The following is a 72,089-nucleotide window of genomic DNA, read 5'->3' as shown; positions in this document are numbered from 1 at the left end:
AGCATAATTTGTTCATTTCAAGCTTGTGTAAACATGAAACTGAATCCATGCATAGTTCCATATGGTTCAAGCTTGTGTAAAAATGAACCCATTTCCATTTTTAACCCTCATAATTTCCATTCTATTAGCCTCTTTCGTAAGATGAGCCTTAGTTGTTTTCATCCCATCTCCACCATCCCTTTGGCCGATCATACTCTTTCACTTGGTTGTTTTACCCTTTTTTGAGGAACAATTACAATGATTGGTCTTATTAGCCAGCCTCTTCACATAAATCAACATGTTTTGAGAAGTTCCAACATCACCAGAACCAGTTGCTACCTTAGACTCCACTCGTTCCTCAAAGCAGAGTCCTCTTTAAGATCTTTTCAGACACTCAAAATATGAAAAGATGGCCGAGCGATTGTCCTTTCCAGCTCGTTAATGGATTAGAAACAATATCTCTCTTGTATTATTTTACAATTTTTCGGTCTTGAGAGATTAATTTATGAAAAAGAACTTGTGAAGTTTTCTTTTTGCACCTTTGCAAACTCCCTACACATGAAAGGACCAAGTTATCTTTGTTATTAAACTCGTTAAAAACATCAAATAACGACAAACTTGTCCATCTAGACAAGGCCGAGTTTCACCTTCGCTAGACTCATTAAAACATCAAATAGCAATGGATTCACCCAAAGGGTGAAATTATACAACAAGCATATGTTATCCTCCTCAATCTTGATAAAAATAAAGAGGTACTAGTTAGCAATGACTGGGGAAAATGGGAAAATGGGAAAACCACTTTATGGTAGCAGGTCACTCTTGAACATGACACTTTCACTCCATCACTGTGACTATTTGGGTTGGGTTATTAGCTTGATGGTTATCACACTGTTGGTCTATCATACCATCCATCACTTTGTTTTGGGTCAATGCTACTAATTCACTTTAGTGTTGCCGACATGTTCAAGAGAAGTCATTCAGTCAAAATTCATCTTTTGCAATACCATAAACCTTCATTTTCATTAATGCCATTCCTAAACCCTGTATCGTCAGTCAAATTCCATCTCTAAAATCACTACACTCGTTTCGTGTCGTTGATGTGGGATACATCAAGGCCCTCCTGTGATGAATTGCTTCTTGTCGACATGAGCTCATTATCCAAGAAGTCGACTTAGAAACACCGATTCAGTACCTTGAGGCTTGCATGCATCAATGCTAGGATTTTCACTTCCGGTGATAGGCATACATCAATTGCCTTCAACCAAAAGGCTTTGTATGGTGTTCGACATCAAAACATCCATTCACATCATGCAGAATGTACTGTAGTACCTTGAGGATCATTATCATTATCGGTGATTTCTCTCGCATCTGTTAACAACTTACATCATTGGCTAGTATTCACATGGTGTCTTCCCATGTTCGACTTCAAATCACATATTCACATGGTTAGACTCGTACTTGAGCGAACGGTTGAACGAGATTGAATACCCTGGATTTAGTTTCATCCATCCGGGCTATGATTTCAGGAGTACTAAATCATATGTACAATGGATTTACATTGATGGTCATTCCGCTCATGGGTCTATATCTGTAGACAATTGTTTATGTACATGTAATGAAAGTTTATAACCTAGAATGGGTATGCCTTCCCTCAACAATTCATGTAAAATCAAATATCATGATATATGTATTGTAATTGATACAGGTCACCTTCCACTTTGATACCTTCTCATCACATCGTAAAGCATTTCATTCGACATTGGAATTTTACCAACTTAATGCTTTAGGGGGCAGCTGTTACAAATCCATTTGGGCATGTCAAATCCCAACATTCAGATCAGTGTTTTAGGGCTTATCAAACCCTAATTTCAGTTGCTTCATGCCTGAAACAAGTCACCCCTTTGAATGCCTCCTTCCCAGACAGTTTCATGCCTTGAAGACATCCAGAAATAGCCTGTAGAGGGACTAGGGCAGGTAAGCCCTTGTAAAGGTGCGCTACAGAGTAGTTGAGTCCACTACCAGGGTGCTCTGCAGAGCACTTAGGCTTCCTTTCACTTGCGTTGGGAGAGAATTGAGCGAAATTCACATAGGATTTGGGGAATATTCTTATCTTTTGGAGTCATCTATAAGGTTCCCTCACTTATCAACTCTTATGAGCTCGAAAATGGATGAGGAATGAGTTATGGTGCATCCTATCCTCTCATCCCTTCCTCCATGGAACTAATTATAAGTATGGAAGGCCATTCAATGCCACCATTAATGACAAAAGCTCCTTCATCTTCCTATAAAATGACCACTAATCTAAGTGATCAGGGGCCGGAAAATGTTTAATTGTAAGGAGATAATGTTGCTATGAGATTTGGCTTTGAAGCAAGTGTTGTAATGCTACAAGTTTGTCATGCTTTTGATGTGATGTGGATGGGATCCAAGCTGGAGGAATGGCTTTAAATCAGACACCAATGGTTGTAATTCCTTCTTCTATCTAATAAAGTGTTTGAACCTTTTTCCCATATGTTTGTATTGTTTCATAATGTTTATGTGTTTGAACTGTATCTGATTCCTTTCACTTATATTCAGTAGATCGTATGATTTGATCAGTTTTTGTAATCTGTTGTGTTTACAGGGTACTTCTCAAGCGGATTAAGTACGGGAAGGAGCGACATAATCGAAACAAGGGAGACGAGAGGAAAGCGGAACTACAGGTAGGCCTTCTATCTTCTCATCTTATCTATTGTTTATAGGAAAAGTCTAAAACACTTTAAACTGTTGTTCTAGATACACCTACTTATCTAGAGAATTAATATTTATCCGTAGATGCTAAATTCTCCAAAACAGACACCCCCATCAAGTTTTTTTTTTTAAATTTTACTTTTAAAAGTCTATATTTTTTATTTATTTATTAATGATAAAGAATTGTAAAAGTAATTATATTTAAAATAATAAAAGTAAACTAAATATGTAATTTAACAAAATCCTAAATAAAATATTGCATTTTAATTTGTTTATAATATTAAAAAATAACTATCTACAAAATAAACTAGCTTAGATCCATCTTAACTCCAGATCTACTAAGTGCCGAGAGGGATAAAATATCTTTTCACTGGAAAAGAGGTTTTCACCTCAAGATATTTGATCCCTCTTTGCGCTTGGTATATCCAAAGTTAAGATGGATCTAGGATGATTTAATTATTAAGTATAACTAATTATAAATATAATAATTAATTTTATATTTATATTATATTTTATTTTTATGTAATTTGATTGAGTCAAAATGTTTTATGAATAATTATAACTATTAATTATTATATTATTTTTTTAAACTTTTAATTTAATTCCTCTACTTTCAAAAGCACAGAAGAGGACTTTGATTCCTCTACTATTGATGGCGTTGATGGTGCAAATATGAGAAGGTCTTAATTTGATGATGTTGCACATGAAATTTTAGTCATAGAGCCATGAATTCCCATGCATGCATCCAATGAGGCATTTATAACACCATGCATGCATCCAAGGAAGCATCTATAACACCATGCATGCACATGCATGCATCCAAGGAAGCATCTATAACACCATGCATGCATATATGGTATATGCATATGATCATCAAACACATGTTGAAGTTTTAGGAATCTATATTGGCTTCCTTCCTTGATCCAAGCATGGCATTTGATACCTCTACTTCTTAAAAAGAAGCTTGTTTCTCTAGATCCATTTGTAGAGAAGGATTCCACCTCCAACAATGTACTTAGTTTGATATCTGACCATATTTGTTGGTCAAATGAGAACCATACTACTATTACTTTATCATCAATTGATGTTGAGTAAAAAGGAATAATCAATGTAGCCATTCAAGCTATTTGGTTGCATATATACAGTAGATGTGCATATACGAAAGATATGCGCATATACAGAATTTACACATATACAGAAGATATGAACATATACAAATATTGTGCATATACAAAAGGTGTGAACATATACGAAGGCTATGCATATGGAGGTTTTCATATATTAATATTACAGAAGTTACACAGTGCTTATGTATATGCAAAAATTTTGTATAAGTGCATATATGGAAGTTTCCTATATATGGAAGATATGCGTATATAAGGAAGTTGCACATATACATGAGATATGCATATATACAAAATTTGCACATATATGGAACATATACACATATACGAAAGATATGTGCATATACAAAAGATACGTGTATATACGAAAACTATGAAGAACTTTAACATCTGTACAGGCGCAACTTCCATATATGTGCATATCTTCTATATATGCACAAACATATATGTGAATTTACGGAAATTGTGCATATACAGTGGGTGAATTGCACATAAATTATGTATATGCACATCTTCCATATATGTGCAACTTCTGTATATTTGCATCTAAAGTATATGCACAACTTACATATATGAGAATATACGGAAGCTATGCATATAAATAAGTTGTTCACAACTTCAACCTTCATATACACATAGCCTCTCTATATGCGCAACTTCCACATATGCACATATACAAAATTTGTGCATATACGAAAGATATGCGCATATATGGAAGTTGGGCATATACCAAAGAAATGCGATACAAAATATGTGGATATATAAAAGCTTTGTGACTTCCTATATGCACATCTTTCATATATGCACATGTCTTCAATATATGCACATACCTTCCGTATATGTGCATATCTGGAAATTGTTCATATAAAATCGATGCACATATACAATAGATGCACATAAACAAAAGACACGTTCATATATGAAAGTTACAAATATACATAAGTTGTACATATATGGAAGATATGAACATATACAAAAGTTTCACATATATAAAAGATAAGAACATATACAAAAACTGTGCATATCTAGAGACTATCGTATATGCATATTACGAAAGTTGTGCACAATGTTTATATATGTGCATATACAAAAGATATGCACATATATGGAAGTTCCACATATACAAAAAATATGCACATATATGAAAGTTGTGCTTATATGAAATATATTTGCACCTTCCATATATGTGTAGCTTCCGCATATGCACAAATTTCATATATGTACATATACAAAATTTGTGCACAATTTCAACCTCCGTATATGCACAACTTCCATATATGCACATATCTTCTGTATATGCACAACTTTCATATATGCACATATCTTCTGTATATGCACAACTTCCATATATGCACATATCTTCCTTATATGTGAAACTTTCGTATATGAAGATATACGAAAGTTGTCCATAGACAAAAGATATGGGATGCAAAATATGTGCATATATAGAATCTGTGTGAATTATATATATGTGCAACTTTTGTATATGCACATATCTTCTGTATATGTGCATCTTTTATGTATGTTCATTTATCATATATGCACAACTTCCATATATGCATATATACGAAACCTGCACATACTTCTTATTGTTGATTTTTAAGTATCTTGGGATGTACTCCAAGCCCTAGGTTTCAGGGTTTGGAGGATGGAGCACCACAAGAGTCGCTTGTGGGCTTGGAACCCAAGGTTGGGGTTTTGAACCCATAAGGATTTGGGCCAAAACCATGAATAATTTGAGCATGAGAAAATTTGAGGTGATAGAGGATGACAAGACAAAACCAATGCATCAAGAATCACTCAAATCAGAGCTCTAGAACTTGAGTTATGAATTTTTGAATGTCACTGTTGAGTTTTGGTCAAATTGGCCTAATGATTAGAAGACTTATGACAATTGTACAAGCCCAATATTGATGTCCTAGGAAACCCTCCTTTAGTGTATAAATAGGAGGTGAGGAGAGATCAATAGTAAACATCCAAGTGCATCTATACATATCTGAAGAAGGCTGCAGGCTTAAGGAGGACAAGACACAGAGGAAAAGGGATGTTTTAGGAATTTTTTTCTCCCCATAGGTCCAAGTTATTATAGGGAGAAGGCTGCATTACAGGAGTGAGTTTTAGGGCTATTTTGTAGTGAATTTTAAGTGGGGAACTGCTGTTTTGTTGAGTTGTAGGAAGTTGTTCATTAAAGGCAGCAAGTATACTTGTTTAAGTAACCAACAAGGGAGACACAATTCTATTATGAGATTGCGAGGAAGGCTGAATATGTTGTGAGGGATAGAAATGCCTTAACTTGGGTTGATTCCCCCCCAGATAGGAAATGTTGAAGGGAAGAGAGGAAATAGAAGTGAGACACAACTGTTAAGGGAGGTGTTGGATATAGTTAGAGGAGTTGAAACAAGCTGCTATTAGCCCTAACCACAACCAAAACTTACAACATAGAAACTTACCTACAAACAAGGTTTGTATCGATGAAGTATTTGTTGATTTGATGCTAGGGATGTTGTACATGTGTGGAAATAATTTGTAGAAGGCCGTGGGAGCCATTTGGAAGATTTTTCTTGTTGGTTGAAAGTCCCTCCTAGGAGTAGATCTTGCAATGAGTGGATTGGGCATCATTGGATTGTTGGAGGGCAATGTGTTGATAGCCCAAAGTAGCCCTAGATCATCATATAGTAAGGACATTGATTTTTGCATGATTGGGTGACGCTTGGAGCCTAATGTGTAGCTCTTTGATGGATGAAAGAGGCTACTGTATTGGCAGTTTGGAGCTTAGGTATTGGCCAGCCTAGAGAGTAGATTGGATCAGCCCGTGTTCATTGAGGCACAAGTGACTTGCAATAGTGAAAAGAGGTAGCTCTCCTCAAGACTATATGTGTTGTCGTTTGATGGACTAAGGGGAAGCTAGAGAGTAGATCGGGAGCGAAGGACAAACATGACAAGATATGGCATAGAGTATGCAACATGATTGTCATTGTATCTTGTATTCCATAGACTATTGTATTATTCAGATTGGTCTAATATAGCGAAGATTGGGTTGTACATATTTGTACAGTATTTAGTAAAAAGTTATCTATACTTGTGCATTTGTGATTTACTGCTTTATATTTTCCTCTGTAAAAAGTAGTTCTATTGAGATTCTTGGTTTGGTAGTGTCAGAGATACTAAGATTATAACCTAGAACCAAGATCATGGAAAATCAACATGGTATTAGAACGTGTCTTACCTACTTTGGAAGATAGTAAATTAGAGTTGTGCATAACGAAGTACAAATTAAGAGGGAGTTGGTCACATTGTAGGTGACAATGTCGAAGTTGCAGGTTGGTCTCTGGTATGAGGACATGTTGGGGGGGTTGTCCAACTATAGTCCATGGAAGGAAAGGATCAGGTTGGTCTTACAGGTCAACAGGATCCAAGAGTTCACTGAGAAAGCCATCAAGAAGCCAACTGACCCAAAGGAACTAAAAGTGTACGAGGTTTTGGATACTGGGGAGATTGATCATCCTTGATGGTGTGAAGGATCCCCTAATACCTCATTTGTCTAGAAATAACACTACACATGAGATGTGGATGACTCTTCAGAATTTGTTCCAGAATAAGAATAAGAAATGGGTACTGGTATTGGAGGATAAGTTGAAATCCACCAAGATGATATAGGGTGAAGGAGTGACTTTGTATCTGACGATATTGTCTCAAGTCAGAGATGAGCTTGTTGCTGTTAGTGTGACTATTTTAGATTATGATATGGTGAGGATTGCTTTAAAAGGGTTCATCGAGGAATGAAAGCCCTTCATCAAAGGGATCGTTTCTAGAGAAAAGTTTCCAGACTGGAATAGGATGTGGGATGAATTCATTCAGGAGGAGTTGCAAGACGAGGATCTTCATCGGAAGAAGAGGGCTTTAGATGATGACATGGCACTTTCAACATGAATGAAGGGTAAGAAAAATAAGGAATTGAGTAAATTCAAGTGTTTTAACTATGGGAAGATGGGTAATTTTTCATTGATATGTCTGATGAAAAAAAAAGGGAGCTGACAAGAAGAAGAAAGGGAAGCAGATTGCTGATGTTGCCAATTTTGCTAAGATAGATGCTCTCACCAGGAGATTGGAGGAGGAGTACTTTGCTACGATCTCTCATTTCTTGCAGGGTACTATCAATGAGGATGGACAGTACGTGGTCAATGGTGCGTCAAAACATATGATAGGGTCAAAAGATTTTTTTGAGACTCTAGATGAATGGGACTCGAAGTTTCACATGGTGTTGGGTGACAAGAGTCAGAAGGTTATTTAAGGATCGAGAGTTGTGCCATTCAGAATGGAGACATGATGAGTGATGTGGGTCCAAGATGTACTATTTGTACCAAGACTTTGATAAAAAATGAAATGTTTTATATGAAATGAAATGAAATCCACTAGTCAGCTCTACGAAAGAGAGTCTGAACTAGGAGAGTTTGGGTCTGTAGAATAGTCTACATTGCTAATGTTCATTACAAAATATATAGTAATCACATATTTAGGGAAGTTAGAACCATAAGCTAAAAAATAGAAACTAATTCTTATCCTAAGGTCTTGTGAACCAACTCACTATTCTAAGATATTCTCCATTATTTCTAACACTCCGCCTTAATGGAGAAGGGGTTCACAAATGTGCCTAACATCTCCCTAAACATTTCAAACTTGATATTTCCAAGAGGCTTCGTGAAATGTCTGCAACATTATCACATGTATTACAATATACCAAATGGATTTCTTTTGATTGCACTTTCTCCTTGACAAAGTGGAACTGTGTATCAATGTGTTTAGCATTTTTATGAAACACTGGATTATTGGAAAGTTTGATTGAACTCCAATTGTCGCACTTGATCGTTGTTGCCTCTTTTTGTTCTTCCCCAACATCTTGGAGAAGTCTTTGCAACCAAACTGCCTCACATGTTGCTGCACACATAGCTTGATACTTTGCTTCCGCTGAGGACAAGGAAACTGTGTTCTGTTTCTTGATGCTCCATGTAATCACCCCGGATCCAATGCTGAATGCATATCCTGTTATGAATATGCGATCATCTACATTTCCAGCCCAGTCTGAATCTATAAATCCTGTCAATCTAACATCATAGGAATAAGTATAAATAATACCATAATTTACAGTACCTTGTATATACCTCAAAACACTTTTCGCTTCATTCCAATGACTTTCAAGTGGCTTGGACATATATTGACTTAGCACACTGACTACATAAGCCAAATCTGGTCTAGTATTGGTTTGGTAGATTAGGCTCCCAACCAGCTGTCTGTAAAGTGTCGCATATGCCTCTTTAGAGCCATCCTCACTTTGTTGTTTGATGTTCTGCTATAATGGTACTATTTTAGGCTTATACTTATCCACCTTAAATATTTCTAATAGTACTTTGACATATTTTCCCTGGGACAAAAATGTTTTTCCTGAATCTCTCCATATTTCAAGACCCAAACAATATCTTAATTCACCAAGGTGTTTCATTTCAAATACCTGTGACATCTGTTGCTTGATTTCTTTGATCAAATATGTAGCATCACCTGTAATGATCAAATCATCTACATAAAAAGAAATCATCACTATGCGCCCTAGTTCATCTTGCATGGTGTAAAGATTAGGGTCATTTTTGCTTATGTTGTAGCCAAATTGTAGGAAAAATGAATCAATCTTTTCATACCAAGACCTGGGTGCTTGCTTTAGTCCATTAAGTGCATTCTTTAACCTACAGACTAAATTTTATTTTCCTTTCTAGACAAACCCTTCAGGTTTCTCTAAATAAACCTCTTCTTTCAATTCTCCATTTAAAAATGAAGATTTTACATCTAGTTGGTGAATCATCCAATGTTTCTTAGTAGCTAAAGCAATCAACATTCTGATGGTATTAAGTTTAGCTACAGGGGCAAAGGTTTCTTCATAGTCAATGCCTTCTTTTTGTGAATACCCCTTTGCTACCAATCTAGCTTTTAATTTATCTATAGTTCCATCTGCATTAATCTTTGGTTTATATAGCCATTTACAACCTATGGTTTGTTTCCCTCTAGGAAGTTCAACCAGTTCCCAAGTGTTGTTTCTGATTATAGATTCATATTCCTGTTCCATAGCTATTTTCCATTTGCTACATTCATTTGCTTCCTTATAACTAGAAGGTTCAACAATATTCATCATACTAGTTATAAAAGCATTTTCCCTATATCTTGCAGGCAACTGAGCTTTCCTACCTAATCTCCTAAGTGGTGGGGTAGCCTCAAACCTTGTCTGATCATCATTCTCTTTTTCTTGCCACTACTTCTGCTGTTGTTGCTGCTGTTGTTCATCTTTTGCCTTTGTCTGCTGTTGATCCTAATTGTTTCCTGTTTCTTCACTTTCTTCTTCCACCAAGTATGAAATATCCCATTCCTCATTGTGCTTATCAGATTCTTCATGATCCTATTCATGGAATATGACATCTCTACTAACAAAAATTTTGTGAGTAGAGGGATTAAATAATCTATAAGCTTTATATTGTGAACAATACCCTATAAAGGTGCATCTGATGGCTTTTGAATCTAGTTTTATTCTATCTTCCTTTGGATTATGGACAAATGCTTTAGACCCAAATACTCTTAAATGTTTTACTGTAGGCTTAAATCCATATAGTGCTTCATAAAGAGTTTTCAACTCAAGACTCTTTGTAGGACTCCTATTTTTTAAGTAAACTGTAGTATTCAATGCTTCAACCCAAAAACCATTCGACATATTCTTACCTTTTAACATGCTTCTAGCACATTCCACCAGTGTTCTATTCTTTCTTTTTGTTACTCCATTCTGTTGAGGAGTATGGGGTACTATAAATTTCTTTAATATTCCATGATCTTTACAATACTTGATAAGCTAATCCTTCCTGTATTCTCCCCCTCGATCGGAGTGGAGAATTTTTATCTACTTCCTTGTTTGCTTTTCAATCATATTCCTGAACTACTTAAAGTATTCAAATGTGTACCTTTTCTTACTCAAGAAATATACCCACAAAAAATTTGTGCAGTCATCAATAAACAATAAAAAATATATTACACTTCCTAATGACTTTGTTTGCATGGGTCCACAAAGATCTGTGTGAACTAATTCAAGTATATCTCTCTGTTTCTTCTCTATTCGAACAACGAATTCTTCTCTATGGATCTTTCCTAATGTACAGGCATCACAATCATTATGCACTTGTTTTAACATAGGAAGATCTCTTACCATTTCTTTTTTCTAAAGTAACAACAAATCATTGTAGTTGATATGACCAAATCTTTGATACCACAACTCTTCTGTAGTCAAACCTGTTGTTGTTAAAGCTCGAACTGGTATTGGTCTTACATCCAATTTGTACAGACCTCCTATTTGAATTCCTATAGCAATTGTCTTCATGCCATCTAGCAGATCTTTAGTATAGCAGTTAGATTTAAAAAATTCAACTTTAAGATCTTGATCTGTAATCATGGATACAAAAATCAAGTTCTTTGTTATACTGGGCACATACATAACATTATAAATTTGTCTTATATTACCATTAGGTAAAATGATAGAAATTTTCCCACATCCTTTGATTTGATGACTTCTATCATCACCTAGGTAGATTTGTGCTCCGTCGTTGATTTCTTTAAAATATTCAAACCATTGCTTGTTCCCTGTCATATGTGTTGATGCTCCCGAATCTACATACCAGATGTCTACATCAACATTCTCATCACGATATACCATGAACAATCTAAAATTTCACTCATGATTATCATTCACGAGATGACCTGCATGTCTTTTCAGCTTCTGCTGTTCTTCATGATATTTCTTCTTCTTGCACTCTCCTGCTATATGACCTAGTTTTCCGCAATAAAAACACTTAATTACAAAGTTTTTTCTGTTTAGATTCATACCTTGGGTCAGATTTGGTCTTTTCTATGAGCTTCCTTCATTTTGTTGTTGTGGATTTCCTTTTCCTTTGTAGAAGTTCTTTTTCGCCATCAATGCAAGATCGACACTCTAGGGCTTCAGAGTCAATCTTCTTTCTTCTTCTTGCATCAATATTCCTGTCAGTTCTTCAAACTTTGGGATTTTCTCTCTCGCATTTATCCCAGTGATGAACATTTGGTAGTCATCGGTCACACCATTCATGGTAATTGTTACAAGATATGTATCGTCAACTATATGACCAATGTCTGCCAATTTGTTCTTCAGATCTTTGATCCTTGCTATGAAGGCATCAATTGTTTCATTCTCCTCCATCCTCAGGGATAAGATCTTGCTCTTTAGAAACAAAAGACGATTTGTATTCTTGATCTCATACAGATCCTTCAAAATTCCCCAAATTTCACTTGCTAATTTACATTCTCTGATATGTGGTATGATGCAGTCTTTCACTGACATCTTCAACAACCTCCTTTCTTTACGCTCACGCTTCTCTCAATCTGGGACTACTGCGGATCTAACTGCTAGCTTCTATTCATCTCCATTTGCAATCGTCTAAGCACTCTACACTTCTAGCAGAGATTGCATCTTGAATTTCCAATTCGCATAATTAGAGCCATCGAGCTTGTTATGCTCATTAAAGCATGCTTCAAACATTTGATTATTCATCTTGGCGATTAAAACAAATTTGACAAGTAAAAAAAAATGTTGGATTTGCCCCAGATCTGTGTCAAAGACAGAGATCACTAATCTCCAATGTTGTTTTCGACGACCTCCTTCTAGTCTTCTTCTCGGCAGACCTTGGCCTCCACGTAGCCTTCTCTTGGTAGCCACCGCCAAAACGCAACCCCTCTTTTTGTTGTGATGTTGTTTGTTGTTTCCTGACCTCGCAGCCTTCTCTTGGCTTCTCTCACCATGGTCATCGTGCTTATCCACCACGGAGTTGCGACAATCGTCATAGATGTACACGTGATATCTGTGACGATCCACAAAATGAAAATGCGTAGAAGTGTCACAGTGTGATCATCGCAGTTTTTCCTCAAAGACTTGCGATGATTTCGTGTTAGGCGCGACTGGCAAGTTCCTCACTCGGCGAACAGGTTTTCTTAGCCCTGTCGCTCTGATACCATGATAAAAATGCAATGTTGTATATTAAATGAAATGAAACCCACTAGTCATCTCTACGAAAGAGAGTTTGAACCAAGAGAGTCTGGCTCTGCAGAATGCTCTACATTGCTCATGTTCATTACAAAATATATAGTAATCACAGATTTAGGGAAATTAGAACCATAACCTAAAAAATAGAAACTAATTCCTATCCCGAGGTCTTGTGAACCAACTCACTATTATAAGATATTCTCCATTATCTCTAACCGACTCATATATAGCATGAGTTCTGTCTCGATGTCGAGAAGAAGGTTTTTGATGTATTTTTCCAGGATGGGAAGGCAAGAATTAAACCTAGAGGCTCTAGCTTTGGAGATATTATACTTGGAGTTAGAGAGCATGGTCTATACAGGATGACGGGCAAGCTTATGGATCATGGGAAGAAGAAGAAGGAGTAGGTGCAAGTTCCAAAGAAGCAGTTGCAGGTATAGGGTCTCATCCAGCATCATCCTCCTAGCATCAAAGCCCTCTTCACCTCATGAAAAGCAAGATCACCCAACAATACAATGCTTCCTCTCAAAGACAAACTATCAGCACTTCCTTACAAATTACAAAATTCCAGCATCTAGATCTCTCAGATGAGGGATCCATTTATAGATGTTTGCAAAGGGGTGAGTCATCTCTGGGTTTTTGATTAGTGCCATTCCACTTGTAGTTCTTAATTCCACTTGGAGATTTCTTGGATCTCTTACTCATCCCTGGCTAGTTCAGAGAGGCAAGTGTCATAGGAGAAGTTTCTAGAAGATTCCATGAGCATCCACTTAGCAAACTGTCTCAGACATTTGTCCATTCTCGCTCATCGCACCCCACAGAAGGCCTCTTCAGCATGCATCACACTTGGCTAGTGTAGGAGTCAGTATGCATCGCACCCTGATAATGGAGCAGTTAGTATGGTCCAGTTTTGGCTAGTTCTGAGTGGTTTTTCAGGTGGAACTTCTGGGGAATGATGTAATCAGTTGAATATGATCCTTTAGGGTATGAAACAACACTTTTAGGGGTTAAAGAGCCTTTGGTTTGTCGACATATAAGATTGGGGTTGCAGTGCCCAAATTGTCTATAACACTTATCCTACTATTATCTAGGAAAATTACATCATCGCAATGTCAAAGCAGAGACCCAAGCATAAAGATTGAAACTCGACTTCAGGAGAAGATTTTCCACTTAAAATCTGAACTTCATTGGTTGGATAGGTTACCAAGGAGTACAGGGTTCATCCTTCCATTGGTTTTCATTAGTAGAAGAAATAACTAGTGTTATTCAACCCCAAGGAAACACATGGTGGTTCACCAGCCCCACAAGCACCAAGATTCCCTCTTCTCCAAACAAGTAGGTTCATCAATCCATCAAGCTTCCTAGTGGGTTCTATAGCCTCAAGGCAAGCCACTGGTCCACGATATTCACCCAACAAGCCTCCATGAGGGTTCTTCAACTATTTTTTCTTCCACTTCTTCTGCGCACGAGCATTATTACTAAGATTCTATTCTCCAGATATCTCCCTCTGATGCGTGTGAGAGAGTGGTTAATAAAGGTCCTCCCAATTGACCAATTGTTCCTCCTTTTCTAGGTTCCCACACAATTCATTTCGTGGACAATGAAACCCATTCCCATCTTGAATACTTTATCCTTTCATGTTTGTTGTTAGAGAATAAGGACACTTGGGCCTATCCCTTCTTCTTTTAGTTTATTTGTGGCACAATCAAACCATTTAAAACCTTTTATGCAACCAGCTCACAAAAATATAGAAAAGATAGATGAACGCCTTAGAATTCAGCCTCTTCAAGGGGGAAACCTCCTTTACATTACATAAATGAACAATTCTTTGATAATAAAAATGACAAAACCTCCTTTCTATATATAGGGGTCTAAGGGGTCACAATATAACCAAGTCGACCTAACAATAATGATATAACGACACAAAAATAACAATATATGGATTCTATGGGGCATAGTAATAACAATATGGGGACAATAGGGGCACGACACTATTAATAAGGGATACAACTACAATAGTAATGGGGTAATCACTAGTATTATAGGGACCTAACATGCCCCTCTCCTTCAAAAAAAGTGTTGTCCTTAATGCTTGAGTAGTTCTAGATGCTTTTGTATAAAATTCTCATCCTCCCATGTGGAATCTTCAGTAGATAAGTTCTTCCACTTGATGAGATACTCCGAAATTGATCGATTTCGTAGCTGTCGAGTTCTTGTTTCTGTGACTACTTCCAGTTCCAATATAAGTTTTCCTTCCTCGTCAAGTTCTAGCAATATTATTTAAACTGGGAGCTTGTCACCTATAACCTTCTTTAAACATGAAACATGGAAAACTGGGTGCACTTGAGAAGCTGCAGGAAGCTCCAATTTGTATGCCATAGTACCAATCTTCTGCAACACCTTGTACGGACCATGATACTTTGGTGATAATTTATTATCATTCCTAGCTTCCACATCATTCATCTTAGCTTCCATGCCATACATCTTAGCATCTACATCTTTCTTTAAACCATCCATATTAGATTCTGTTACTTTTTTTATGAGTGACATTTGTTGCACTTGGTCTCGTAATTTTGATATATCATGTTGCATTTCTTCCTCTTCTTCATGAGTCATGCTAGAGCTTTCAGGTTGCGTACTAGGTGTTTGCATTTTCTTTCCTCGAGGCATCAGTTATCGATAATAACGCTTCTCTATGCCCTTTGAATTTCTTCAAACTAATTTTTCAAACCAAGCATATGCAAAAAGTTAAAAAATCTACACACCTTTTTTCACTTTGTAGGAGCTTGATATTGCATCCGATGTATCTCTGTAATTTTGAATCTTCCAGTTCTGAAATTACGACCTGTAGTAGCCCTTTGTGTCCTCTTTCCAATGCCACCAGTCTGATCGAATTTATATTCTCCAAGAAAGAGTTACGCACAATCTCCCAAGATGACCTGATTATATACCTTTTTAGAAGAGCGAACTTGTCTGAAGTGCCATGTGTCACTGTTTTGACCTTAGGATCTAAAAAATATAAACAGGAAACTACAGTCCATCCTCTTTCTACAAATTTTTATGAAATTTCAATCTGATGCTCAAAACAAAAGTTATGACTATTTTCCCTAGGTCACCTATTTGGAATGTAATTCGGGAGTCTGCAAAAAGGACAACTTCCTCAGATCATATCTCCGCAAATATAGCGCAAAAATATCTAAATTTCGGACCCGAGGTTTAAGTCAATTTCAACCCAAATGGTTTTTTGTTTTAGTGTCTGAAACGTCGCAGAAAAAAATTTATAGTGCAAATTCCACGATGACCTGTTTGGAGCAACGAAACCCTAGAATCCAAAGCTCTGATACCAAATGTTATGAAACCAGATCACAAAAAGATAGAAAAGATAGATGAACGCCTTAGAATTCAGCCTCTTCGAGGGGGAAACCTCCTTTACATTACATAAATGAACAATTCTTTGATGATACAAATGAAAAAACCTCCTTTCTATATATAGGAGTCTAAGGGGTCACAATATAACCAAGTTGACCTAACAATAATAATATAAAGGCACAAAAATATCAATAGCGGGATTCTATGGGGCATAGTAATAACAATATGGGGACAATAGGGGCACAAAAATATTAATAATGGATACAACTATAATAGTATTGGGGTAATCACTAGTATTATAGGGACCTAACAAAACCACCCAGCCAACCAGGGTTGATATTTAAAACAACCATTTGCTCAAGCAATCTTCCTTCAATAAGTAATGGAATTTGTGTCCCTCTCAAAACCATTTAAATAATAATCATTATTCATATTGAGAGAAATATTAACCAGGGGATGTCACAAATAATCAAAAGTTTACTATGGATTATGTCATCCAGATTGGTGGAGGAATTTGGATAAAAAAAGTTGAGTGGTGAATTTGAACCCTAGATATGTGGATACAAATCTATAATCTGGATAAATAATTTTTAGCATGGACCCCATTTAACTTACGAAAAATATCTAACTTGGAAAGAGTTGTGAAATAAAATGACGGGTTGGATATCTAAATCCCTGGATCAAGTGTTAGTTAAACCTCATGGAGAAACATGGATCGAGGAGCATCTAGATATAAGGAATATATACAAACTGGGTAGTATCTGGATTAAATAAAATTTTAAAATTTCATCTCGATTATCCAAAATCTAGATTTTGTGTAACTGGGATTTCTACCTTTCGAAAGAATCTAGTATTTGAGCTTTAATGGAACGTTGTTAGCGTGAAATGCTAGGTTTAAATTTGATAGAGACAACTTCCACATAGATTTGAGACTACAAAGAGAGGGATAATAGTTTTCTCATGAACATTTAAACAACATGATCCAAGAGTCAAGGAGGAAAAATTCAGTATAGGTAAGACCTTAGAATCACATAACTTGTTCTTGAAAAAAAAAACTATAATTGTGTACATATTTCCACTTGGAATCGAAATATCTTCCTTCTAGGTCATGTGCTTTTCTTGCATCTTAATTCCTATAATCTTCATTTATGGTCTAAGAATTGGATTTTCACTCTAATCACATCTTATACATCAAGGCCCACACCTAGTTATAAACACTTCAAAATATCATCAATATCCCCACTTGGACATTAATAGGTCATATGTAGTGGATCAAGGTGTCATTCTTGAACCTTGATTCTTGGAATATTAATTTAAAATATAAGGGATGCCTCCTTAAAATATGTCTAAGGTCTAAATAATCATGTATTTTAAAAGATCCCCTAAAACACCCATATCCCCTATCAAAGGAAGAGGATTTTAAGATGTCTTAATTGATGGTTAAAGATGTTATTCGTAACCATGCATTCCAAAAATATCACTTTAGGGTCCAATCATTATGTTTCTTCAAATGACCATGTCAAGGGCCTTAAGACTCATAACTCGTGCTCAAAGGATCCAAACAATGAAATTATCCCTATTTGGAAGACAAGGATTCCCTCAAGTTTTGGTTCGAGGAGTTCGTCCAAGGACCTTGATACTTAGAAGGAATCTCTATGCCTGAAGCCCAAGTGTCCACCCCTTACCATGTTAAGGACCCTAATGCCTAGACTTGATGCTCAAATTCTCTAAACATTCATAGCTCCACAATGAGGGTAAAAGACTTTAGTCATAAAAACATGCACATGCTCCTCAAATCACATGTGCAATCTTAAAATAACATGCATGTTCTTAACAATGCATATGTGTTGTTCAAAAATATACTTTGGCATGTATGCATGGTGGTTTAGAGAGCACCAAGGATATAGGAATAAGGATGGGTGTGTGTTGGTAAAAATGCACCCATGTTCTAGTGTGAGTGTGTTCTTATGGAACCCATTGCCACTTTTTCAACCATCAACTTCATGTGAGCACCCTAAAATTAATGTTAATTAACTATGAACTTCACTAGATAATTTAAAGTGGTTTAATGACTTAGTATTGGTGTAGAAAGATTCATATTTATTCACTTAAGGACCAGCCTAGATCCATCTTAACTCTAGATCTACCAAGCACACAAAAAATGAAATGCTTTTTCACTTTAAAAGAAGTTTGCATCTCAAGAAATTTGATCCCTCTATGCCCCTGGTAGATCCAGAGTTAAGATGGATGTAGGTTAATTTAATTATTAATTATATAAATATTATTATTATTATTATTATTATTATTATTATTATTATTTTATTTTGACCTGGTCAAAATGTTAAACATTACAATCTCTACCATATTGAGAACAAATGTTTACGTAGAAGTTAAATTTTACTTATAAACCTCAAATATAATTTTTTTTAATAAAAAGTGTTTCCAGTGAAAAAAATCTTACATAAAATATAAGATTAAAATATTATATTTTACAGTCCTAAATCCATTAGAGCTCTATATCTATAGCACATTATTACAAATAAATTAAGAGAATATATTTGAGAAGTACTAAAAGGAAAATTAGTGTAGTGATAACTCCCAACTCTATTCGCGGTTGAGAATAGTTTTTTTAAAACTATTATATGAAGTCAAAAGTAACTCGGAAAACCCCAAACCCTTAGAAAATAAATCAATTAGGATTTACAGCCATATAAATCCCATGGATTGTGTGCAATAAAGTAATAACGTGGGTGTCTATGATCGTATGCAATAAAATAAAACATCTGTGATCACCGCGAGCACATAGATCATATGCTATAAGGTAAGAACGAGGGAGAATAGTGGGCTGAATATTTTTTAAAATTAATATATTCTCCATTTAATTTACTACTAGTGTGTCACATTTGAATATAGTGTGTAAAATCCACAGGATAATCAATGCTTTTGGCTAAACATATAGAAGTGTGGTAATTTTATGATTTTTTTAATAGAAGTGCGGTATAGTTTTGATCAGTCGAATGGAAGACTGACATTCATTTGATTAATTTACTGAAACTGACGTACATCGTTTTGAAAAGTTGGCTAGCCAGACAAATTTACAAGGTCTCTTTGTTTAGTCCACAGTTATAAAATCACCATCTATTTTGAAAATTACCACACCAAAAGTTTGAATGTAGGGATTACGGGTCACATGCCAAACAATGTCTTCCATTAAATATCTAGAAGTGCAGTATATTTCTCTTTTATTTTTATTTTTATTTCTATTTGAACTTCATAATTTTTTAAATTAATCAATGGGAAAGTGGTATTCATTTGATTAATTTAATGAAGGCGCAATACTGCTCAAGGATTTTACAAGATTTGTTCTACATATGTTTGGAAAATTGAATTTGAGAATAAAGGAGCCACTAAAAGGATGCGATATGAAACCATAAATTTGTTATATTAGCTTTGGTTACTGTAAATGCAACATTTACCAAGGACAATATGCAATAAATACAAAAGAAACCACTGCAGCATGGGGATGACGTTTACCCTCGAAACCAATAGCTAGGGATGTGGTGGCACGGTGATGTCATTGAAAAATTTACCCAAAAAATTCAATGCTAACTATATAAAACATCAAAATTTTCTATAGTAAGGTCAAATTAATCCAAGTCCATGGATCTTAGATGTCACTATGCAATTAGTCACATAATAAATTAAATTATTTTGAAATATAAATATACAAATTGAAATATTTTTAATATTTAAATAATTATTATTATTATTATTATTTTAGAGAGATGGCTTTTTATCAAAATGATTTTAAGAGCTGGGATCCTAAGAGACTTAATATTATTATTATTTTATATATATATATATATTCTTTCTCGAAGGTTACAAACCTCATCATAACTTAAATGTCTATTAAAACATGGCCTTTTGCAAAATTTAACTTCTAGACTTTACTTTTGAGTCTTGTACAAATATCATTGTCTTTAAAGTGGTTATTAAAGCTTCTAAATTTAGTATAAAATCGAAGAAAAAATCCACTAGATATACCATGCAATATCTATAAGTCTTTGAGTTGAAGTTATGAGCTTGAAGGCTTGTGTTCCTTTCTCTGTGTAGCATGCACACATGCAACCGACTAATAATACAATAACTCTAGAAATGGCTCTACCTCCATCCATCAACAGACATAAAAGAAATGCTTCATTATTAATTGGTTGATAGGTGTCTTGTTATGCACTACCTTAGCCAAGTATGAAGGCTACATCCCACTAAGCTATATACAAAACTTGATTCCACTACAATATGGAATATAGTTTCTTGATTGTAACTATGTAATTGATATCTCCTCATGTGCTTAAATTATAGACTTACGAATATTGAAGCCAAACCAACAACAAGTGTAGTGTATTTATCTAGAAATGAGTAAAAAAATGGATGCAATGGCTACGATGTAGTATTCACCCAATAAATTATATGAATAAATATGGTTGAATTAAACCAACAACTATTAGTTCTTACTTGATATGCATTGAATTAGTCACCAAAAAAATCATGTAACATATGTGAATGACTTATTTTAAGAGGTTAATTGGTAGACTACCGGTGAAACTTGCATGAAAATCATTGACCATACAAGCGTGTTCTAATAAAGTCTTTAATGATGAAATTAATTTTACCATTTACGCCTAAGAAAATTGATTGACTCTTTGGGAAACATTAGGACTATCTTTTTTTGTGTAAGTCAGCTTTTGATATTAACAAAAAGAAAATATAGTACAAAACTTCTGCATCAGTAGACTACGGGCCGCTAAACAGCAGGCCTTACTTCAGGAGACCAAAAAGAGAAGACAAAGTAACTGAAAACTAAAAACCAGCACACCTTGCAGGGCGGCAGAGAACTAGAACAAATAGAAGGACATAAACAGAGGAAACCTGGACAGTGAACATATCAACCCGCAGAGAAGAAGGAAGCGAGGATAGCAAGCCGCGAAAATAAAGAGACTGACCGCCGAGGACGTGGAGTCTGAGAGACTACAGAGTCAGATATGTTTAAACATTTCCAGGACTGGTGCAGACCTTGACATGTTGACCTGTCCTGGCTTGGGAGGATTGCCCTGCTGATCTCCAGTCAGATCTCCCTTCTGCATATCTGAAGGCTTGTTGTCTTGACCAATGACATGTCTTAAGAGTTTAATCAGGACCATGAGTTTCTTGTCGATAGTGTCGACCTATTGGTGTAGTGCACTCAGCTTGAATTCACTACTCTCAACGACCGCCATATGATCATGCGTCATAGCTTCTGTGAAATTTTGAAGGTTTCGCAACTGCTCTGCATGTTCTCCCTAAATATCCATTGCTTTCGCAAGAAGGGTCTTCATACGCCAGCTCTCAGCTTGGGTTCTGACGAATTGAGTAGCGCGAGTGTTGACTGTTCCAGGGTCCTGGATCCAATCCACTTCTTTTCCAATTTGCTGGTCTGAAAGCTTGTTCTCCTCTTCCTGGACTATGGCTTCTAAGTCGATTATCTTACGCTTATTCCTTTGCGAGGTCTGCGTTTCATATATCTCTCTCGCTTGCCGAAGGTCTTTGTTGGCAGACTTATTGCGGCTGCTCTCCCCTGCCATTGTATTTCTTACTCTCCTAGCGTTTTCCTGAGCTCTATCTGCAGAGTGAAGAGGATCTGTCTTGCTACACGATAAAACAATGCTTTTCCTTTTGCCTTTGATAGTGGTTAAATATCGAATTCCGGGGAAATTACCGGTGTATGATCGCTTATCTCTGTGCAACTTGCACGTCAGATCATCATAATTGCTGCGTGATGGTATGTTGGTTGGGTTATGGAATAATTGCACCCCCTTACGGTCACCGCTCCCTGCCTGCTCCATATTTTGCCAAGTGTCCCTCTTCCTGATCGTATTTCGGCGGCTCATACCATCACAGATCATGAAACTGCAAAAATCTTTGTCACCTGCTTCTGTCATAGTTGCCCTTATCTCGCTTGTCCTTCGAGGCCTGCTGGAATTTAATGGAGCCTGCCTAGTCAGCCTGTCTAATCAATTATGGCGCTGAGTTATTCGACCCTCCGGTCGGACTCCTCTGCCGTCACCAGATCTAACCCAGAGAGTTGCATGCATTTTCCTCTTAACTCTGGGTTGTCAATATCCTGCCAACAACTGTCCCACATTATGTTGGGGTGTTCAATCCCATGATTTGCTAGGTGGCCAGCAACCAAATTTGAATTTTACCTTACCACCTGAAAGATGAGGCCTTTCATTTCTCCTAACAGTTTGGCAATATTGTCTGTATCCTTGGCCAGTCTCCAATGTTTGGTAACCTTGCTTGCTGGCGTTCCCCTGTAGATTTTCCTGGCCACTGTTATGGCCACCTCTGAATCGCCTTCAACCATTGTGTTGCTTGTTTGGTTCCTTCTGAGAATCCTTAGTCCTTTTTCCATGGCTGCAAATTCCATTTCGTTGTTGGTTCCTTCCCCAAGGGCTTTACTATAAATGTGAAGAATTTCCCCTTTATGATTCTAGATGATTCCTCCAATGCCTGCCAAGCCAGGATTGCCTCTCGAGGCACCGTCAAAGTTTAGCTTTAGGAACCCTTCAGGCAGACGACTCCAGCCCTTGGCACAGTGCTTGGTTTTTGCTGGCGCTCTATGGTTCCCATGTTTCGTTCCTTGTCCAAAGTGTAGGCGTTCAAAATTCTCTGGTCCTTGGCCGAAGCTTGGTTGTTAGGATCGACTCTACATTTTACCAAGATTAATTGTCGAATATTTTGGGTTAAGGTAATTTGCGAGTGCTCTATATTTCTGTGCTCATTTTGAAAAATTCTTCTATTTCTTTCTTTCCATATGGTCCAAGTTATGAAGCCTGGCAAGACTTTCCATATACTGTTGATTCTTAAATTGTTTGAGTACTTGCTTGGCCAATTCATAATAGTGTTTTGAATGGAGTCCCTATCCCTGTTAGTTTGTTGCATTATAGTTTCCATCCATCTCCAAAGGTGATCAACCCATTCACAGGTGTTGAATAAATGGTTCATAGTTTCTTCAGCTTGATTGCACAGAGGGCATTTAGAAGGGCCCTTAAAACCTTTTTTGCGCAGATTCTCCTAGGTAAGAGTTTTTCTCCGCATTAGGAGCCAGAGAAAGGTTTTTATTTTAGGCCAAAACATGGGATCCCAGACCTTGTTGCTCCATTGCATTACCTCCACCTGCTCTGAATGCTCTAGATGCTCTCTGACCTCTTTGAGTGTGAAATTACCACTCCCTTTCATGCCCCATCTTAGCATGTCGCTTTCTGTGGCCTTTTTTATTTTTCTTTTATTTAGATGGTTTAGCAGATCACTTATATTGTTGTTTTCCTCAATTGAGTTTTCAGTGTCATGGATTAACCATTCCCTCCATTCCTAGTCGCTGCTGCTGTGGCTCCAGTAATGGTGGACAGTATACCTTCCCCTATTCTAGCATTCTCTTTTAAAATCTTCGAGCTCTGGTTTTTCCAGCTTTGGGAGTTACTGCCAAGCATCTTCCCAAAAAAGGGCGGTTTCCCCATTGCGGATTTCCCAGAAACTATGGTCCTGAACTAAGTTGTGATTCCTTCTAGCTAAATTCCATATTGGAGAACCCTCAAGCACTTCCTGTAATCTTATTAAGTCCTGTTCGTTGCAGTCGGGAATGTATTTCTCCTTCCAGTGTCTGGCCCATGGTAGATTGGATTCCTTCAACCAACGCCACCACAGCTTGGCTCCGCATGTCATGTTGATGGTGTAGGGATCCACTAAATTTAAGCCCCCTGCTGCTTTCGATTTGCATAGTTTGTTCCAGGCCACAAGTGCCCATTTCTTTTTCTCAGCATTGCCACTCCACAGAAAGGATCTTTGTATAGCTCTAATTTTCTGGAAGACTCCACTAGGAGCCGGCATGATGGAAAGCAGATACTGCGGAATGGCTTGTAGTATTGCTTTAGTGAGGACCAATCTTCCAGCAAAATTAAGAGCCCTATGAGTCCAATGTTTACATCTTTTCTCCATTTTCGCTAAGATTTTTTCCCAATGAATTTTTTGCCAAGGTTTAGTCGTGAGTGGGGCTCCCAGATACTTAGAGGGCAGACTACCCCTTCAAAAGCCTAGAATATTGGATAGATGCTTCTGAATGGCTAGATGAGTATTAAAGAAGAAAATAGTAGATTTAGCATGATTAATTTCCATACCTGAAGCTTTGCTGAAGAGGTTTAAAATGTTCTTGAAAGCCTTGGCTTCTTTCACAGTTGGAGTGCCATGTAGCGTTGTGTCATCTACAAATTGCTGGTGCGTTGTTACAGGTATGGAGTGAAGTGGATGTAATCCTTTGATTTTTCCTTCATCTCTTGCTTTGTGAATGAGTCTGCTGAGCCCTTCCATAAGGATCATAAAAAGGAATGGGGAGAGAGGGTCTCCTTGTCTAATGCCTCGGGAGGGGGAGAAAGGTTCAGAGGGGGAGCTATTAACCAAGATAGAAAATTTGGTGGATTTAATCAGAGCTAGGATCCATTTGGTCCATTGTTTGTCAAATCCAAAAGCATTCAGAATGGCTTCCAGATAATTCCAGTTGACCTTGTCGAAAGCTTTGGAGAGATCTAGCTGCATTAGCATACTTGCTAATTTTCTTGTCTGAAGGGTATGAACCATCTCCTGAGCTAAAAGGATGTTGTCCAAAATTTGTCTGCCCTCCACGTAGCCTGACTGCTCTTCCGAAATTAAGTCAGGAAGAATTGGCTTAAGTCTGTTGGCTATAACTTTAGATATGATTTTATATATCACATTACATAAAGCTATAGGTCTAAATTTTTCTGTAGAGTTGGCCTCTTCTTCCTTAGGAATTAGAGCTAGGAAGGTGGAGTTCAACGATTTGAGAATGGAACAGGAGCGTTTGGAATCTTCTACAACTTCCCAAACCTCTGTTTTAATAGTAGGCCAGATGGATTTGTAGAAATTTATTGTAAAACCGTCAGGCCCAGGTGCCTTATCATTCGGCATACTCTTGACAGCTTCTTCCACTTCCTCCATCGAGACAACTCTTAACAGAGCTGAGTTTTGCTCATTAGGTATGATGTGGGGTATAGCTTGGGTTAGTTCCTCTATGGCCTCTATTCTTTCTTCCTGTGTTTCCTGAGCTATATGATTAAAGTGCCTAGTAAGCAAAGTTGATATTTCCTTGTGATTTTGAAGAGTTTCCCCTGCTTCATTATTGAGCCGAAGAATTTTGTTTGCACCCCTGTAGTCTAGCATGGATCTATGTAAAAACTTGGTATTCTGTTATCCTTCCTTTAGCCACTGGATCCTTGAATTTTGTTTCCAAAGTGTTTCGTCCTGTTGACAACGGAGTTGCCATTGTTGCATCAATGCCTTCTCCTATTCCCTTGAGTCTTCACTGCTGTTCCCTGAAGCCCATTCCTTATGAATTTGATTTAACTTGCCCTCTATGATGGTTTTTTCCTGGAAGATGTTCCCAAATTCAGTTGCATTCCATTCTTTAATTCTGTTTTTGATGTGTTTTAATTTGCTTTGGAGCTTAAACATTCTGGTTCCTCTGATGTTCAATGGTTCACACCACCATTTCTCCAGCAAATGTACAAAATTGGGGTGAGTCAACCAGAACTTTTCGAATCTGAAGGGCTTGTTTCTAGGGGTCCCTAGGAAGGCTTCCTCCAAAGAGATTGGCCAGTGATCTGATCCTCCACTGGGAAGAATGTCAGAATCCACTGTTATTCCTTCAAGTAAAATGCTTTCAGAGATCAGAAATCTGTCCAAACGAGAGGCAATCAACTTCTCTCCTCCTCTCCTATTGTTCCAAGTGAAGGAACCATTTTTGGGAAGGATGTCGACTAGTTTGGTAGAATCAATGAATTCAACAAAGAGTTCTGCATCCTTATTGAGCCTTCCGATTCCTCCTCTCTTCTCTAGGAGAGAGGTTATCATATTAAAATCTCCTCCCATGATTATCTTCGAGGTGGGATGTCTAAGCTTTAAACTCATGAGAGAACTAAGAAAAGAAAATTTATCTTCTAACCTTTGCGGTCCATAAACATTTATGCATAAGTAAGTTTCAGAATTACCTATCATTTGAACTTCCGTGGCTACGAACGATCTTGTAGCTTCCATTGAGAGGATACCTACCACTCTGGTGTCCCAAAGAGTAACTATGCCTCCTTCCCATCCCATCCCTACATCTATAAATTCTATAGGTTTACCCAGCCTTTTGCTGATGTTCTCCATTTGATTAATGGCACATTTGGTTTCTTGTATGAACATAATATTCGGCTTTTCTTTTTGGAACTTTCTCTTAAGAAGTCTTTGTTTCACTTGGATATTGAGCCCTCTTGCATTCCATGAAATGATTTTCATTTATAACTAGATATATTATTGGTAAGACGGGAAGGCATTTAGAGCCTTCATTTTGCCTGAATTTAACATTAAAATCCCCAAATCTTGCATTACCTCCCCATTTGTTCTTCGACCTCTTTTCTTTCTTTGCTTCAGACTAGTTGGATTAAGAGAAATGCTCTTTGAATGATTTCCTGTGCCTTTTGCTATACCTAATCTCATGTTTTTCCTGTCTAATTCCGCCTTTTGTCTTGTGATGAATAGATCATTGATCTTCCTTATTTCTTCTTCCGGAATATTTTCCAGTCCTTGAGTTCTCCAATTTTTTTCCATGTCTGGTAGGTTCACCCCTTCCTTCTCTAGAACTTCATTGAGCTCCATCTCCTCACTACCCCCATCGCTGGTTAGCATATCAGTATCTTCATCGCGTTCGTCTTCTAGCTCTTGCATTTGGACTTCTGTTCTGATTAGATTTTCCTCCCCGTCCTTTGTTTTATGTCCTTGCTGGTCTTTTGGCTCTTCATTAAGTTTCTTTTCCCTGTTTGTTCCTTCTGAATCTGTATTGGTTTCCAGAATGCTAAAGGTGTTGTTGGTGATGCCTGGGTCTACCCCTGCTCTGTTCATTCTTTTCCTGTTAGCTCTTTGTCTTGCTTTTGGCTTTGTGAAGGCTTCTTTGCTCTTTGCTACTTGCTCTGGTTTGTGCTCTTCCCCTATTCTATTTAAAAGGAATTCTCTGACAAGGTGTCCGTGTTCATGACTCCTTCTACATCGGAAGGGGATTTGCTCATAATCGATGGCTTGATAATAGTCCTCGTCTCTAAACTCCAACCATAGGCCTTCATGCAGAGCTCCTGAGACATCCATCTCCACACAGATTCTTGCACAGGAAGTGTATCTTCGTTGCATCGTTACTTCTGAAGCTTTGATGAAGGTTCCTAGATGGTCTCCTATTTGCTTAAGCGTCACTAATCCCCAATAGTCTATTGGAAGGGAGAATAAGCGGATCCACACAGGAACTTGTGTGAAGGTTTCTTTTTCTAGCACAAAGTTGGCTTTCCATGGTCTCATATAGAGTCCCGCTGATGCAAAGAAGTAAGGACCTCCATCGAAAACCCTGTCCTTATCCTCTAAGTTCGTAAAAACAACAGTAAAAAAACCTTTTGCCACTAGGTGTAGTTTAACATCACCTTTAGGTTTCCAATGTTGCTTGATCCATTGACAGAGCGCTTGTTCCGTTGGCCACAGTCCCATGAACTTCGATATTATTGCATGTTCCGACATATGTTCTCTATAGGCTTGAATGTCTGGATCTGAGAAATCCACTCTGAGGGTTTCTATTTTATTGGTTTGCATGCTCCTTGCGTTTTTTTGTTGGAACTGGGGTTTAGAGCTGTTGCTTTCTCCTCTTCATCTCGAGAGTGCTTCTCTGCCTCATGTTCCTCTTCTTCCTCTGTTTGGATATTTATTGGAGCTGTGTCTCTTTGGCTTGCATCTGCCCTTTTGTCGCTATTCTCCTGTCCATTACTTACTTTTTCTTTCATTTTTGGGTTGTTTCTTGTTTCTTTTTGCAACTTCTGTGTCCTTTCTTTGCTGGTTCCACTATTTTCCTTACGCTCTCCATGACCAGTGATTTTAAATCCTTCCTGCGCTTTCTGTTTCTGCATTACAACTTGCTTGAAGGATGGGGTCCTAGTGGATCCCCCGTTTACCATTTGTCGGGTCAGTGCTCGACCTCTGTAGAGTAGATCCGCTATCCTGTCTCTATGTGCTTCTAGAACTGGCTCTGAGCCTGTAGGTTTGAAGCACTAAACCCTAGACCTCGAAACTCACTCCTCCGCAGTCTCGTAATGGAAACATTAGGACTATCATACATAATTTATAATTCATTTTATGATTGTAAAAAAATGATTTAATTCGTGACATAATAGTTTTACTAATATATTTCATTTGGTCCCACATTTTCTTTGAAAAATAAATTCTCTTCTATTTGAGATTAATCTCCTTCCTAGCCTATTCAATTGGTAGGTCAATTTTTTTGGCAAGTTCATTTGAAATTTGCAATTCATATTGAATGCTTGTAATTGAGAAGTACCTATACAATACAATCAAGAGATGGTAGCCATGAATTATGTGCATTGGTGGTAGTTCTTTACTCTCACTTACAATCTCAATGGAAGTCTAAAAAATCATTCTCAATGGTAAGATGATTTCCACAATGTCTCTTCCACCATTCATTGTGAGAATGAAAAAGCCTAATAATATTGCATTAATGGTTGGGTGTGGTGTGGCCATCCCAATGCATGCACAAGTATGTGATGTATAAATTTTTAATATGGTATGGTTATATGGCTCTTAGAGTTTAGAGAATTCGGTGATCATATTGCAACATTGAGAGAAGGGGCGAGGGGGGGGGGTCCTTTGCTTCCCTCACTCCAAAAGGAAAGGGAAGAGGAGAGTGGAAACAAAGGAAAATTCTTCACTACCATTTTTCCAGCAATAGAGGAAGACATTCTTGTGCCTAATCCTGCAGAACATATAGTGGGAATTATTTTAACCTTAGCTCTATTCTTGTCTTGACTAAGGTTGGGCTCTGTTGATGCAAAGAGGATTTAGGATTTGAAAGACTGCAAAGAGGGGAAAAATATTTTAAAATCTTGGATGAATCTCTCTAGGGGTCTATTGTTTCTCCACCATGACTAACATCAAGAAATTATCTTAGTCTTTGAGTTGGGTAGCCTCGTCATGTATCAATTTATGTGTAAATCAACACAATTCACACTTTTTTATGTGTACTTGTCTCAGTTATTTGATAGGTCTTTAGTATAAGCTGGGCGTAATTTGCATGTTTTTTGGTTTTGTTCTATGATTCTTGTTTTATCAATGTTTTAGCTTCTTTTTACCACAAGGAGATTTTTGTCCTAAATGCTCCTACCTACCTTTCCCACACTTGTTAGCTTATGTGTTAAATGACTTCGTGTATCTTTCTTTTAACTCAAACTCTATGATTATTTAGTCTTCTTTTTCTAATTTTAGAATGCACCCTATGTATCTATCACTCTTTTTACGTTGCGATGTGTAAACCATGTATAATTGTCAAACTCCATATTTCCCTACTGGATATGCGACGCCAACGAATGCACAGTAGGGGCACAAGAGGAGGTTGTCGCCCCGAGGGATGCACTCGAGCACAACATTAGGCTTGGGAAGTTGTTGAAATGTATCATTCTATCATGCCCCCTGAAACCTAGAAAGAGTTTCGTCAATTGGAATCGATGGGTGTTATAGAAAAACATGTTATATTCGATTTTGAGATCCTAGAGGATGTTTCTACTTGGATGAATAACCCTGGAAACACCATAGGTCAAAGGAATATGTCTCTGAAAGCTATAATTCTTTATTGGCAATTGAAGACCTCACTAGGAAGGATTCTAAAGGATAAACAAGATGAAAGTTATAACATATTTGCAGGTTTGCAAGACGTCAAAGTAGTTTATAGAAACCAATGGCCATGCTCGAAAAAAAAAGGATGTGAGGTTAGCTCATATAGAGTCCCACCTTTAGTGTGATCCCGCTCCTCATGCTCTTGTTTTCTCTAGTGTTAAAGACCAGGCACGTATCACCTCCTCTCACACTTGATATTTTGAATGTTAGTTGGTAGTTTTTTTGTTTCACTATAGTAGTGGATACTTTAATTATGTTAGTGATGACAAATTTTTTAAAATTTAGGATATGTTACTCTAATGGTAGGTGATAAATAACATTTGGTTTCCCACTAGACAGATTGAGACCACCTATTGGATGATATTATGAGATTAATAATTGTCTCATGTACTATGGTTTTATGATATTTTGACGAAATGCAATATTAGATTACAAATAATAATAATAATATTTTATTTCATTTATTATAATTTAAATAATAAAAAATATAACATATTTTTTTAATTTCTTTTTTCACACATAAAATTAATTTACAAAATAATATAATTAAAAACAATTTAATTAATTTTTTTAATAAGTGATTACACATTATTTATTCATATTGATCTCACTATAGGGATTTGAATTTTGAATTTCATGATTTAAACAATAATTTATCTCGTTAGGATCACCAATTAAGCAACCTTAGTGAGCTAAACATTACTTCATAAAACTGGGATTACTAATTAAAAAACCTAAGTGAGCTAAACATTATTTACCATTATTTAAATTATTAAATTTAATTTAATTACTAAAAATATTATTCAAATTAAGTTTTAAATTTCTCTTTTAAATCATATTAATGAATATTTATATCAAAAGAATAATATACACACAATTATGAACCTTTATCTTTTACGCATATTTTGTTTCCATTGTGACATATTTTTAATGTTTTACTTTTTTTTTTTTTTTTTTCTTTTTTTTCTTTTTTTTCAGAAAGAAAAGCTTTAATATTTATATTGAGGCAATATATACAGCATATGCATGATAAGATCACATGAAGCATCCGTCTGTCCAGAAGAGACAGGAAGGCTTCTGGGATAAAAGGATGAGCAGATGCATCCCATTAAAGGAAAAAGATTAGTCCATCATTGTCTCATGGAAAAACATCAGGGAGAAACATCAGGAGGGCGAAAGAAGCCCATACAAAACTGCAAAAACAAAAATATAAGCACTATGACCTTCAGCAATTCTACTGTCCAGCATTGGAAGGATGAAAAGCTAAGACTGATGATAACACATAGTTGAAAGATAAAGAAGAATTCTCAAAAACTTTTAAGTTCCTCCATTTCCATATACTCCAGATAGTTATCGGGAGGATTGGGCGATTGAGAAGATGTTGATGACCCCACCAATGAAAAGCTGCATCCACAGAAGAGAAGTTAGGGATTTTTAATGTTTTACTTGTGATATATTTTTTATTTTTATTTTTTCAATATTATTCCTTTTAATATAACAATATTTGTGAAAATTTATTAGAAATAAGTTTTTATTTAGGACGTTTAATTTATATTGTCTTTTAAATCACAAATGACATGAAGATTTGAGTCATAAAACTCCCCCCACGGGATGAAGGAAGAAAGACAGAGAAATTAAAGGTCTGGATTTTGGAATACAATGGAAATGGTTTCCTCCATTGTCATGATTGTCCCTGAAGGTGGTATTGTTCAACACCTTATGTATTGGATGGCTTCTTGCACTAAGATTATATGGTAAGGTTTGATAAATTGTTTAAATGAAATCTGGTTTACAATATTTAAAAATAATGGGATATAAGTTTGTTGCTAATTTTATTAGGGTAAGTAATTTTCGACTTTCATTATGCTCATTAGATTTGAGTGAGATAGGTTTGTGGGAAGAAAAAAATTTAATCTATTCGTTATGTGTCAATGTATTGAGGATATAAGAAAAGTGTTTGAGAAAAAGTCTATATAAAATGTGTTGGTTAATGATTTTGTTTTGGATTGTAATGAAAATAGTGGTGATGTTTAGTGGGGTCTTATAAGGAAAATACCATCACATTGTTGGTTCAAATGCAAAATCTTGTTGCATCTATTAAGCCAAACTACAAAATAGAGTTAGCGTAGATGGGTAAGGGGATCTTAATGGCCAAATATTGCAATGTATATGTAGATAAGGATTTGGAAAATTAACAAATGTTTTTTTCTTACAACATCCCAGGGATTTAATGTTTTCCTTGTTTCTTCCTCTTTGTGGATAGGGAGGGGGTAAGGATATACCCTCATCACTGAAAGGCCACTATTTTATGGATCCAATCAATAGAAAAAAATTTCAATTGTAGTATGTCATCCACCTATTGTCCATATCATTGAGAAACTAAAGTAGGTTCCCATACTTGAGGTAATAGAGGAAAATATTTTTTATTTCCTTTCATACTATAAATCCAAAGTTGGAATATGCCAACTTAATGGTTTTTGGTATCCCAGATAAAATGTAATGCCCCTACCTAAACCCATTATCTTGTATTATGTTAATAAGCTACCAATTGAATGATTATTCTTCATACTTGATTATGATGTGTCTTTTTTAGCTACATACCCACACCTCACATGGATACATTAGTGTCCTATGGATAATATTAAACTTGACTAATAGTTAAGATTTATTAGTGGTTATTTGATTGATCAACCCTTAATCTTGATTAATAATTAATAATTTATTATTATTAATTCAACATTTAATTAATTAAGATTCTCATGAATCCATTTTGGATTGATTAACCCATAAAAGTAAATATTATTATTATATTACTAATATTATTTTATTGTTTTAAAATTATTATTTTAATTATTTATTATCCTTATGACCTAACAAGGTCTAATGACCTTGAGTTAATTAAAGGATAAAATTGAGGGGAGTGACTTGAGGAATTTATGGGGATTTTCATGACATAAATAGGGGGAGAGTTATGGAAATTATGATTGGTGGTTGGCATTCATAGGGAAGGGAGGCATGACTATCAATGACTATATTATTTTTTGAGGGTTTGGATTCATGTGGAGAGGGGTGAGAGGGAGAATCGAGAGGAGGGTGGAAACTAGGAGAGGAGAGTGAGAAATCAAACTTGCTTCTAGTTTGGAGGTTAGAGGGTGTTGGATTGATTTTGGACACATTACAATTGTGACTAGAATTGGGCTCAGAGGCCTAGGGAACTTGTGGAGGTTCCCTTAAGTAGAAAGTCAAACATATATTCCTAATTTGTAGGGTGGAATATTTAAGTGGTTCATCCTAGAATAAGTTATGTATCTGAGCCACCATATCAATTATTCTTCTTAATGTTATTTAATTTATGTAAATTTTCATAAACAAATTATGTACATGCTTTTAATATGATGTAACAAATACATTCATTGAATTGTATCATATCTTTATTTTAGGTTTTGACATTATGTGAAAGGTTTAATTATGGGTTGGGGACCCAGGGATAGGTCCTTACATGTGGTATTGGAGCCTGGATTTGAAATCTTGCACCTAAATCCACTTGCATATTTGTGCACACTGAAACAACCCAAAATCATTATTCTTTTTCCCTATTTTTTTATTTCCAACAAAGACTTGTAGAAATTAACCAACTTAACAAAATTGTGACTGAACATTAAAATATGGCATATCTTCATGGAATAATATTAATCTCTCCTAAAAAATACCATATATTCATGCAATAATAGTAATATCTCCTGAAGGAATACCTCTAATCTAGCCAAGACATTAAGTTCCATGTAAAACACAAATGAAAATTTTAGCTTTTTATATCTGTTATTGAGATGCAATACACCAAAACTACTTAAAAGACTCAACATATTATGGTGTGAGAACAAACAAGCCATATGAATAAATCATGCTTTAAAAAAAAATTAGATTCTTTAAGACATGGAATTAACAAACTCATTATTAGTGTGATGGTTCTTTTAGAGTTGCATTAAGTGCATTTTTGGATTCCTGAAATGAGAAATAACAATAAATCAACAATATTTTGTGTTACTTTTGTTACACCTTGCCAAAATTAAAATACAACAAATCTATTAGAATTATATGAAAGTTGTCAGACCTAGATATAAGCCCTTGGCCAAAAGACATACTTTATAACCAAAAGACATACCCTATAAAAGTTTGGTGTAATGTGTGTTTGAAAGCAAAGAAATAGGAAAAAAATGTTGGATGGTACAACAAGGATTTGTGTAAGGCACAAACAAAGGTGTTTGGATATTTCTTTTAACAAACCCCTCATTTGAAAAATTTTGAGGTCTAAAATGAGCCTCAAAATAAAATGTACAACCAAAATCAACTTTATAAGAACCAACATGATTCAAGATGATGATGTCAACTTATCTCCCCACAATTTTACTCAGATTTTGAGTGGGAGAACTTGTTGGATGTGAAATTTAGTTCCTAATGTATAGAGTACTCATGTTGCATACTTTCGATGGAACCTGCTACATGAAAAATGAGAAATACATGAAAAACGTGGTTGTAATCATATTTTTCATGTATTTATAATATTTCATGCAGTAGGGTCCATAGGAAGTATACAACATGGGTACTCCTTGGATGAGGAATTAAATTATGCATCCATTTAGTTCTCCAACTTGAAATTTGAGTAACATTGTAGGTAGATAAGTTAAAAATACGAGTTGAAAAAGTGGTTTTTTCTTTCCTCCCTCTAAAATTTGATGATGTAATTTAATCTTACTTTATTATTTCCGTTAATATTTTATAATATTCCTTAGGAGACCCATTTTAGACCTCAAAATTTCTCTAATTAATAGTCAACTAATATAAGTGTTTGTAGTAAGAAAAGAATGTGGGGGATTACTAATTACTCATTGAATTTGTGTTATGTTTTAAAGAGTGAAAAGACTAAGAGAAGCCAACAATCCAACAACCACAACATGGTGAAGAGAATTGTGATACAAATAGACTAAGAGAATTCATTAATTAAATAACAACAACATGGTAGGGAAGATCATCACAATCAAAACCCAAAATGAAGAACATACAAAGCTTGTAATTTTAATGGAAAATCAACAAAAACTTGTAATTTCTCCCCAAATAAACTATAATTTGCAAACCCCACATGATGAATAGGTAATTAAGAATAAGTACTCAATTCCTTGGTATCATGAAAACTATAAGAAACATAATAGATCGAAAATAAAAATGTCACAACTCACTGATCATTAAAATGATTTAGATAAATTTTCCCGAGTAAGTGCCAAGACATAAAAACAGATGCCACATCAAAAGGGCTCCCAAAACCCTTAATTTACAAGATCACGACAACAATCAAGTATTTTTCTGCAATCCAAAATTTATTGAGGTGTGAATTTAAACCGAACATATTTTAAATACCTAACAAATTATGTTAACTCTTACCTACATACGACCTAGTTTTCGCCAACCATGTCAATTCCACCCACAACATCTTGAGATTATTCTTATGGAGTGCCTTAAAATAAAGTTACCAGAGCCATGGGAGCTAAAGAGTGGATTCATAATTTTTTTCAATTAAACCCTTCCTCCTCCTTACTATCTCTTATACCCTGAATCTCTCTCTTTGCAAACCCTAGGTAGTAGAGGGATTGAGATATGGGTGAGAGGTGTATATAGTAATACTTATCTCCTCCTCCACTACCAAATTGAAATGTATTGTGCATCACCTACCAATTTTTTATATAAGGTGTTAGAAAATTATATATTAGGGAGCAATGGAACACATAAAATATTGCAGAAATATAAACAGAGAAAACGCAAAAACAAGAGAGACACAGATATGCGTGGTTCACCTTGTTTGGGCTACGTCCACCCCGAACAACCAGTCCTTCCTTTCTATTATCCAGAAAAATGAAGAGACACAACCTACATCAGATCTGCTGTAATATCCTCTTTTTTCTCTCACAGTCTCACCTCTCTGTTTCTCGCTCAGAGAATACACTATTACACAGCCTCAAATACAATTCCCTCATTAAAAGAGAGGTGTTGTCTTCTAGGGCAGAAAACCCTAAACTAAACATAATTTCTACCGTCAGATCATCTGCCTAATGAACGACCCAGATTTACTAGAATTACTATACTTTTACAAGGAAATTTTACATCTGTTTTTAGCTACAGGGGTGCTGCCCCCAAACCCCTACCAGGGGACCACTATCCCCCAAACCCCCCAGCCGAGGGGGATCGGCGCCCCCGAACCCCCGCGGGGGGACAAGTCCTCCCCACACCCCCCCACATGGAGGGGTGTACAAACTTCCTAGGGTATACATCTGGCTGAAACAAAGGCCTCTGAACAATCATGCTCCACACCCAATAATCTCCCACTTGGAGGATGATTGTAGCAACTCCATCGCTACTTCATTTGCTGGACAATGACTCCTCTTTAGACAATGACTCTCATCTTAATCGTCATCCTTGAAGACCAATTGAAACTGAGCATATTCTCAGTTTCTCCTTGGTTACAACTTTTGTTAGCATATCTGCAGGATTCTAGCTAGTGTGCATCTTTTCCAACTTCAACTCTCCATCTTCCAACACTGATCGTATGAAATGGTATTTGAGCTGTATGTGTTTAGTCCTGGAATGAAATGCCGAGTTCTTTGCAAGATGAATGGCACTTTGGCTATCACTGTATAATGTGCCCATATCATGCTCCTTACCCAATTCACCCATAATCCTTTGTAACCAAATCATTTCTTTACTAGCCTATGTAGCAGCAACATACTCTTCTTTTGTTGTTGAAAGTGCAACAACACTTTGGATTTTTGAAACCCAATTGATAGCTATTCCACCTACAGTAAATACATATCCTGTAGTGCTCCTCTTGTTATCTCTGTCACCTGCCATGTCTGCATCAACATATCCCTGTAGAGAAATGTTTGAACCACCAAAGCATAATGCTTGATTTATGGTACCTTTCAAATATCTAAGAATCCATTTCACTGCCATCCAATGTTCCTTTCCTGGATTGTTCATGTACCTGGTTACAAATCCCACTGCATGTGAAATATCAGGCCTTGTGCACACCATTGCATAAATTAAGCTTCCAACTGCTGATGCATATGGAACTTTAGGCACATAATCCATGTCTTCTTGGGTCTTTGGGAACATTTCGTTACTAAGTTTGAAATGGCTAGCAAAAGGTGTACTAACTGGTTTTGCATTGTGCATATTAAATCTTTTCAACACCTTTTGTATGTACTCATTCTGAGACAATGTTAATTTGTGATTTTTCCTGTCTCTAGTTACTCTCATACCAAGGATTTGTTTTGCAGCTCCCAAATCCTTCATTGCAAATGAATTTGCCAATTTTCTTTTGAGCACATTTATTTCCTGCATGTTAGACCCTGCAACAAGCATGTCATCTACATACAATAACAATATAATATAACTACCATCATTTTTCTTTTTCAGATAAACACAATGATCAAAGTGACATCTAGTATAACCTTGTTTAGACATAAACTTGTCAAATTTTAGATACCACTGCCTTGGAGCCTATTTTAAGCCATACAAGCTCTTCTTCAACCCGCACACTAGTTTCTCCTTCCCTTTTACCTCATATCCTTGTGGCTGCTGCATATATATCTCTTACTCCAAATCCGCATGGAGAAAGGCTGTCTTTACATCTAACTGCTCAAGATGCAAATCTTCAACTGCTACTTGACTTAAAATAGTTCTGATTGAAGTCGTTTTAACAACAGGAGAAAATATTTCATCAAAATCAATACCTTTCTTCTGTGCAAACCCCTTCACCACAAGTCTAGCTTTGTACCTTTGTTTTCCTCCATCTTCTTCCTTCAGCCTGTAAACCCATTTATTCTTCAATGTAGTTTTTCCTGCAGACAACTTGACTAAGTCCCAAGCCTGGTTATGCATTAAGGAGTCCATCTCTTCTCCCATGACTACCTCCCACTTCTTCATGCTTTCAACCTGCATTGCTTCTTCATAACATTCAGGTTCACCAGAATCAGTCAACAATAAATAATATAATGAAGGAGAGTATCGTTCAGGGGGTATACTTATCCTGGTAGATCTTCTAACACTACTTTTAGGTGTTTGGGGTGCCTGTTGTTGTTGTTGTTGTGGTTGTTGATTATTATTATTTTTAGGCACCTTTACTTTTTCAGTGATTTCATCAAGAACTGCGTATTCCTTGTTTTCTTTTTCTTGTTTCTTTTCCTGCAACTGATTCTTATACAAGACATTTTCATTGAATATTACATCTATGCTCCTAATGATTTTGTAATTTTCATAATCATATAAGCGATAGCCAAAATGATTAACACCATATCCAATAAAGGTACATTTATTTGAATTTGCCTCAAGCTTTGTTCTATTTTCTTATTAATATGGACAAAGGCCTCACAACCAAAAGGCTCTAAAAAGAGTAGTTTACCTTTTTACCTATCCATGCTTCCTCTGGAACACCACCATCCAAGGAACTTGAAGGCCCTCTGTTTATTAGATAAATAGCAGTATCTACAACATCTGCCCAAAATTGTAAAGGCAATCCTGCATGCAATCTCATGCACCTTGCGCATTCCATGATTGTTCTGTTCATCCTTTCTGACACACCATTTTCTTGTGGTGTTCTTGGAACTGTCTTTTCTCTGCGAATTCCATGCTCTGAACAGTACCTATCAAACTCTTTGCTGAAATATTCACCACCATTGTCTGATCTGAGACACTTCAATTTCTTTCCTGTCTCAATCTCAACCAAAGCTTTCCATTTCTTGAAAGTATCAGATACATCAGATTTATTCTTAATACAATAAATCCAAGTTTTTCTAGTTGCATCATCAATAAAAGTAACATAATAACGAGAGCCACCGAGAGATGATATTTGAGTAGGTCCCCATACATCTGTATGCACAAGCTCTAATTTTTTGCTCTTCTTTTCTTTCTCAACTTTGAGAAATCTGACTCTCTTCTGTTTCCCATAAATACAATTCACATAGAAGTCCAAATCAACATTCTTCAAACCCAGCAACGAATTCCTTGAGTGAAGAATCTTCATCCCCTTTTCACTCTTGTGTCTGAGCCTATGATGCCATAATGATGCATCTACTCCTTTGGAAGTTAAAGCATTAACAGAGTTAGAAATACCATTCACCTTTTGCTATTACCAGGGCTCCTTTGGTAACCTTCCAAGCTTAATCTGTGAAAGTTGTCACACAACCTTCACCGCCTAACTGCCCTGTTGAAATTAGATTTTTCTTTAGATCTGGAACATGCCTTACCTCCTTTAGTAGCCATTGGTTTCCATTTTGCTATTTTACAAGAACCTTACCCATTCCAACAATTTTACAGGGTTTATCATCACCCAAACAAAATTTTCCAAAATCTCCTTGAACATAGTCATGAAAGTATTTCTTATCAGGTGGCATGGAATGAGGCCCATGAATCTACCACCTAGGAATCAGTAATATTTTCAAAAGAAAGAATCAAAGCATCTTGTAACACCTCACCTGTCACATTTGCTTCATGATTGTTTTCTTGTTGTGCATCTCATTCTTTTCCTTTCTGAGATCTACAGTCTTTCTTTAGGTGTCCTTTCTTTCCACATTTCCAACACACTATCCCTGAGCTGGACTTGGATCTGCCTTTCCTTGATTTACTGCAATATCTTGAGCTCTTTCCTCTTTCCATTTTTCTTCCCCTAGACTCTGCACTCAAAGCATTACCCGATGTCTCACCGGATCTTTTTTGTCGCATTTCCTCACTAAGGATAGCACCGACAACATCATCAAACTTTGAAGTACTAGATCTAGAAACAAAGTTACTAATGGCGATTACTAAACCATTCCAACTTTCTGGCAATGAGCACAAGAATAACAGAGCTCTAACTTCATCATCAAAGTTTACCCCTACAGAAAATAACTGACTTGTAACAGTATTAAAATCATTTAAATGGCCTACAATATATCCACCTTTCGACATCTTCATATTAAATAACCGTTTCATAAGAAATACCTTGTTTGAAGCCGAGGGTTTTTCATATGGTTTCTCCAATGCATTAATCAAACCCTCTGTCGTTGTTTCCTTCGAAATGTTGAATGCGACCGACGTTGCGAGGAAAAATCGTACTGTTTCGAGTGCCTTTCTATCGAGAAGGTTCCATTCTTCACCTGTCATACCTGTCAGCATCTTTGTTTTTCCACCCAATGGTAGGTACAGATCTTTCTGATACGGACAATCTTCCATATGCATCTTTCATAGCGAGAAGTTTTGGCCGTTAAATTTATCAACCCTAAACTTACCATCTTCCGCCATTTCTCCCACTTGAACCAGGAACCCTTCTTTCCTGTGAGTTTATCAGCCAAATAGACCTTCCGCTCTTATACTAGTTGTTAGAAAATTATATATTACAGAGCAATGGAACACATAAAATATTGCAGAAATATAAACACAGAAAATGCATAAAATAAGAGAGACACATATATACATGGTTCACCCAGTTTGGGCTACGTCCACCCCAAACAGCCAGTCCTTCCTTTCTATTATCCAGTAAAATGAAGAGACACAACCTACAGCAGATCTGCTGTAATATCCTCTGTTTTCTCTCACAGTCTCACCTCTCTATTTCTCGCTCAGAGAATACACATCTATTACACAACCTCAAATACAATGCCCTCATACAAATAGAGGGGTTGCCTTCTAGGGCAAAAAACCCTAAACTAATCATAAGTTCTACCATCAGATCATCCACCTAATGAACGACCCAGATTGACTAGAAATTACTATACTTTTACAAGCCAATTTTACATCTGTTTTTAGCTTCAAGGGTGCTGCCCCCAAAACCCCCGCCGGGGGACCATTGGACCTCAGACCCCCCCAGCCGGGGGGATCGACCCCCTCGAACCCCCGCAGGGGGGACAAGTCCCCCCCGCACCCCCTCGCATGGAGGGATGTACAAACTTCATGGGGTATACATTCGACTAAAACAAAGACCTCTGAACAATCATGCTCCACACCCAATATAAGGTACACATGGCGAAGACCCAAAACCCATCACAACTTAGTTGAGTAGGCCTGAATGATGGTGCCTTGGACCTACTGATTTCATTTGACTGAAACATATATTGACCATTAAATCAATTATATTGAGTCCATGAAGAATATGAGTCAGATTTTATTAATTGTGTATGTTGATCCATGCCTGAGTAAGGCATTTCCCAAGGTTTTTTCACCCAAACAATTATTGCCACTCTTGCATCTAATAACTACTCTACAAAACCAACTTAATATTCTTAACGAGTCATTTTTCCATAATCCTGGGAAATTACTCCCTAACAATAACACATAATAGAAAGAAATTATGAGCATCGAGAACCATTATATAAGTGGGAAAAACCCACATCAATTTACAAAGAGGGTGAACTCAACGGACCATGTAACACAGAGCTAACATGGAGAGTGGACTTTGGATTTTGTCTGTGGGTATGGAAAAATGTGAGTGAGGCACTTGAACCACATGTGAGGTCCATTTTTTCCTACCTCTAATAGCACAATAATATACTTTTTATATTCTTATTTTATTGTGATATCATTTATTTCAATATTTTTATTTGATTGCAATATTATTTATTCACTAATTGCTTATTAATTTATTGTAGGTTAATTATAAATGGATTTTTTTTAAAATTAAGTAATTATACATACGTACACACACATATGTAATTACTTGATTTAAAAAAAACAATCCATTTATGATTAACCTACAATAAATTAATAATCAATTAGCAAATAAAACAATATTGCAATCAAATAAAAAATTGCAACACATATGTAAAATGTTAGGAGATTTTTTTTGGACAAATCCTATTAATTAATAAATTCATAACTAACTACTTTTATAGGACTAATTAATTAAATTTTAATTAAATATATTGATGGGTTAGTTAATGAAGTGTTAATTAATAGGCTAATGACTAAGTGGTGTTAATTAATCATAAGGTATACAAAAAACGAGTAATGTTAATGAAGGTAATAACTAAGGTTACAAACAAGTATAAAAAAATTTAATTGGTTTTAGGAAGATGTTTGAGGGTAGTTGGCAAGTGCATCATAGTGATCACTTAGCTAGTGATGGGAAAGGACTTACTCGATCTATGAGGATCTACTTCATACTCATAACACTTGTTTATGATCATAGTAAAAGGAAAACTTACATGAATAATTTCGTGTACACATGTGAGCTAAATAAGAGATGGCGATGTCCTAACCTACACTAATGTAGTTTGTATGTCATGCAAATATCTAACCAATATATAATGGTAAGGACATGAGGATATCGAAGCCAAGGAAGGTTGACACAATGATGAAATAACATCTTACTCAAATGAAATGACCTTAGCAACTTTTGTTGTTGGGTTTTGTGGATCACAAGGGGATTTAGCAAACTGCTAGTACAAAATGAAAAATAAACTTGCAAGAATATTATGTATAGTAAAATGAATAAGGTTCAACATAATTGTTGTTAATGAGTGAAAATAAATCAAAGTTAGTTTGTTAGTCATAATGAATATGCAGTAATTAGGAAAACCCTTTGGTGCCCTACAATAAATATTACAAAACCATGAAAATCAGTCTAATTGAAGGCATCTAAAATATATTTTACTCAATGATTATTGGTTCCAATGGCCATTTTGGGGGTCTCATAGAAAAATTAAATAATTTTTTTTCCAATATGATGTGTCTCACTTGGCAGAGAGAATTTGTGACAACTAAGTTGTAGATGTGTGACCATAGTCTAAGGGGCTTGTGAAGGGTCTCCTCCTATTGGAAGGGATTCCTCAAAATGTGAGGCTACAAAGATGATGATGGCCATGGATAAGAGGTGGAGTAGAGTGACACCCTATGAAGTTATTATAGTTGTACAAGGAGGGAGACAACTCGGGAAAAGGAAAGCCCAAAATTCTCTCTATTATTCATCATCATGGTTGACATTTTATAAGCGCCTATAAATTCTTCGAGATAACATACCGTTCACTGGTTCATGCCACATGGTATTGTTATGTCATTGAAAAAGTTCATTGGTTCATGGCACACGGTATTGTTATGTCACTGAAAGTGACATCTAGTAGCGATGAAAACCTATTAGTTTTTCCATATGTAATTTTTTTGTCGTGCTACAATGTTAACATTGGGTTTTTGTTATAATTTTTTAAGTGATGTAATAGCATCATCACACAACAACTACATTGTCCGAGGGCTCTCATCAACGATATTGTGTCTGAGATGTACGAGAGATATATGCGTTGATGGGCCCTCTAATGTGCATACCTCTGCCTTTATAAAAGTATTTTTTCCTGAACAATAATTAAGGAGGATGTATTAAATGTACCATCAGGCTAGGTTGTTTCTTTGTATCACAGTATCTTTGAATTATACACTATTGGGTTCTTGACCTAGGTTGGACCTTACATTGAACCCTTGGTCATCCACTTGATAATACTTCATCACCAATCTTGGTCCTGTATAGAAAGAATTTATGATTTAACACTAATCTTAGGACGATTAACACTAGCTCCACCTCCATAGTGCCCATGTGACCTTGCCACATGGCCTCATGGCATTTCCTATACCACTGTGAGCATATGATCAGTATGTGGGTGATTCATATGAAGGGGATAGATCACCTAGCTAATCAAATGACTAGAATAGTTTGGGGTTTATCCTTGGGACACCATTCATTTTTTCATTCTACCTATTTATTACCAACGCTCTTCTTTGAAACTAAAAGGGTTTTGTTCGTTGGCTATGGTATTGTTGGATATCCATATTATTTAATCTAGGATTAGGATGCTTCTTTTATATCTATTTTATTTAATTTTGTTTAACACTATCTAATGGGGTTTTCTGCTTTAGGTGGTGTTGTGGTAAAACACAACCCCCCTATTTTTCACTTTTAAATTCTACATGGGGACCCTTTTATCTGATCGATTAGTAAAATTATTATGGGATTTTGAGTATGTCGATGGATTAAACGAGATCGTTTCATTTTTATCTTTCTATCTCACCGTTTTACCTCCTTTGGATCAACAGTTTGCAGATTGGGTTTGTTTTAGCCGCTTTGGCCTTCTCTTTTGTTTGATTATTTTATCTTTTTATTTTTCTTTTGTACAAATTTTTCGTTCTTGTAAATAATATTAATAATCCTTTTATTTTAGCAAATAATACCTTTTGTAAATCTTTTTGTCATAGCCCCCACGACCAAGATTGTGCATAGGCCTTTAGCCTTTGGCATAACACAGTGGCATATGTTTAAAAACCATATATTAGATATCAGAACAATTTATATTAAACATGACATATGCTATAACCAAATTCCGATATCAATTGAAATAGTATATGTGGGGAGGTTTTAAACTATATTAAACAAATCCGGAAGGCTAGCACATAACGAGAGTTGATATATTAATAAGTACAATTATAAGCCAAGTCTCGCACATGTGATTTAACCAAAGTCCTAAGGGTTTGTAACGTATATCAAACCATTCTATCGGATTTTCCCATGTACCAATGGTTGCGAAACTCTGATATAAGTCTCGACCCCAAACCTCCGATATGGTCCTACTCACACCACGTGTTCCACTTTTGTTGTCTCACATAATGTAACCATCGAGATTTTTAGATGCTTTTGTGTTAAAATTCGATGTAGCTTGCAACCTATATCTCTGACATGGACCAATGAAACGTGTTTCCCTGGATCCATCATATCATATTATATACCAAGAATTCTACATCGGGACTTTGCTATGGCACATTTTTTAAAACTTCCAATGTTAAAATGGGTCCCAAACTCCCGATATGTTGCACTCCTGCCACGTCAATGCCATGTTCCACATCCCCATTCCCGTCGGTATTTTTTTATGACTTTAAACTGAGGTTATTTCCACCATATACAATGGCTAATCACTAATTTGGTTGTGATTGTTATAACATAGTTCTAATAAGAAGCCACTGTTGGAATCAACCCAATTTTCCACCAATACAACTTTGCCCGAAAACAAAGTAATTCGGAATTGCAAGAAAATGGTCATAAACCACTGGGTTTTCTCTAAACTACTTGAGCCAATACAGATAATTAGTTTCATTTTTTTTGCCAAAGATCCAATCAAGACTATTTCATGATGATTTCAATTGTAATCCTGCGAGGTTTTTCTCATGATAAACTGAATTTTGGCAATCGGTTGGTCCTATTCTTTTCGAAAACCATCCAGAGGTCGAATGGAAGCCATTCTTTTTGTTTCATGCAATGGATGTAATTAATTTTTGTTAAGAGATTTATGGGGATTGTTTAAGGCTCCTCTTTGTATAAATATGTAATAAGTAGGATAGAGAAGGGGATTCCAATCCTGGGGAAGGAAGCTCAATATTTATTTGTTTTCATATGTTTGTAGAGAAACTCTTTGTTATTATGTACTACCACTGTAACGAGGAGTCCTTTTTTGCACGCAGAGATCAATTGTAGGCCACATAGGATTGTGTACTAGTACAATACTACTACCATACTGTGAGGTTTTGTAATTAAATTTCTTTTATTAATAAAGGTTCATTTCACTGATTTTCGTATGATGAATTCATTGATGAAAATTCTTTCTTAATTTTTCAATTTACATTTACAGATGTATGAATTAATTGTTGGCTTTATGCACTATTGTTGAGTTTTAATTCTAAGTTCATTTAAAAGTCTGATTAAACTATTCTATATAATTGATCTTAAATGTAATTTGAAAACTGAAATATACATAGGAGCAAGTATTTATTATCTTATATTGGCAATTTATCTTACGTTTTAGGATAATAAATATTTTTCTTGCATACATGATGGTTTATGTGAACTATTTCAACAATTCATCATGAATCTGTGTAGTTCTTCTGTATATGATAAATAAGGAATTGGATTTATTTTCAATAGGTGCTTATGTAACTATTTACATGTTTAATTGTTAGTATTAGGAATCCGATCTTGTGAGCTATCTCCTTGATCTAATTCATCCATATTAATTCCAATTTCTTAAAAACCTCCTTTCCTGTATAGTTAGTTGGCTCTAGATTGAGAGAGTGATTTCTCTTTCCTTTAATCGAGATAGGTTAGATTATTTGCATCTTAGATTATATCTTTCATGCGTTATCATAGATTTTGCATTCTAGAAGTCCTCTTTTTAAGAGGAAAAACTTTAGAGTGGTTAGGCTATGTCGTTAAAGCAACTTAAGGGTCATTCTTTTCCCTGATCAACAAGTAGAACCAATGCAATGTCCTTTCCTATTGGTAACTAAAGACACACTTTAAACCAATAGAAATAGGGAAAAGGTAACTGGACCTAGTTAAACTAGTCATAACCACCATCTCAATGGAAAGGGAGCTTCTTTAAGTTCCTAATCGGGTGGTTTCCCTCAAAATGTTGAAAGGACCATTTCCGCCGATCAACATTTTTGGCGCTAGAAGGAGGCCCTGAATGTAGTTACTTGTTTTAATTTAATTTTATCATTTTACACTAATCATGGCTCCTATATTCATTCCTGCACTTTGTCATGCGTTCAGTTCACCTAAGTCTACACGAGGCATGCCCAAGAAGAACATTGAGTCCTTGTCAAATTTAAAATTCAATGGTGAGAGTAACATTTCTGCATCAGATCATATTTATGATTTTGTTAATAAATGTCAATATTTTAATATAATTCTTGATAATAAAATGTGTAGGCTTTTCACTCTCACATTCAGAGTATGAATCCGCAAATGGTTAAAGGTGCTTCCCATGAAATCGATTCACTCGTCGAACCATTTTATGCAGGTGCTCCTGAAAGCGCATCAAAATTACAGTTTTGAGAGAAACTTGCATTTAAAAGTTTTTTATGGAATGTCCTTTTAGTGGAAATTCATTGATTGCCTTTCAAGTTAGGTTTCATTTTTTCCTAGTAAAATTATCTTGTAATTTTAATGTTCATAACGATTTGTTTATTTTTGCATTCTTTCATTTTGTTTTTTCTTCTCGTTCTTTTTGCAAACATGTTCAATCTTTTTGTATTGAACATCCTTGAGATATATTAAATAAAAATGATGAATTGATTTTTCATAACCTTGAATATAAAAAATAATTTCATTTACAATTTAACTTGATATTCATAAGTTCATTTCAATCATCTCATCATCATTCAAATCTTACTCTCGAGAATGTTCCTTTACGACATGCCTTTCCATCATCTCCTTTGGGTAGTTTAGACTCTCTAAAAATATTCATCCATTCTTTGATGATCCAATAGATATTTGTTTAGAGGAAACTTTCTGGAGCAGATGGTTTAATAACAGGTTTTTTGTAAATAAATTGGTTTTTATACACATTTTAACATTAGATGTATATAATTAATTTTTCTTGATTTTGTTTGATTTCATTATATTATTACTGATATTTGACTTGTACATACATGTACGTGTTAAGATGAGAGAATGGTTACAATGGAAGTTTGACATTACGTAACCATAATCCTCTTTTTCGATTAGATTAGGAGTAATTTAGATTCATTTTTGTTTTATGATTGAAAAAAGATGATTTGTAATAAATACATGGAAGAAAATGAACATCCATGCAGTAAACTAATTCTCGAATTATTTCATGTATGTATCATTATTATCATCTGTTTGTTTTTATTTCAGTGTGTTTAAGTTCCCATTTAGTTTTTATTTATTATATTTGGTGTCCTTTTTCCAAGTTTGTGTTAGTTCAACTTTTGTGAATAAGGCGTTTGTGATGAAAGCAAAATGCTTAAAGGATAAATATTTAAAGACTTGTTCAGGGCGTTTCTCTTAATTTGGTTTTTCCCTTATCATTGTTATCATATGTTTTAATGCAAATCTGGATTAAGGAAACTTATCTTTGTTAAAACTCACAAACACAATCTTAATGACTTTTGTCAAGTCATCATCATCTTATTTGTGTCGCTTTTGTTTCATGTTTTTGCTATTATCAACATTCTTTTATTTCTAGTTTGGACTGTTTCATTCTTGCTTCCCCTTTTGGATTTGACTTCACAATATATCATTGTCTATCCCTTTGAAAATCCCATTATATTCTGATAGTAATATTATCAAATTTTCAATTAGAGGGATTTATTTTTCAATCCAACTTTGGTATCATATATGGGAAATTTTTAACTCTATTTTCAACAGAATTCTAGGGTTAAAGGAAGAATATTGAGTTAACTATCAAATTTCTTTCATTCAGATTTTGATTTGAAACTCTGATTATTTTTTTCTTATCATTTCGACGATTCTATAAATAAGAGATAATTTTATGACAACTTATCATACACTTATCTTTCTCTAAAAGCAACACAAAGAAATTTCAAAATTTTAATTTTTAAACTCTTCCATATCATCCCAAATCTCTTAAGGAGATAGTTGTCTCCCCATCTATTATCACTAGTTCAGAGTGTAAAAAAATTTAAAAATTCAAACCTGAAGGATAGGGGGTCTCTGTAAAAGAGTCAACCTACCATGATCATGTGTTATGATGATTATGACATTATCAATCTTGTTACGAAGCCATGATAATGGCTCACAACTCTTTTCTGTGTGACAAGAGGTCTCATCATGATTCAACTTGTTCATAATCATCAAAAATCATGAATGGAATTTTCGTGATATGGTCACCAAGTGAGGACAATGGTTTTCAGGGTTTTAATAAATGGATTTCCTATGAATATTCAAATATATTTGGGATACTGACATCTTGGGCTAAGAGGTAACCCTGCAGAGGCTATGAACACCTACTGGCAGTAGTGGCTCTACCTATGATTATAAGAGTTCATCTTTATAACTAAACAAAACAACATGCTTTTGTGCTTTAACTTTAAGTTGTCATCAATTTAAAAGTTGTTGTCAATTATCACTCTTATAATCCGAGATACTTTAGGGGCTCGACTGATAAGGACCTCACCCCATGCGTAAGCAGGCTCGACTGTTAAGGATGCGTAAGCATCGACCAAAAGGGAGAGGACCCTCACCATATGAATAGATAGTATCGACCATTTATATTTCACTTATGATTTCCAAAGAGAAGTCTGAATCCTAGCAATTTGATTTAATTTAACTTCTATTCCTTTTTCCTTTGAGTTTTATCATCCACTTTTACAAAAATAATTGGTTCTTCCCAGTATGTCGCCATTGTTTTGGTAAAACACAATCCCCCATTTTTCACTTATAAATCCTACATGGGGACCCTTTTATTTGATCGATTGGTAAAATTATTATTGGATTTTGAGTATGTGGATGGCTTAAACAAGATCCTTTCATTTTTATCTTTCTATCTCATCTCGTTTTACCTCCTTTGCATCAACGGTTTTCAAATTGCGCTTGTTTTAGCTTCTTTGGCCTTCTATGTTGTTTATTACTCTTTTGTTTTATTATTTTACCTTTTTATTTTTCTTTTGTACAATTTTTCATTCTTGCAAGTATTATTAGAAATCCATTTGTTTTTGTAAATAATACTTTTTGTAAATCATTTTTTCATAGCTCCTGAGACCAAGATTGTGCCTAGGAATTTAGCCTTAAGCATAACACAATGGCATATGTTTAAAAATCATATATCAGATATCAAAACAATTTATATTAAACAGGACGTATGTTATAACCAATTTTTGATATAAATTGAAGTAGTATATGTGGGGAGGTTTTAAAATATATTAAACAAAGCCCGAAGGCTAACCACATAGCAGGGGTTGATATATTAATGAGTCCAATTGTAAGTGTTGCACATGTGATTTAATCAAACTCCCGAGGGTTTATACCGTATATCAAAAAATTATATGGGATTTTCCCATGTTCCAATGGTTACACAACTCTGATATGAGTCTCGACCCCAAACCTCTAATATGGTCTTACTCACTCCATGTGTTCCACTTCCACAGTCTCACATAATCTAATTATCAGGATTTTCATATGGTTTTGTGTTAAAACTCCAATGTAGCTTGCAGCCCAGATCTCTGATATGTCTTTGGGATATGGGCCCACAACACGTGTTTTCCTCCCATCATCTCATATTATATACCAGGAATTATACATCGGGACTTTTCTATCGTGCATTTGTTTAAACTTTCAATATTAAAACAAGTACCAAACTCTCGATATGTCCCACTCCTGCTGTGTCAATTCCATGTTTCATGTCCCCATTCCCAATAGTTTTTGTTTATGATTTTAATTTGAGGTTATTTCCACCATATATGATGGATAATCTATGATTTGGGTGTGATTGCTATTACAAAGTTCTAATAAGAAGCCATCATTGCAATGAATCTAGTTTTCTACCAATACAACTTTTCCCAATATCATAGTAATTCGAAATTGCAGGAAAATGGTCGCAAACCACCGAGATTTCTCTAAAATGCTCCAACCAATATAGATAACTAGTTTCATATTCTTCGCCAAAGAACCAATCCAGATTATTTCATGATGATTTCAACTGTAAACCCGTGAGTTCTTTCTCATGAAAACTAAATTTTGGCAATCGGTTGGTCAGGTTCTTATTCACAATCATCTAGAGGTCCAATGGAAACCTCTTTTTATTTCATGTGATTGATGTAATTAATTTTAGTTTAGATATTTATGGGGATTGTTTAAGGGTTCTGTTTGTATAAATATGTAATCAGTAGAACAAAGAAGGGGATTCGAATCCCGGGGGAAGGACGTTTTATATTGTTGTGTTTTCATCTGTTTGTAGATAAACTCTTTCTTATTATGTACTACTACTGTAAGGAAGATTACTTCTCTCTAATCAGAGATCAATTGTAGGTCACATAGGATTGTGTATTACTGACATGCTTTGAGGTTTTTTAATTTTATTTATCTTATTAATAAAGGTTCGTTTCACTGATATGCGTATAACACTATTGTTGGCGAATTCATTGGTGAAAATTCTTTCTCAATTTTTCAATTTAGCGATTGGTCCAAACCTTCGACCTCGTTCAACTTAGGTGGCTACCACCCACCCCATCATTTGATAGCTGAGTTTAATTCTTAATTCATTTGAAAGTCTGATTAGACTACTCTACAAACTTGATCTGTAATTTGAAAATTGAAATATACATGGGAACAAGTATTTATTATCTTATATTGGCAAGTTACCTTATGTTTTAGGATAATAAATATTTTTCTTGCATACATGATGGTTTATGTGAAATATTTCAGCAATTCATCATTAATATTTGTAGTTCCTATGCATATGATAAATAAGGAATTGGATTTATTTTCAATAGGTGCTTATGTAATTATTTACTAGGTGTTTAATTGTTAGTATTTGTGATAATGAGGAATCAGATCTTGTGAGCTATCTCCTTTATCCAATTCCTCCATCTTAATTCCAATTTCTTAAAAACTTCTTTTCCTGTATATTTAGTTTGCTCTCGATTGAGAGAAAGATTACTCTTTCCTTTAATTGAGATAGGCTAGATTATTGCATCTTAGATTATATCTTGCATGTGTTATCATAACTTTTGCATTCTAGAAGTCCTATTTTTGAGAGGCAAAAACTTAGAGTGGTTAGGTTATGTCATTAAAGCAGGTTAAGGGTCATTATTTTGCCTAATCATTAAGTAGAATTGATCCAATGTCCCTCCCTATCGATAAATAAAGACACACTTTAAACCAATAGCAATAGGGAAAAGATAACTGGACCTAGTTAAACCAGTTAGAACTACAATCTTAAAAGAAAGGGAGTTGCTTTAAGTTCCCGACCTGGTGGTTTCCCTCAAAATGTTGAAAAGACCATTTTCTTTGATCAACATGTGGTTAGTAAAACCCTTCAGTGTTCCTCGACCAGGGTTATTAGGCCAGTTACAACAAAAGTTATATTTCCTTCACCATTTTTTTTTCTTCCGGTGTATCTCATTTTTTGAAATACTGGCCCTACTTAGAACATAGGTTTTTCCCTCTCTGTGTTGAGGTTCTCTATTCAAATCTCTCTAGACTCCTTCTTGGATGACTTTTGGGTTTTATTTTATGGATGAAGTTTACAAATTGATTGAGGTGAAATTGTTTCGGCCAACTTCAATAATGAGGCAAACCCTTACTAGGGTTTCCAAAACTTATCGAGATGTTTTATCCTCATAAATGTTACCTCTATGAAATAGAGTAATTGCAAGAGTAGGATTTTCTTTTTCCTTTTCTTATTTATTTTATTGATCCCATATATAAATGTCCTTTTCTTAATCTTGATGGAAGGTTTAATGCTGTATTGTTTCCTATTACAGGTGGCCCAAGCAGACATTATAGTAAACCTTTTCTCAGGTAATCCAACTAACCCATCCTTACTGCATAGTAATACTAGTTTACACCTTTAGTCAGTATGGTTTGATTACTAATTGGTATGATTTGCGTGTGATATGTATATGTTGTCTTTTTATAGCTTTTACATGTTGATTTATAACTTTTTTCCTGTAATATTTGGCTCATGGTGCGTTTGCTAAATAGGTTAGGGTCCTACATGCTTTGGCAAAATTGCCTTTTAAATTCCGACTTGCTTACTTTGCTGGAATCAAAATCTAAGTAAGTGTTAAGAAATTCATTAAAATGTTTGGGCATGGTCCTTCAAATATTTCAACTTAGAGGTTTTCTCATGAACCCCTATAGTTATGCAGTTTTCATTAATTTTAGTGAAGCAAATGCCACTCGACAAACTCTTGTATTTTATTCAAACCTTGTTAGTTTGAGTGTTGTTTTTTCTCTCATGTGTTTGTGTTTAATGAATATTTCTCTATACCTGGATAGATTTCCATGATAATGTTGTTTGTATGAAGCTTGGGTTACACACACACACACACACACATATATATGGGTATTATCTAGTCATGTAAATAAGCAATGGAAAACACTGACATAAAATTAACTCTCCTTCTCCATTGATTCTTTTTTCATGTTTGGCATCATTGGAGAAGTTTCTTTGAAATACATTGTTATGCATCACTGCAGTCTTTTCTATTCTTTACTTTGTGTGGGTGTAATGATATTTTCCAAGATTTGGCATATGGAAATTATCTTTGATGAAATAAGCAATCGACAATGCTATCGAACTTGCTATGAATGAGCAATGGGAAACAATATTAATTCATTAAATTTGTATGGGATATCACTATTTTGAAATGTTTTGTATCTTTTGTTGAGGTGAAGAAGAGTTCTTTATTACTATTATCTATTAATTCATTATTATTAAGTTAAATTAATTCCACATTTTTAATCAATATTTTTAAAAGTTTTATTTATTTATTTTTATATATGGTTAAATTTTGTATTTAACACCTTATAGTAATTTAATCATTTATTTTTATAGTTATTAATTTCACATTTTTTGTTAATATTTAAACAAAAAAATTATGTATTTGTTTTTTATAGTTAAATTAATTTCATATGTTTAAGGTCAATGATATTACATCCATGCATAAGGTTAATGGGTTAATAAAGTTAGTAAGGTTTGAAGTTACTTTAAATTTTGCCAGGGTTCTAGATCTAATCTTCTTCGACTAAATCTAGATCTAGATCTAATCTCTGCCTTATTCTCTACGGCTAGGTTCTAGATCTAATTTTCTGTAGCTAGATTTGGATCTAAACTTCTGCCTTATTTCTCTATGACTGGGTTCTACGGGAAAATATGGCTCCTAGCTTCACGAAAATAGCTGCTGGTTCAGTTCCATCCACTTTTGGAGGGCAAGCTCCTACCCAACTCCCACTGTCTAGGTGGTCCAGGCCTCACTCGATGAGGCTTTGAATTTTTCCGAAAGTGCCCTAATCTACCAGTTCAATGGTTTTTGGCCGTGGCTGACAGCTCTCCACATCTCAGAGGTATGGAAACCTGTCATTTTTTATGAAATTAGTATCTACTCCTATGCTAGGGGTTTGTTTATAGTAGATTTTGAAAATATTGAAAGCAGACAATGTATTCTAGATTCTGGCCCTTGGTTTTGGGAAAACTTAGGCCTATTCATTAAGCCATGGAACCCATCATTCGACCCCTCAACAACAATCATAACCTCAGCACCAGTTTGGGTGAGATTTCCAAGCCTACCCTTGCATTTTTGGAATCTCTCCTCGCTAAAAGCCATTGGAAATGCAATTGGGAAATTTTACTGCAGGTGCCCAGAAACAGAGGAATATGCTAGAACCACCTATGCATGCATCTGTGTGGAAATGGACTTTAGCGCCAGATTCATAGCTGAAATAAATCTAACAAGTAAAGACTATGTGTGGAACCAGAAACTCGATTATGAAAGTGTCCTCTTCAGATGTCGATCCTGCTTTGAGATAGGCGATCTAGCCAAAAATTGCCCAAAAGCCTCCCCGAAAAATTCTGCTAGAAAGAACCACCATAGATCTACATGGTGGGAAGGAGCACAAAAAGAACACTACATTGTCATCAAAGAAGAATACTCTAGAGAAAACTCTGAATCACAAGAAATCAGACAAGAAAGAAACAACTGTCAAGGCAAGCATGGAGAAAGCCCCACCCCCTCAAGCATCAACAATTATGAGGATTCGAATATCGCACAAAATAAATCTTCATTTAACAGCAAAGAAGATCTCCTAGACCAAACTTCTTCTCCGACTATCTTCAAAAGGACGAACACAATAGATCGCAAAGCTAAGACACCAATGTCCCAAGAACCAGAAGAGATGAAGGAGATGCAAGATAAAGGAAGTTGGAAGACCGTAGAGAAAAAAAAGAAAGCTACAACATCAATCTCGCCAAGAAAGACGAGGAGCCAGACAATTAAAAACTAAGAAAATTATAGGTCCGATAGACCAATTTGGTCTCAGTGGACGTTAACCACCACCACCATCATCATCAATTAATATCTCAAAAACAAATATTTATTTTTATATATGGTTAAATTTTATATTCAGATCTCTATAATAATTTAATCTTTATAATCCTTTAAAATATAGTCTAACATATTAATAATTTAATCATTATAATAATTTAAAAGACTTAGAGGATAGTCTAACATTGATATAAAATAGGAATTGTTAGATTTAAATTAAAAATTAAAAATACTTTAGTAGTGTTTGTTTTAGTTTTAAAAAAGGAAGACTTAGAGGATAGTCTAACATTGATATAAAATAGGAATTGTTAGATTTAAATTAAAAATTAAAAATACTTTAGTAGTGTTTGTTTTAGTTTTAAAAAAGGTAGGTTGGTTTACAAATTAACATATAAATAAAATTATATAATACTAAATGGTAAATATACTAAAAAAAAATTAAAGTTTTGTATGAGATGTATCAATTTAAGTTAATTTTGATTTTCGTAATTATTCATTATTGGTATGTTCTCATCAGCTCCATAAGTGGAAAATAACGGTTCTTCCAAAATTAGAGTTTCCATAATTTTATTTGTTATTGGGATGTTCTCATCAAATCCATAAGTGGAAAACAATGGTTCTTAAAAAAATAGAGTAATTTTACTCGCATCATTGTACCTCACACTAATTCCTGAAGATGAATCTCAATTCACATGAAAGTCAAGGGGAAGGAGGCAAGAGTACTTCATTTGGAAGACGAAGGTGAGTTGAAGTTTGAAACATGATACACGAGGGATTTTCAATAACTCCAAATATTTATTAGGAGTGAATTGCATGAAAGCATTGACTTGTTGAATCCCTCCTACCATGTGTTTCAATGATAATAGAGTCCATGACACTATAGTGTACCTTTCCAATCTCCATATTTTCCCCAACTATCTCCTATCTAATAGAGTAGCCAAATGTGTAGGCATAATGTGAAGGATGCATCTTTGTGTATCACTCTAGGCATTCAAGCCAGTTTTAAAATGTTTACGAAGATTAAAAATTCATGCTAAATACAATATAGTTGTTCTCCCTCACAAGGATTGTGGACCTATTTTCTCCCCCAATGATAAATTATCCAATGATCCACTAGCTCCATGTGATTATATTATGATTGTGACCAATAAACCTTCAAGAAACACCAATTGTCAGTTGGCTTTAAATTGACATGATGTTGAATATAACTAATTTTATGTTGAAGTAAACCAATATAAAAACATGATGTTGGTTTCAATATATTAATTTAGTTAGTGGGAAATATTTTCCTTAACAATTGTTTTAAATTTCTTTAATATATTTTCTTAACAATTGTTTTAAATTTCTTTAGTATATTTTTTAAAAGCATAAATTTATTTTATAAATTGTATTGGTAAAAAAAATTGTAGTTTGTTCCTATAGGTAAAATTTGACAATTAAAAGACTTAATAATATTAATTCTGGAAACACATATGATAAAAGTGAATGTTTTTATTTTTTCTTCGGAATAAGAAAAATTATAAAAATACTTAATACACGAAAGGAACTCTCGAAGGAGCTCGTGTTTGGCAAGAAAACCTAACTTCCTAGCAGTTACGACAGTTATGAGTTTGGTCCTCATTCCGAAGAATAAATATCCCAGTGAATGAACAAGAGGTCCTTTTTAGAATCATTTGGGGGAAAAAGAATTAATCCAAAGAGAAAGGAAGGATAACTAAGGGAAGACTCAAATGGGAGAAGAAAGTGGCTTGGATCTACTCTAGGCATATAAATCTTGAGCTAGTTTGAACCAGTGGAGTTATTCATCCTATAGACAAGATTTGGAGCTTTCATATTAGACCCAGGTGGTCTTGATATCTCAATGCTTGATTCAAAGAAAAAACCGTAATGTAGTTGTGGAAGTCTAGGGGCTCGAGGGAGACTCAGATGTAATTGTTGATCTCATTGGTAGGGAGGAGAGCACATCTAGACATAGTTCCCTGACTGCATAAGCATCAGTAATAGATAAGTATACACTAGTGATGTTGCTTTCTTTTAAATGAAATCTTATCTGTGTGAATTATAAACTAATATGGTAAACTAGTTACATATGTTTGTAAGAAAATTTCTGCGTTGTTGGGTTTTCATCTGTATTAATTACTTTGAGACAAATTCATTTGTTATTGGGTAAATAGGATAACCTTAAGAGAAAAATACAAAAGAGGTAAATTAGTCAAATAGAGATAGGGTTATTCCTCTCTAGGAGAAACCCAGAGTGGACAGTCCTCTATCCAAATAATGATACCCTCATGTGCTAGGAAGAGGTCCTAGAAGGACCCCGACCTACAAACTGAAGCAGTAAACCAGATAACCAGGCAGATGTAAATTAAATAGAAATGACCATTACCAGATAACTACTGCAAAGATGAAATAAACGCTCAATAAGTCACCTGTAAGTATAGGAATAAAGACATCGGTGTAGATAACATATATCTAGCAGTAAATAAATGGGGTTTTACAATTATATGGAATTAGAATCTAGAAAATCATTATCAGATAGATATTAAAAGAAATGTATGAAAAATGTGGGGATGTAGAGGATTCAATGAAGGTTTTTGAGAAAATCCTTGAAAGAAACGTGGTTCATGAAATGCCATAATTATCAGATGTGCTCATCATGGATGAGGTATAGGGGTTCTCAAATTGTTTGGGTAGATGACGTAAGCAAGAATAGGTCCTGATCCTATCACCTTTATAGGTGTGCTCTATCCTTGTGGCCATGTTGTTCTAGTGGAAAAAGGTTGTAAATATTTCAATTTCATAAGTGGAAAGTATGGTGTCATTACTGGAGTAGAGCACTTTGGTTGCATGGCCCACCTTCTTAGACATGTTGGGTTCTTGGATGAGGTGGAAGACTTTATCAACAAAATTCCAGTTGAAAATAATCCTCTTCTGTGGGGAGCATTGCTAGGTGTGCAAAATTCATGGAAATATGGAAATAGGTTGACTTGTAGCAGATGGCCTTCTAGAATTGCAACTATAAAACCATGGAACGTATGTCCTCATATCAAATATTTTTGTCCTCAAATCATCAGGATGTAGCTGGATTCAAGTAAAAAACAAAATTCGTGTACTTGTTGTAAGAGATAACATGCATTCACAAAAAGAGGAGATTTATCCAGGTTTGAAAAAATTAGTTGGGCAGATGAAGGCAGAAGGATACATATTGAACCATGAATATTAAGCATGTACCCAATGGTGAATATTAAGTTGGTGCTGCACAATGTGTAGGAGAAGAAAACATCGCCTTGAACAACTCTAAGACTCTTGAAGAATGTTTGTGTTTGTGTTGACTGTCACACCACTCTCAACTTATCTCAAAGATTGTGAGGAGAAAGATTGTTTTGAGGGATGTAAATTCTTTTCTTCATTTGGGTTGTTCTCTTGCAGATATAATTTGTGATCTTAGATTAGAATGGAATTCATATATGTTTTTTTATTTGGAAGAGAGAATTTTCTTTGTTTGAAAATTACTAATAGTTTAAGAAATATAGGGAGTAGATATAAGCATGTCAGAATGCTACTTAAACTAACTATTAAGTTTTCTACTAGCAGGGGTTCAATTAAATAATTTTTTGAAGAAACCAACTCTTTCAAATTTTGGGGTGTTCCAGGAACTTATTTGAGTTCCCATTGGCTTAGACAGACTTAGGATTGACCCGCAGGCCATATGAACCATTTTTCTTGCTTTACACTCAACCTCCATCCTTGACCTGGTCTTGTTAGGATTTTGAGGTTGGATTTATTTTGTAGGACCCTAAAACAATATTTAACTTTAGGTGCCACACCCAATAGATGCACTGCTCTATGCCAAAGACAAAACTACTTGCAACAAATAGACTATCATATAATTATTTGAAAATAGGGCTTGACCTTTGATCAGTTCCATTATCTCCATAAAACAATGGACATAATTTACCCTTCCATGGATATTTGTGGACATTAACTAGAAACTACTACCTTATCCGATATGATTTATCTATACTTAGTAGGATTTATTAGCACTAAGTTACATTTACTGAAGCTTGTGTGAGAAGAGTCATCTTTTATAAGTCATTTGATTTTGCCTAGATCCATTAAAGGCAGAAGATTTGTTTTCATATTCAATCGCCAATTAAGATATGATTTTTTGCTCCATGTTATTATTTAATAATAAGATAGTGAACTCAAATGATTTAGCTACCCAAATTCCTCACTTTCTTTGTGGGAATATATACTCTAGGTAAAAAATAGTCTTGATGACTCAAATTTGACACAACTAGAATTATGAGGAAAACTAGTCTTTCAACACCAATGTCTAGGAATTACAAAGGTGTCAATTATAATGTAAACTATTATGATGGATAAATAAATCATGCATCCTATCGTGTATGTGTAGCATGGCAGATCATACAATGGGATGCATCTGCATATGACAGATCAATGTGATGAGGTTCACAAAAGTGACTCATTAATTGCCAGATAAGGCGTACAATTTCTTTCAGTTATAGGAAAATCTTAGACAAGAAAGTTGATATGTAGTGACTCATAGTCTTACAATTTTTTCTACTTTTCTTGTTAAACATATAGAGGAAACTCAGAATTATAGAAAGAGACTCCAAAGAAACCAAACTTCAAACCTGCTTAGCCCCAAGGAGGTCTAGTCTACACACAGGGGGGCACCCAAAAACATGACCTACATTTCTGATAGTGTGAGGAGAATACTCTGTTCATTTTGGCTTGGTTTGAATTGTTATTGTCAGCTAGAAATGGTATAACTTTTGGGAAGCCTTAGGCACCTCACTTACGGTTGGGTAGGTAATGGAATAAATATATTGTCAAAAACATTTTTATTCCTAGATGAAGTAAATATTGGATGCATAGAATGTAGCATGTGCATGCCCTTCAATCAAGGGTTGGCCTAATATTTGTCGAGTCTTTAGGTCCTTGGACCAAGGATTTGACATTAGATTTATGGAGTGACAATACAATTAAGCTACTCACAACTTATCATATACAAGAACATCATTTCATTGAGCATTCCTGGCATCAACAATCATTACACAAATAAGAATTACAGTAAAATAAATATTTTCATACTAGCACCTTTAGTGTTAGGTTTTTGGAGTGACAATACAACAACAACATTGTTTGGTTGAATTTACTTGGCATAAAAAGTTCATTACATGAAACAAAATTATATTAAAATAAATATTGTCGTAATAACACCTTATAACTAGCAAGGTGACACCTTGTAAGTATGCAGGAAGTGCAATTAGAGGCCACATATATTTTTTACAAACTAATGTTTGCATACAGAGGAAGCCAAAAATGAGTACACTAATTAATTTATTTCCATCTTGTTTTCCTTGTGCATAGCAGAAACTAACATATATGTCTATAATTCAACACGGAGAGTGTTGGGCCGTAAATACGACCACTTTTTAACACTTATTTCATCCATTTTTACTCTTCTTTATCATGTCATTATTACAATTTATTATATAAATCCATTTTTACAATGATTTATGCTCTTATGAATGAATATTATTTATTCTCCTTTATTTCTAATAAATTAATGATTATGCATGATTTTATCAATAATAGTTTTAATAAATTGGTTGTAACACTATTCACCATTTTTAGCCTCCAATACAATTTCCATATTGAAGATTTGATCATTAAATATTCCAACTCAGCGATTCGCTAGAATAAGAAGTGACAATTTTGCGGTTGAGTTTATGGGCAAATGAAGAAGAATATGGAAAATCCGGAACATGGGTTTTGTCCAGAACGGACCAAATTAACTTTAATGAAGAACGGTTTTCCTAAATTCGGCTTGTACTGAGAGAAACACAGGGTTCTTTGAGCACGATTTTCTCAGATTTGTGGTTGTGACCGTCCTCCAAATCTCAGCTGTAAAGCCAAATTCGCCTTGCTCTTGTTGAGAGATAGATGGAAATATATTTTCTTGTTGATCAATTGGTTGGAAACAATCAAATTTTGTAATAGAAATCATGTTGTACTTATCTTTATTGTAACTTCTCTCTAATCTCTCTCTATTTAAATGAAAACAGAGATTAGAGATGGAGATGGAAAAATGATGGAAAAATGGGAAGAGGATAGTTGAGAGAATGCAGAACTAGGAATGATGGATTCAGAATGATAGATTGAGAATTAGAGATTCAGACTTAATTATTCATGATAGGATAGGAGGAAAAAGGGATTGTTGCATGTTGTAATTCTCAAGCTTTTGTTGTTGTAGTGATTTCACAATTTGATGATTAATATATGATTTGGGAGTTGTTGTTCATTCCTCTCATCTGAAGTAGCCCAGTAGCATCCACTGGCGGCTAAGGGCCCAGCCTCTGGTGGATTGTGTTGCTGCTGTATATTATCTTTTTGGTTTAAGCGTGGTTTTTCTTATCAGCTTTATTCAGTAATTTGGTATGTTCTATTATTTTACATCACGGTTCTGTTATATTCGATTTATGTTCAGTTGAGTGATATCATTCTCGATGCCAGGAATGTCGTATTAATTCATCTTGACTTGGTAACGCATTGCTGTTCTTTTAATCATTGATATAATGTTGCTGATCCTTACAGAATGTATTGTTGTTCAATTACAGCGTATCCATGTTGTAACACTCTTTAACTGGTATTACTGAATTCATCTTAGAAAGTATATTTCGTTGCGATTGTTGAATCTATGAACATTGCTGTTCCATTCTAAAATACAATCGTATTATTTATAACTAAGACTGATAATTGGATTACCAGATCAGATTACTATTAAGGTGTGCCGTGTGTTAAGCTATTACGCATTTGTATTTGGCTTTCAAGCGTTGTTCCATATTCTATCATTAATCAGTGCTGTTCTATTTTCCATGTGCTGTCCGATTTATTCTTAGAGTAAATATTGCTATCTGATTTCTGTAGAACACGATTGTTGCATTTATTCTTGTAGTCTAAGGTGTTGTTGCTTATTGAATTCAATTGCTGTTACATTTCCTAGCTGCTGTGCCATTTCTTGTTATTTGCATTATCTTTGCTTTGGTGTGTAAAAGGTCTGAGAATGTAGTGAAAATTGACATATGCTGTCTAGTTCCCAGTTTGATGATCTTTCTTTTGAGTGCCTTTTCAATTGTATCAATCTCTAGAGGAATGAGTTATTGCTACAGTATCCTTGATTGATGTTTGTTGAGTGAATGATTTAATTTCAGAGCATTTGAGTTTCTTGTTGTTTTAATTAGATTTTATTTCAAGCATTCATTTACTCTTGTATTTTGAGCACTGTACTACATCTTTCATACATTACTCTTGAGTAAATAACCGCCTCAGACTAAGTACACTCTTGGAATAAAAAGTCGTCCCTGGGTTGACAATTAATGTGAAGGTAATTAGGAGTTAAAAAGACACATTTTTATCGCTCCACATTTTGGCGCCGTTGCCGGGGAGAGTATAGCCATTTTTAAAGAGTAGTGTGCATCTGATGAGTGCTTGTTAGGGAAGAATTGGGTATTAAAAATGGAAGGTAAGAACCTGCGTACGGAGCATGTAGAAGCCCTGCTCCCCCGCCCACTTTCCAACAGAACTGTTAAAGAACCTAGAGTAGAAATAGATGTTTGAATTTTTGTGTGAATGACTAGGAAAAAAAATAGAAATTTTGAAAAATGAATCACATGATTTTTCTCAAGTGGTGATGTAAGCACCACCCATTTCACTAACCGATTGACAGGAACATTTGAAAAATGAGCCTCGAAGAAACACATGAAGAACATCTTCTATTATGGTAAGAAATGACTCACATTTCTACTTTTGAATTTCCTATCAAAGATCTAGGAGGAGTGACACAAATGCACATAATTCCCCCATCTTCTCTACCAAATTTTCATGGCTTGACAAATGAAGATCCAGATACATTCTTATTTGAGTTCAAATATTTTGTAGAGGATGTGATTATTACACTAACGATCAAAGGTTGAAAGTGTTTCCTCTTACACTAAAAGGAGCAGCTCTCCGATGGTTCATGAGCCTAGGTGGGAACTGCATCCAAACATGGGAGGACATGAAGAACATATTCTTGAAGAAGTACCAAGACTATTGCAAGACCAATAAAGATATTTTCAATATGATACAAGGGGAAGATGAAAGCTTGGAGGACTATGTAGATCGATTTCAATACAACCTTCAAAAATCAAAACATAAGCATTTGGAAAAAGAGATCTTGAAAACACTCCTTCTTAAATGGATCAAAGATGAATTTTTAGAACTCTTAAATCTGATAGGAAAAGGTCATGTTTTTCAATTATCATATGATGATGTTTGTGAGTTGTGCATAAGGTATTCAAGAGGAATCTCCAAGGCTGGTAAGAATCCTAGAGCTGTTTGTTCTTTTATTTCCAAATATGATACAAGAATAGGAGATATAAGAGCTGAAATCAATGATTTATTTGAAAATTTTAAAGTTGATTTTATTAGCTCTCTAAATGCAAAATTGGATGCTTTGCAGATTCATAAAAATCAAGAATTTGATGAAGTGTTTTACCCTCATGACCGAAAAGAACATCCCTAGATAGTTGTTTTTCCTTATCTAGGATGGAAGTATCATATCAAAGAGACGAGGAAGCTGCAACAAGGTCAAAACCATGGAAATCATGGCCTTCAGGTATGGTTCAAAACACTTTTTCTCCATTCTCGTACTTGCATAATCCATTATGGAATAGTAATGTGTTAGGGCAACCATGTCAATTTCAATATAACCACGACCAATCTTGTCTACAAGCTTGGCATGGTTCACCTTATGATTGTATGACTACTCTCCATCATCTTGTAGCACAAACACATTCCTCATATTCTTCACCAACTCTTCCACAACATCCTGCTTGCATATCAAAACCATCCACACAACCCAATCAACTACATCATCAAAATGCTCTATTCCATACACAATTTTCTGCTCCACTAAATCCACACCCTCACCATAATAAATCAGTACAACATGCTTACAATGTTGAAATACCAAATTTACCCACCCTTCCCACCCATTCTATCTCACATGCGCCATTAGAAAAAAATTACAATGAGATTCAAAATGTTTCAAATTCAAAAATTGTAGAAGTTATGGAAGAAAATGAGGTTTCTTTTAGTTTGCATCAACAAGCCAATTTAAAAGCTCAAGAACTTCATGGTATGATGGCTATGGGAAATCAAGAAAGTAAAGGATATATTGAAGATTGGTTGCACTCCATCACTTGTTTGCAGCATCACTCTATGCTTCAACAATTTTTGACACCATTTTTTCAAGGGAAGTTGGCTTCTCATACTCTAATATTCATCAACATGCATTTTTCAAATTTGGGTATGTGCATACATGAGGCCTTATTTCTAAAATGGTTCCACTGGAAATACTCTTATACATAAACATATTCAATTCTCAAAGAAGAGTAGGATAGTGGAGAAAATAAAATAAATAAATAAATAAAGCAAACACATTTTTTTTATTTTTGTAAAAATAGTTGTTTTTTGTTGCAACACGCTATCGAAATCAATATCGGTGATAAATGTTTCAATTCATTTATGTATGTAGATGATTTATAATATAAATAACAATTCTACAAACACTTATATTCATTTTTATCATCAATATGAAAAAATTGCTTGAATATCATTTTTTTGGCTTGCGGCCTTGATGAAATTTCTGGAAAAACGATCGGGACAGTCATGTTTTGAGGGACAAAATGACAATTTTTTTAAAACATTTTTCTACCCTAATTAGCCCTTGATATCTACTTTCCAACCCAATTTGAATCACTCAATTTTGACTTGAAACGAAAAATTTAGAACCAAAACATTGACTAGGTGTCTAGCGGGCAGCTCAGGAACAGAGTTGGGACAGTCGGTTTTTGAAGGCCTAAATGAATGAATTTTTAAAACCTGTTTCTATGGTATATTCCCCTATGAATCTAGTTTACAAATCAATTTGAATCATTCATTTTTGATATCGTATGGGGAAGTTATGATCAAAATATTGACTGTCTATCGTAAATCAACACCCTTAAAACTATGTCTTTCCAGCTGTTCCTTATAGTATTTGACCTATCAATTCTTCTTGTCTTCAAAACCTGTTTCTATTGAAAATAAATAAATGGATATAATTTCATTTCCAATTTGAATCATTTGAATCCGACATCAAACGAAAAATTTATGCTTGAAATATCAACTGTTTGTCTAAGCTGGGTAATCAAAAATGACTTTGTTATGCAGGTTGTTCTAACTAAAATTGACATATCATATCATTGAATCTTTAAAACCTGTTTCTACTGGAGATAAACCTTTGAATTAGCTCTCATTTTGCTTTGGAATCACTCAATTTGGATGAAAAACAAAGAAGTTGTAATTAAAATACTGCAGGTTAGCATGATTGGCCACTGCTCTCCCGTGGCTAACAAATAAATTTTACTTTGTTATTTTCTCAATGGATTTGTTATACAGAGTAACTACTTGTTAGTTTTTTTACATAATTCTTGGATTAGGGGAGCTCGTGCACCTCTCCTTCTCCATGATTTAATGTTTTATTGCAGGTAGATACTCGTTTTTTGTAGGTCCTAGGAGAAAAAGAAGGTCAATTTATGGACAAGTGATTCTTGAAAGAAATTTTAATGAACAAAGGAATTTCATCCAACTCATTACCCAATGGATTTATAATAGAAGAGATGAAGAATTGATTTCCATTTGAAGATTCATGTCTTGTCACTGCTGCCAAAACATTTTTTAAAGAGATCATTTTTGTTATAATATCATAGCTGTTGTAACTTAATTTACATACTTTTTTTAAATAAAATGTTTTTTTTTTTTTTTTTTTTTTTCGATCTCTCTTATATTTTGTGTTTCAGGTGTTGCTTCATTCAAACTGTAACCCATCCTCAGCATCAATACAGTGAACAACGAATTCATTCTTTGCGTGCTTGTATTTTATGCTTGTGTATTTTGCTGTTCCTTTTTCTAAAGAGACAACATTTGTGTGCACTTTTGTTGTTTCTGCTGTTCCTTTTCCAAATGGACAACATTTTTGTTTTGTTGTTCCTTTGGTTCCTTTTCCAAAGGAACAACACCTTTTGGGTCAGCCGTTTATTTTGTTGTTCATTTTCCACGGTTCATTTTGTTGTTTCTCTTTCACGGTTCATTTGTTGTTCCTTTTCCACAGATCATTTTGCCGTTCCTTTTTCACGTTTTGTTGTTCCTTTTCGAATGGAACAACACCTCTGCACTTTCATGTTTTTTTGTTTCTTTCCGAATGGAACAACACTTCTGCACTTTCACTTTTTGCTGTTCCTTTCCGAATGAAACAACACTTCTGTACTTTTACGTTTTGTTGTTCCTTTCCGAATTGAAGAACACTTCTGCACTTTCACTTTTTGTTGTTCCTTTCTGAATGGAACAACACTTCTGCACTTTCACATTTTGTTGTTCCTTTATGAATGAAACAACACTTCTGCACTTTCACGTTTTGTGGTTCCTTTCCTAATGGAACAACACTTTTGCACTTTCACATTTTTGTTGTTCCTTTCTGAAGGAACAACACTTTCACATTTTTGCTGTTCCTTTTCAAAGGAACAACATTTTCGCAATTTTTTGTTCCTCTTAAGGAACAACACTTTTTCACATGCATTTTTTTGTTGTTCCCTACAGGGAACAACACTTTTTCGTGTGTATTTTTGCTTTTTGGTGTGAATTTCCTTTGTTGTTCCCTATAAGGCACAACACTTTTCGAGTGTTTTTGTTGTTCCTTGAAAAAAAAACACTTTGGGAATATTTTCAAGAGCAATCCCTTCTTCCTTTTGTGGGATTATTCCTAGTTCATCTCAACCACATTTCACTGATTCTCTTTCATGGCATGAAGTACACTACTTTTATAAGGACAAGAATTATGGATTCTATTGAAGCGAGTTAATATCATTCACGTTATGATCTTTAACATGATAGCTCCTTGATGGTAGATTATTTTCAAAATGGACACAATTATTTATATATCACTTTCCTGTATTGTTTTTTGTTGTACATGATACTGATTGATCATCTTAATAGCATGTTGGTTCCACCCTTCCTGGTTATAATATTCTCTGTCTGTAATAAATGAGACTATGGGTATATTTTTTCTATTGACATGTTCAACTTCTTCCACCATCCCTGCTCTTAAGGAGTACTGAGCCTCCCTCTTTTTATCATAAAAATGTGTAATAACATTAAAATTTTGTTCACAGATGGAGGATAAGGGGTTTCATTACGAGCCAGTCTACCATGTTCATAAGGTTGTAACAACGTGACATTCCCATTATGGCCACCGCACCAGGGTTATGATCCATTGGATAACCAAATTATCCTTGGAACAAGAGGTCTCATCACGAGCCGGATTGATCACTTTTGCTACATCCCTGTGAATGGCAATGTGGTTATCTGGTTACCACGCCAACACACTGATCTCTTCTGTTGAACAACAATGTAACTCTCCATTTATAAATTGAGGATCCTGGCTTATATGGGTTAAAAAGCAACCCTGCCAAGGCTATGGACGCCTGCTGGCAGCAGAGGCTCTGCCTATGGTATTGAAGTTATATCTTATCGTCAATTATTACTAGAATACCCTTTTCTTATTTTTTTCTTTTTATCAGAGAAGTTATTTCCTTAATTTTCCCTATTTTGAACATTTATGCATGAGAAATTGTTTTATGATCAATCGCATCATTTTCAGCTAGAACACTGTCAGTAAAGCATTTTTTTGGCATATTGCTGTCATTTTTATCTTTTTTCATAACTTATCATCAATCCAAAGTGTCCTATCTCTTATTCATAACTCTCTTTACACACTCTACTCTCATTATAACCATAACTCTCGCCGTCCTATCATTGATATGTGTACTCTACTTCATTTATTGCTATATTGTTCATTCCCTTGCCTTGCCATCAGCACAACACCTCTCATATGCTTTATGGTCATGGAATTCATTTTCCAATTGGAGGGGGGAATGTATGCATTATGGGATAGCATGCGATATGATTACTGCACTCTGCCATAACTTGTTGATTTGACAAACTATTAGTATTGCATTTATACAAAAATTTTCTGATTGAAATTTTTGCATGCATCATAATCTATTGCTATTCAAAACTAACACTATGGATTCAAGAACATTGTATGCAAAATAGTGATTTGTTTATAGGAGAACAACAAGTTTGGGCAGAATTCTATTCACAACATGACCACACTATTGCAACTAACAGAAGAGGCTCAAGCAACTCACGAACGTGAACAATTCTTCAGACATGATGTGCTTGCCTGGATTCCACCTTTTGCATCAATTTCAGCACCAACTCTGCTTACATTAGCTTCAACAAATTCCAATATATATATGTCATTTTGGAGATAAAACTTGAGGTAAAATAGCATAATCTTCTGATTTATTACGAATTTAGGAGAATTTCATGAACATCTATTTTGAGCATTATTTATCATTATTCATTCCATATCTTTACCACTTCCCTTTTTTCTAACAACATATTATTTTTCCGTTTTGGGGAGTGTTTCTTTCATTCATTTCTTTCTTATGACCATGTCATTCATATTCTTTATCATCCATTGCTATTCTTATTCATTCTCAACACCTCCCTTATTCCATGTTGTTTTACACCAAGCATCGAATTCCACAGATGGTAGTAACCATTTCAATTTTTTTCTAGCATCGCATGAGGGCATGCTAATTCTTCAGAGAGGGGGAGGAATTGCTACGCATGATGGATGTTTTCTACTTTATTTCTTATTCAAGGCATACAATTTCAGTGTAGAAATTGATTTCCTTTAAAATTATGAACTCAATTCTTGTGATTTCTGGATAACACAGACGTATCATTAAAATACATAAACCCAAATAATTTCAAATTAAATTGGTTAATAAAATTTCGGAAATCATGCACTATCACCTACAACCATTTTGTTTATATCTCATGATCCGTGCATCAAAACAATCTGATTTTTGGATCATAGAGGCATTCATATATTACAAATCTACTTGCAACATTTCAACAAAAGCTGGTTTGTAGTTTTTGGGAAAATGGTTAATGAAGGTTGTTGTCACTTGTATCATATTTTGCTGCAACTTCATTGTTACGCCTTCATCAAGATTGCTAACATTGAATATTTATTAATTGAGGAAGAATTCATTTGTTCAAAGAGCTAAGATGAACAATTTTTTTGCTTAGTTAACACATGGGTTTTGTCTTTGGATTGCATGAGGACATGCAATATATTTAGTTTTTGTTGCATGAGGACATGTAATATATTCGGTGTGGGGGTGTGTTGGGCCGTGAATATGACCACTTTTTAACACTTATTTCATCTATTTTTACTCTTCTTTATCATGTCATTTGTTACAATTTATTATATAAATCCATTTTACAATGATTTATGCTCTTATGAATGAATATTATTTATTCTCCTTTATTTCTAATAAATTGATGATTATGCATGATTTTATCAATAATAGTTTTAATAAATTGGTTGTAACACTATTCACCATTTTTAGCATCCAATACAATTTCCAGATTGAAGATTTGATCATTAAATATTCCAACTCAGCAATTCGCTAGAATAAGAAGTGACAGTTTTGCAGTTGAGATTCTGGGCAAATGAGGAAGAATATGGAAAATCTGGAACATGAGTTTTGTCCAGAACGAACCAAATTAACTTAATTAAAGAACGGTTTGCCTAAATTCAGCTTGTACTGAGAGAAACACAAGGTTCTTTAAGCATAATTTTCTCAGATTTTTGGTTGTGGCCATCCTCCAAATCTCAGTTGCAAAGCCAAATTTGCCTTGCTCTTGTTGAAAGATAGATGGCAATATATTTTCTTGTTGATCAGTTGGTTGGAAACAATCCAATTTTGTAATAGAAATCATGTTGTACTTATCTTTATTGTAACTTCTCTCTGATCTCTCTATTTAAATGAAAACAGAGATCAGAGATGGAGATGGAAAAATGATGGAAAAATGGGAAGAGGATAGTTGAGAGAATGCAAAACTAAGAATGATGGATTCAGAATGATAGGTTGAGAATTAGAGATTCAGAATTAATTATTCATGATAGGATAGGAGGAAAAAGGGATTGTTGCATGTTGTAATTCTCAAGCTTTTGCTGTTGTAATGATTTCACAATTTGATGTTTAATATATGTTTTGGGAGTTGCTGTTCATTCCTCTCATCTGAAGTAGCCTAGCAGCGTCCACTGGCGGCTAAGGGCCCAGCCTCTGGTGGATTGTGTTGCTGCTGTATATTATCTTTTTGGTTTATGCGTGGTTTTTCTTATCAGCTTTATTCAGTAATCTGGTATGTTCTATTATTTTACATCACGGTTCTGTTATATTCGATTTATGTTCAGCTGAGTAATATCGTTCTCGATGTCGGAAATGTCATATTAATTCATCTTGACTTGGTAACACATTGTTGTTCTTTTAATCATTGATATAACGTTGCTGATCCTTACATAATGTATTGTTGTTCAATTACAGCGTATCTGTGTTGTAACACTCTTTAATTGGTATTACTGAATTCATCTTAGAAATTATATTTCCTTGCGATTGTTGAATCTATGAACGTTGCTGTTCCATTCTAAAATACAATCATATTATTTATAACTAAGACTGATAATTGGATTACCATATCAGATTACTATTAAGGTGTGTCGTGTGTTAAGTTATTATGCATTTGTATTTGGCTTTCAAACACTGTTCATATTCTATCATTAATCGGTGCTTTTCTATTTTTCGTGTGCTGTTCGATTTATTCTTAGAGTAAATATTGCTATTTGATTTCTGTAGAACACGACTGTTGCATTTATTCTTGTAGACTAAGGTGTTTTTGCTGATTGAATTCAGTTGCTGTTACATTTCCTAGCTGCTGTGCCATTTCTTGTTATTTTCATTACCTTTGCTTTGGTCTGCAGGTGTGACACTGTAGTGAACATTGACATATGTTGTCTAGTTCCAAGTTTGATGATCTTTCTTTTGAGTGCCTTTTCAATTGTATCAATCTCTAGAGGAATGAGTTATTGCTATTGTATCCTCGATTGATGTTTGCTGAGTGAATGACTTAATTACAGAGAATTTGAGTTTCTTGTTGTTTTAATTAGATTTTATTTTAAGCATTCATTTACTCTTGTATTTTGAGCACTGTACTACATCTTTCATAACATTACTCTTGAGTAAATAGCCGCCTCAGACTGAGTACACTCTTGGAATAAAAAGTCGTCCCTGGGTTGACAATTAATGTGAAGGTAATTAGGAGTTAAAAAGACACCTTTTTATCGCTCCACATAGAGCATACCAACCGAAACATCTACTTGGAACCTCATAAGGAAAAGGCTATGGTAACTCCATTTTATCTGCTACTCAATGAATTGAGGTGCCATAGTTAAGATAGTTGCAGATAAGATGTCTTTTAGATCAATATCCCTCATTCTACATGTCCTTTTTTTTGTGGCTGCATTATGTAGTGTTTCTTCTCTACCATACATCTCTCTCTCGCAAAAATATAATTTTGTATGGAAAAATTACACTTTGAATAATACATCATATGTCTATCCTATCTCTACAAGTGTTCTACATATCTTCAAGCACAATTTTGATATGGAAATGATGCCAAGCTACAAAGTTAGCATCTAGGAGGTCAAAGCCCTAACTAAGAATTGAGATAAAAACAAGGACCCCGAGTCACCAAGAAGAGTTGCACACTAATTAATTTGTGCTTGAAGAAGCATAAAATGTAAGTCTAGTACCAACCAACAACATTACCTATCAAAACTGCACTGGTAGATACTGAGTACTTTTGAGTTACAAGCATCTATGAAGTGATTTAAGCATTCAATTCACATTTCTTTTCTTTATGGCCGCATTCTCCACCGTCATTGGTCTACCTTACATCTCTCTCTCATGGAGATATCATTGTATATTAATAATTAAACATTGAATGCGATATCAAATGTACCTCCTCTCATTACAAGTGTTTTTCATGTGTGCGTGCACAACTTTAATATGGTATTGATTCTAAGCTAC

The sequence above is a fragment of the Pinus tabuliformis genome, chromosome 9 (genome assembly GCF_031772625.1).
Source record: "Pinus tabuliformis cultivar Carrire ecotype Pingquan chromosome 9, CPIR1, whole genome shotgun sequence".
Lineage (NCBI taxonomy): Eukaryota > Viridiplantae > Streptophyta > Pinopsida > Pinales > Pinaceae > Pinus > Pinus tabuliformis.
The sequence above is the reverse complement of the archived record's forward strand: the minus strand, read 5'-3'. Positions refer to the sequence as shown.